The sequence below is a fragment of the Cucumis sativus genome, chromosome 4 (assembly GCF_000004075.3).
Source record: "Cucumis sativus cultivar 9930 chromosome 4, Cucumber_9930_V3, whole genome shotgun sequence".
NCBI classification, from domain to species: Eukaryota; Viridiplantae; Streptophyta; class Magnoliopsida; order Cucurbitales; family Cucurbitaceae; genus Cucumis; species Cucumis sativus.
In genome coordinates, this window is record NC_026658.2 from 12,485,612 (window position 1) to 12,557,700 (window position 72,089).

Genomic DNA, 72,089 nt, shown 5'->3' on the forward strand with positions numbered 1-72,089 from the left:
AAATTCTACCCTAATTGGGCTTAATTAACGAGACTAAACCAAAAAATAAGGTTTTTAGAATACTTACATTTGAAGTTGCATTTTATTCGAACAACCACTAAGTTTGACTTAGTACTTCTAGACTCATAATCGAGTTGTGGGACTCGTTGGATGAAAGAACCGGACGAAAGAAATAGATGAAAAAAATGGGCGTGGTAAATTTTCTTTTTTTTTTTTTAAGTAAATAAGAAAAAGAAATTCCATTTGGTGTGAAAGCCCAAATTTAATAGGAAAATGAAAGGGAATTCCTTGGAAAGTTGGTTTGTGTGTCATTAAAAGTCAAGGTGGAAAAAAAGTACAATATATGGCTAAATGTGAGAGTAGGCGTGCAAGTATAATAAATACCTACCAAGATGTTTATTAATAACATGTGTTTGATACATAATTACAACACTTTGACCAAACAACCAATGCTTAACTATTTTCAAAACGTCTGTCATCTCGCTGCAAATCCTTCAACCTTCTTCTCTACTTGGCCTAAACACCTCATCTTGGAAGATGAATTTTTGAAAGAATGTCTAAAAGACTAAGGTTTTATGAAATCCTTTTCGCAATACCTTTTCATAAACATCATTTCGCATAAACAACATCAAATAATTTTATCTCGCATAAACCTTTCTTTATCCTTAACATACTCATTGAACAATTTCACATAAACACACATTAGTTAACATTCATTCTTTCACCAAGGATTTTGAATCGTTCTCTACACTTTGATGTAGAACATCTCCCTTCTTGATGTTTCTTGAGTTTTATCCTAGAGGAGGGTTTGAATTACCATTTTTATAGTTTAGGATTAGTTATTTGAATTACCAATTTTGTATCTTGAGTTAGTTATAACTAACTCAACTCCAAGTTAAACTAACTCAACCCCAAGTTAGTTTAACAACTTATAATCTCCAGCCTATAAAAAAGCTTCTCATTTTCATTAATAAGACATAAAAAAAAAGAGGCATTATACATAAAGATTTCTAGCTTTGCAATTACTGCAATCAATTGGTATCAGAGCGTGATCCTAGCTCACTCTTCCCTAAAAAAACTTGGATCCTACCACTCTTATCCATGGACGCGGAAGCCTCCTTCAACCAACGCTTGCAGTTGGTAGAACAAGCTATTGAAGAACTTCGAAAAGGGCAGTCAGATATACAGCAATCGTTAGTAGAATTAACAAACCTTTTTACCCGATTTCATGTCCAACCTTTAGAAGAAGCAATTCAGCCCCCAAGAAACCCAATTGCAGCAAACCAAGAAAGACAAGAAAGACCAAGAAACCCAATTGCAGCAAACCAAGAAAGACAAGAAAGACCAATAAACCTGTTGTAAACTAAGAACTACTAAGAAATCAACCTATTCACATCACAATAATCGATTGTATGGAAACAACGTACTGAAATTTCTTAAACGATTCTGACTCTTCGATGAAGACAACTTGCTGAACATTCATCAAGAACCTCAACAAAGGTTGGACTTCGACCATACTTTCAAGAAGATCAAGAAATACGTATGAAAGTGGATCTCCCTACCTTCAATGGTCGAATGGACGTGGAGAAGTTTCTTGATTGGATCAAGAACGTAGAAATTTTTTTCGACTATGCCAATACACCCGAACACAAGAAGGTTCGATTAGTTGCTCTCAAACTTCAAGGTGGCGCAAGCGCTTGGTGGGATCAATTACAAAACAATAGACGATTATTTGGTAACAATCTAAAGATTAGCTGAATATCTTATAAAAAGATGTTGCCGTAGGCTTAGTGGTGACAGGTGAGAAAGTAAGTTGTGTCTTTTATGACTCTTAAACGTTGAAGTCAATCAATGAGTTCCAAATGCAATATTGGAAGTTTTCTTAAATATTTTGATGCTTTTGCATGTTGTGAAAGAACTTGGTTAGATGTGAGAAAGGGGTTTATGAGATTAGTTACTTACTATTCCTTTTTCACTGTCATTGCTACTCCGTAGACATGCTATGGGCTCGTGTTTCTGTAGAATATAATTTATATGTTCTCTCTACAAATTTGAAGTAATTTCTACTGTTTTTGCTAATATTCTCTAAAGCTTATTCAAAATGTAGTTGTTTAATGACTGTTCAGATTTAAAATATATTATAGAGTTAAATTTAACACAGTTAATCAGCTTAAGCATTTGACTCTAGTGTTCTTAAGATATAAATTCAAATCCCTATAATTTTATCATGTTGATCTTTTCAATCTTCTCACATACCGTCTTCATTTCATAATCTTGCCTACTAGTTGCGTATCATCAATGAAATTACCATAGGAGTCCACATGTGGTAATTATGATCTAGCACGATATACTGCGTATCATGTTGTTGGAGATCATTTAAATGATTAACCAGTCTATTGGTGGTTTGAGTCTTTCTTTTGAATCTATAGGTTGTTCAATGGTCTAATATTAACTGTGTTTAGATTTATGGTAATTTTCATTCTTTTACAGCCTTAATAACCAAGAAAAGTGTGCTTTTATAATCTTTTCTTTCTCTTCGCAGTTGGTAATGTAGAAAGATACATGTATACTATGCCCATGGACTAGATAGCCCAACCTTTGTTCGCCGGTGTTATTGGCTCCTAGATAAGTATGTTATGGTTGAAAGAAAGTTGTTAAATTGCTTGCTACCAGTTGTTTCAGTGGGGTCTATCCCCATCATGCCACAAGCAAAGAAAAATGAAATTAGATAGTGGCAGTATATCGTGTTCTACTTATATAATTTATGACTTGCTTCTGCTTTTTGTTCAGGACCTTTGAACACATTGTCCTTGTTCATTACCGTGAAACACAAGAGGTTAGGTTCAACACAATGCATTGCAGTTATTGAAATATTATCTTGAGACAAACTTTTATCATTTGGACTACTACATCTATTTAAGATTTGCTGATTTTTCCTCCATGGTTGCAATATTAGAACTTCACCAAAATAATGTTGTCATGTGTGTCTTTAAATTTTTACTGGCAGTATGGCACCATATAGATCTAATAGTTGTGCATGCATGTCTTCCTCTCTATCCTCCATTGAAAAACTCGATAATTATCTGTTTGTGTTTTATTTTGATGATTTAATCCAACATTTATTATGGATAAAGTCAGCCATAAAATACATATGTTTACTACTGCTCTTTATACATTTTAAATACTAGATTTCTTGATGATGTTGTCTTTAAGTTGCTCTTAATGTTGTTGCATATCGAGAAATGCACTGTAATTTATGTACCAATTTTATCACTGCTTTTAACTAAATCTTCAAAAATCAAGGCACCACCGAATGTAGACTGCTATATGGTGATTCAAGTGTTGAGAGTTCTCTTTCTTCTGCTATCCATAAATTTATGGAATGGAAAGGCAATGATCATGACACTATTTTTTGTCAGATAAACACTCGTTTCATATGCTTCAACTCTGTGGTGCTTCACAGCACACAGATACTACCAAACATTCTGCACCCAATATTACCATAATGCATTTGGACACTTCATTAACAACTTCTTACAATTACCCTTTCTATATTAAAAATAATTCGTTGTCTTAACTTCCTGTTGCTCCTAGTTTCAGAATTTTCCATCCACATCGTTGAACTCAAATTCTGGTTCTGTCTCTAACCCATTAATTCCGTGGCTTTTATCGAAGGAACTTGATTCCAAGGCTACTCATGTTTATTTTCTTGGTGAAAATGAATTGTCAGGTAATACTGGCCGAACCTGTCAAAAATAAATGAGTCATAGTTTGTTTGATCATTCATTTTCTAATCTTTCTTCTTTATATTTAATTAGTTGTTTAATTTCTTAAAAAAGAATTATGGTTTATTTATAGTATATTTGGTAGTATGCATGCTCATGTCACGTGGTTAAGATCTGAAGCTAACCATACGTGCGACACTTGGCTAACTACAATGCCCACGTAGCCAAGTAAGCCTTTCCCGGAAGGGGTAGTGCGCCAAGCACTATGACAACGGGTTGCAGCGGAAGTACTAAGGTTGGTTGCAAGACACGAGAGAGGTTGGAAGGATGAGGGAGTTTGGATGGATACGTCTTTGGAATGATACATTGCATTCCAACAATAGATGAATACATATTTGGGTACAAATATGCTGTCTTCTTGTCATGGGGATACCATGGGCAAGGAGACTTTGGGTGGCAAGGTGACCTTGCTTGGCTAAGACATGCCAAGATGCAAGGTTGCAAGGCTTGATACAAATGAGGCCATCCCCAAGTATTTATAGACCATCCCACCGACCTTGGGCCTTAGAAGGTCGGCCAAGGGAGATTCTAGAGATTACAAGTTCATTTGGTACATAACAAGGAAGCCTAGAACATTCTAGAGAGGACTAGACCTTTCATGACACTCGCTGACGGTCATAATAGCCTTCTAGAGTGTTTCAGCACGTTCCAGCATCATCCAGCACGTTTCGGGGCCTTCTCGGGAGCCTCCCGCGCATTCCAGCACATTCTGGCACTGTCTCGAACGTTCTAGAGGCTTCTGGGGTTGTCTAGAATGAGCATGGGCGGGGCAGCACGCACATGGGCGTGTCTGGAGCCTTCTGGAAGCATCTGGGGGCGTCGGGCGCGCGCATGGGCCTTCCAGAGCCTTCCGCGCGCGCGCGCGTTGGGGCGCACCTTCCCGATTCTTCTGGAAGCTTCTCGGAGGTTCTGGGGCGGTCTGGACGTTGGGCAGACACGGGCGCGCGCATTGGGTCGATGGTGGGCACTGGTGCTGGGCGCCTATGGCCGTGTCAACGGGCATCTGGGCGTGCTATGGGGTTGTGTCGTGGGCTGACACTCGGCTGTCATGGGCACTCGTCGTGGCACGCATGCGGGGCTTGTGAGCTGTCCTCGAGAGGTGCATGCCAATGTCGTAGGCACATGTCGTGGTCGCCCTTAGGCTGTCTTAGGACCACGTTGGGCTGCTCCTGGGCCTTGCTGAAGGAGTCGTGGCATGAATTGGCACAATTTTAGGGGTGATTTTTGGGGTCAAAATTTCACACGTGACACTCAGCTCCTTTAATGCATGTCTCTTACAGTATATTTGGTAGTCTTTTATAATGTTACACCCTTTTTTTTAATTCCTAAAACCTTTTAACTTTCAAATTTTCATTCATTCTTTTAGAAAATTATTTTCATTATTTTTTTATGGTTACAAAACCATCCATTAACTACATTAATTATACAATTCACTCCAATAATAAATAAATAACTTTTTTGGATCTAAGGTCTTTTCTCATTCTACAAATTTAATTTACTATATAAAGGTTATTATGCTAATTGAAAAAATATTTCTCTCAAGTATGCAATGACAGAAAATTAGGTTATAAATATAAAAAAATTATATTTTTAGGTATTATAATTTTTTTTAAAAAAATTATATTTTTAATTTTTAATAAAACCTTGCATTTGGGATTCACATGTTGTTACTTGTCGAACCAAAAAAAATTTATTCGCGGTGAAAACTCTTTAAAAACCCAATTCGTGGAAGGAAAAATTGAACTGTGGCGTTGAGTTATTTTGTTGTTGAAGAAGATCAGTAAAAAACCCACAGCATTAAAACTTCTTTTTGTTTCTTTAACTATATTTTAGATTGCAACATATTTTCTATTTGCGTTTAGTTAGGGTTTCTCTTGTTTATTCCAAGATATGCATGGATAGTTCATGTTAGACTATTTGGAAAGAGGGATTTATGTAGCACGGGTATTATATTCTGGTTTTGGAAGTGTCGAGATAAATTAAGGACTTTTTTAATCTTCTTCAAACAAACCTATACGAAGGCGAAGAATAATTTGTGCTTGTATTTTAGTCGGAATAAGAAGAAACATGAAGAGAATGCCCACGAGGAAAATGACACGAGAAAAAGTTGTGTATTCCTCCATCCATAACTGAGCTCTCTAATGTGTATTCCTCCCTCCATAACTGGCTTACTTTGGATTGTTTGGATAGAAAGAAACAATAGAATTTTTAAGGATAAATCAAGGTTTATTGTTAACTTGTGGGAAGACATATGTAACTTGATCGAAGTTTGGTCTAGGCGTCATTCATCTTGTAACTAATATGATGTTACTACCAACTCTTAACTTTAAGCTTTGTTAGATTAGGTTGTTTCAGGCTTCCTCTAGCCTTCAACCTTGTAACTTTAACTCTATGTGAATAGATAATGACTTTTATCCTAGGTTTATCCTAGTTTGAAGGATTCGGTTTCTTCTTCTTAAAAAACAGTTGTATTTCGACTACTATTTGGGAGGAAAATGTGCTTAACTAACTAAAAATCTAATGACACTTCCAAAACCAGTCATTTCGAAAGATGTTTCCTCAATAATATATTTATAATGCTCTTCCTTTATAGAGTAAAACAGTAAAGCAACAAAACCTCCATTCAACATTCTTCAAAATTTTCAAACGTCAAGAAATATGTACTTTTACTTGACATTTTAAAAACGTCAAGAATTTTTATAAAAATCCGGAGAAGAGTTATTTTTTAAATTTCTTGATGTTTTTTAGACGTCAAGTAAAATCGTTTTTCTTTACGTTTTAAAAACGTCAAGTGTTATTAAATATATATTTATATATATAAAGAAAATATTGGGTTGAATCCTTCGAAGCCCTAGACTTGTCTCTACGCATTCGAAAATGCAAATTCTCTATGAGGATCTCTCACTTCTGCCGTGTTCACCGTCCGTCCATCCGCGTTCACCACGCCCTCTCCAAAAATGCGTACTAGGTCCTTCGCTTTCAGTCGTTCACCATCCACTGAGTACGAGATCCTAAGACTTTCGCCATCTACCATCCCTAATACTCTGAAATCGTCGTCTGTTGTCCCTCAAAATTGTCGTCTTTCTCTACGAAAACGTCGCCCTTCTTTCGAGTCTTCATTCCCCTTTATGTCGTCCTTCTGTATTTAGAGGTTATACTTCATTCCCCTAAAACTTCCATTGGTTTCCATATTTCAAGAATTTGAAATTTTTATAGGATATTGCTAGTGGAAATTAAGTCAATTCTGTTTGCTCCCAAACTACCTCCTGATTATGCTGTCTGGTTGGGAGAAATAAAGTCTTCATCATATTTCAAGGTAGTGTATGTTAACCAACACTTAGTGCATTTTCGTGTTTATGAGCTTATTTTAGTTAATATGTTTTTGTAGGAAAAATATGCTGTCAATATGGCATATTCTACGATGAAATTGTAGTCGTTTAGCACAAAATTTTGAGGTTCTTTTTCAACTAATTATGCTTTATCTAATATATTTTTCCAAATCTCAAAGAAGAACTTTTGATTTCATTGGAGTTTATCATTAGAGGCATTACTATATTGGCTGACTCTTAGTGGGCTATAGGTTTTCCAATGGTCATTTGAGACTGGTTAATAATAGCAAAAGTTAGAGCTTGAGAAGAAGGAGCGAAGAGAGTAGTGAAGACAAATGAAGAAAGAAAGCTGAGTGAAAAACGAAAATTGACAAGGTAGAGATGTGACATGAAAATGATGATGAGAAGTGAAGGAGGCACGACACAATACAGGTACACAATAACAAAGCCTTGATAATTAAAAAAAGGATGGTGCCAAGAAAATTTAAATACAAAAAAAATGAAGGTTCTTGCAAGTGTATTGAGTGAATGGGAGAAAGAAAGGATAAAAAAGGTAGAAAGAGAGAAAGAGAAGTCAAGGGTAGAGATACATAGCTTTGTATATAGAAACTTTATGTCAACAACGACGCGCTTAGCACAGGTACGGAACCGGACACCATCTTCTTGGTGTTTGTATGTGCAAAAGCCTCGAGTGGCTATGGTCTTCTTCTTCTCTTTGAGGGAAATGGTTGAAATTGCTAGACTATTTCAATTACTATGTGAGAGGTGGCTGAATTTTATTGGACCTCTCTTCTTGGGCTTACTTTTTACAATTGTTTAACAATCTCTCTCCGAATATACCTTCGTCCCTTAGCTGCTTCCCACTTTGGTATGGATACATTTGTCACTACTAGTAAAATGGATTTTAATCAAGACATTGTGTCGTTGAAAATAAAAGAAAAAAGAGGTGGGATGAGGTACACTGTGTTGTTGAAAATAAAAATATGGATTATTTCTTAAAACAATTCTATTGACACAATTTAATTTATTTCCACCCAATTTTTGGGTCATTAATTAACGACAATTTTTTTGTCATTAAAAAAAATTTCAAATGAAAAAACCTCAAATTTCAAAATTTTTAATTTCCCTCTCTCACGCAATTACAACTAAGTAAAAACATCAAATTTTCTCTTAAGCAAAAACGATGTCGTCGAATGAAGTCTTAATGCAATTTTTTTCTCACTCTACCAAAAATGCAAAAAAAATCTCGTCGAACGAAGTGGGCTACCGAGTCATTATGAAGAACCCTTGCCTTCCAATTTTTGCCACTTGTCGTCGTCGATTCCACACTCCAACCACTGTTGTCGTTGCTGCCACAACAAGCCTTCGCCGTCGAACCCACCAATCTAGCCACTTTCGTCGAATAAATTTATTTAGAAATATAAGTTTTAATGACACTTGAAATCAAGAAAAAGGGACATGAGGGAATAAAATGTGTCGTTAAAAATAAAAATACAAAATTTTTCGTGACACAAATTGAGTTTTCTTGACAAAATTTTCGCATTGTTAATTAATGATATAAATTATGTGTCATTAAAAATTACCCTAATAAAAAATAAATGTTTTCCTTTAATCATTACACCTTTTGATTTAAAACAAATAATTCGAAGCTTTCATCCCACTTGTGAACAACGACCGAAAAAAACCTTACTTCATCCCACATCGTCGCTGTCTTTAGCTCTCTCGCAAATGCTCTCTGGCGACGTTCCCCCATCTCTCGCAAATACTCTTCACGACTTTTCCTCTCTCTCAAAATTAAGCTCTTCGCCCACCGTTTGAAGGAACTCACAAATTTGCAAGTAATTGAAGAATTCGTGGTCCATGAGATCGATTAAGTCCATTTATGAGTTAGTTTGATTAGATTATGTCACATATACATGTATTACAATTAAGGGACACTTGCGAAAATGGCAAAATAAGTTATAATAATTAAGTCCATAGAAAACATACTTTATTATTTGAGAAAGTGACAAAAACAAAGACCAGCTCACACATCAAGAGGTAAAATGTCACAAATGCCCTCGTTATTGATGTACATTTGATACACCTTATACACGTCTGATACACCTAATACCTCTTGATACATTAAGTCCATTTATGGGTTAGTTTGATTAGATTATGTCACATATACATGTATTACAATTAAGGGACACTTGCGAAAATGGCAAAATAACACTACTACAAAAACAGGCTCTCTTGACGTTTTTAAATTGTCAAGAGACGGCTCTCTTGATGGTTTTAAAAACGTCGTTGAAGCCAGTGTCAAGAAAGGCAAAGTTCTTGACGGTTGATTAAACGTCAAGAATAGTGAACGTTGACGTTTTATAAACGTCAAATATACTTATGTTCATGACGTTTTAGAACCGTCAAGACTGGTATTGTTTATGACATTTTAAAGCCGTCAAGGATGAACTGGTTTATGACATTTTAAACCCGTCAAGAATTTTACTATTCATGACATTTTAAAACTGTCAAGAATGTAATTGTTCTTGACATTTGTCAACCGTCAAAAATGCAATTGTTCATGACAGTTTAAAACCGTCGAGCATGTTTTAATTTTTTTTTTAAAAAAGAAATTGTAATTGAATTATGCTGTAATGGAAAGAAATATATTCTGATTGTCCTGTAATTGTCCTGTAATTGTCCTGTAATTGTCCAGCAACGGTTTCATAGATATTTGATATTCATCAAATATAGTTTCAAATCTCAAAATATATAATAAAACCATTCACCATATATATTCAATTCCAAGACTTTACATATACATAATGAAATAGGCTTTACATTAGATTTCATATGGCATTACATTGCCATGAATCCAAATCAACTTAAAAAGTCACAAAACATGCTAGCTATAACAATAATAAAAAATATATACGAATGAACCCCCCCCCCCCTCCCCCTTCCTCCATATGAACAATTCAAAAGAACTATCGGCTAAAGTTTCTATACATAAAGTTTAGGGTCATAAAGAAGCGACACAACAAAAAATTTCCTACTTCAGAATCACAAAATATTGGTCATAATCATATGTAAGAACCCAAAAAGTCAGCTAACTCAACTCACACCTCGTGTAGTTCTGCCTGTGAGTATGATCTTCGTGTATCAATCAATAAACATACAAAATAAATTAAATGAATTAACTAACTATACAAATAAACCAATTAACTCACAAAACCAATAGTTTGATATATAACATACCGCATCGGATATGACAATGCTTCCCCTAGTCACAATTTCTCTCATATACCTCATCACATAGTATCCACACTCAATACTTCCGACTTGCAGTGGACACTATATAAAAGCAACAAATTTGAATAACAAAGTAATCCTAATTGCTAGTAGTCTACAAAAATTTAATGACTTTAAAAGTTGATACTTACCTTTACTGTTAACCATAAAGTTTGTTTTCTACTTTTTTAATGTTCTTTTGTGACTGAAACATCGCTATTGCTCTGTTTTGACAAGATAAGATTGAACAAATAGTTTAAATATTGTGTACATGCATATAAGAATCAACACTAAATGAAATACTAGATTAAGTTACATGTCGGTGACGTATCTTATAGTTGACTTCGATGTTGTCCTTAGTGAGTCGAGGTAAAATACTATATCATCATATGCATTTATGGCCAGTAGTGTCCAATGACCCCTAATTATACAAAATATTAGTACTAGTTTTTTGCAATGCAAGTAATAAAATAACTTGACTTACCCAGGATTAAAAGGAGCAAGAACTATTTCGTTAATCTTTGAGACCATCAATCTACTGCATAAGTGTCGAACTCGAGATTCTTGTGAGTGTCCGACAGAGGTGAGGGATGGATCTACAAAGACATACTGTATAGTTTCCTTCGAACCAAGAACAGATGAATACAAGTACCTACAAAATATTATAAACTTGTAAACGAGATACATAAATTTAGATCTAAAGAAATGAAATTGATACTTACGTCATATAGGCCACCAATGTAAATGTTTTGACCTCATTCATGTTACAAAGATCAATGATGTCCTCTCGGAGAACAGAAGTCTTTCGACTAATACCAAAAATGCCAATAGGTAGTGGAATAGTGATACTAGAATCTTTCTCCATTATCTTCTCAACGTATATGAGAATCAACTTCATTCCCATTGGCAAAACTGACGTCGATTCACAGACAACCTCTTTTTCCTTAGTCATTTTTATTAAGGCTCTCTCCTAATTCAAGAAAAACATTCACTTTCAATATGATATGAATATTAAGAATTTGAGTTTATTCGAGGATCGATCACATACCTTAAAGATGTCCAACTCTACTTTGTCGTCATTTACATTGATCTCCTCCACCTCTTTCCCTTCGATTTTATCCATCAACTTACTCTTCCCTTTGATTATTTTCATCGAGTCACTCTCTTCTAAGATATTTGGCTTCGAACGCTACCATGTCCAGATAATGGTCTAGACAAGTTTGAGTGGTTATGTGCTTCTAATTCGCTTACACGCCTTCGAAGTTCTTTATTCTCAAGTATAATCTCATTCTCACGTTTAGATGTCTTTTTTACATAATGAAAGTAATTGGTAGGAGTAACATATTCTGATAGGGGCAAGCTCTGGTCGAAGTTTTAGATCAACTAAATCGCGTCTAGCATTCAATCCATCCTTACTTTTTCCAGGAATATCAAGAAATGTACCTAAGATATTCATGCAAACATTTTTTTCAATGTGCATCACATCTAAACAATGTCTAACATGAAGATCCTTCCAGTATGGCAACTCAAAAAAGAAGATAATCTATTCCAACAAATTTTGTCACTTCTGTTCATCAACCGTTTCTTATGGTTCTTCTTCCCTCTAGAAAATTCAAGATCTTTCAATTTTAAATACACATCCTCCCCAGAAAGTGGCTCTGGAATTGTATCAAGTTCTTTTTTACCATTGAATGACTTCTTTTGTCATCGATACAGATGATTTCGTGCCAAAAATCTACGATGTCCAAGGTATGCTATTTTCTTCCCATACTTTAACCTTATAGAATTTGTATTATCTCCACAAATTGGGCATGATTTATACCCTTTCACACAACATCCACTAAGGTTACCATATGCAGGAAAAACATTGATTGTCCACAACAAAACTGACCTTAAGTTGAATGGTTCTTCTCGATAAGCATCATAACATTCAACACCACTTTCCCATAAAAGTTTTAAATCTTAAATTAGTGGTGCTAAGTATATGCCTATGTCATCCCCTGGTTGTTTTGGTCCTGAAATTAGCATTGATAGCATCATGTACTTTCTTTTCATACACAACCATGGTGGAAGATTGTAAATAACCATCACTACCGGCCAACAACTGTATTTAGAACTCGTGTCACCATGAGGATTTACTCCATCGGCTGACAATGCTAAACGAAGATTTATGGGTTCAGAACCAAAGTCTTGCCATTTCATGTCTACTAACTTCCATGCTGGAGAGTCTGGCTGGATGTCGTAACTTACCATCATTAATTCTTTCAGTAGAATGCCAAGTCAAGTTTTCAGCACATTCAATGCTTCTGAATAGCCTTTTAAATCGTGGAATGATTGGAAAGTACCATATCACTTTAGAGGGAATTTGCTTTCTCCTTTCATTTGTATCCTTGACGTTTTTCCACCTTGATTGACAACATTCATGACATTCAATTGCATTAGCAAATTCTTTTCTATAGAGACAACAATTATTCGGGCATGCATGAATCTTTTCATATTCCATTCCTAATGCACCTAATGTTTTCTTTGCTTCATACAATGAATTCGGGAGCTCATTGGTATTAGGCATAATTTCCTTCAAAGTTTCAAGTAATTCTGAAAAACTAGTATCACTCTATCCATACCTAACTTTTAAATTATACAATTTGACTAAAGTAGACAACTTTGTGTACTTTTTGCATCCTTCGTACAATGGTTTTTCAGCATCAATAAGCAACTTCTCAAATCCAGTTGGGTCTTTTGAATACTCCTCATGAGCAACTTCAATCATTTCTTTTACACTTCCAACATCCTGATCTTCACATGTATGGGTGTCAAACTTTGAAGATTCATCATAGAAGGATGAGTTAGGAAGTTCTTCCCCATGCCAAAACCAAAATTTATAACTTTCATCAATACCATTAACATACAAGTGATCTCTAACACCCTTTCTACTATGTTTTTCACAATTCCCACATTTCAAACAAGGACAACGAATATAGGAGCTAGTTGTATTAGAAAATCCAAATTTGATGAAGTTTTCCACACCCAACTCATAATCTTTAGACAATCTACTCTTGTGCATTCAAGATTTATCCATCATTGTAAATCTAATGAGAAATAAAGTTATTGTCACTATTGATAATTAAAGTGGAAGGACAATGATAAGTAATGTCCTGTATAACCAATGTTGAGAATGTGAATCCAATCTATACAAATCTTCTACAATTATGCTCTTCAGTTTCTACTGCTAAGAGATTTTCATGCATTACAAATGAAACTTAAGAAAATTAAAAGAACTAACTAAACTCATTTCTTTTTTAAAGTGATCATAAAAAAGAAAGCAATTGCACGACTGAGTAAATCAAACAAAATGAGCTTCACTAAACAAAGGTTCCAATCATGAAGATCGTAATCAACCATACAATAGAATACCTGAGGAAGACAAGGCAATTACAACACCAAGTCTTTCAATGGATAATACAACATAATCATTCAAATAAGAGTGGTTTTACTTTTACCTTAAAATGAAATCTATAACCAAGATCAAGGTTATGGTTCCATAGGAAACAATTAATTATATTTAGCTTAAAAAAAGTCAAAACAGAATTCACCCAATAGAAAAAAGTAAAAACACACAATTGAATTAAAAATCTCAAGCTGCACACAAAAGCAACAATGGCAAAAAGAGGGTGAATGAAAAAATTAGTTAAAACACCTCCAAATTATTAAGGAAGAAGGCAAAACCTTGGACAACATAAGGTAACAAACGAAGAGAATACATGATCTTTTTTTCTTTTTCTTTTCACGAAGGGAGAAGAATTGACTCATCCTCCAAAGCTCTCAATTAGTAGTATTGTTATATGAGATCTTCAAAATTACTGAAAGAGGGAAGTTGATTATATGACATGCACTCTCAAAAATTTGTTCATACATTCATTTGTTTTCTTTAAATCCTAATAAAATTTGATGGTGAAGAAAAACTACAGTACTTTAAAGATTGAATAAAAGTATACGAATTTCAATCAATTCGAAGTTTACACCTCCATCCTTCCTATCTATTATTGCCAATCATGCCATCTGAGTTTATATAATGAAGAATAATGAAATTGTTATATGTTTTAGGGAAATAAAAGCCTAACCTCAACTTAGTGGATGATGGATTTTGAAGCAACGAACGTGAGGCACTCGTTGGTGAAGTCGAAATGACGGGCACGCAGTAGCGTGAGGCACTGAGGGATTTTGGAAAGATGGAATGCAGCGGACGAAGGACTTTGAAACGACGAACGTGAGGGATTCGAAGAGGTGGAACTCGACGGTGAAATCGAACGGACAGACATTGAAGGCAAACGGATAGGCGTTGAAAGCGAACGACGACTGCTGAACACACTTTTTTCGAATGGGAAGGATTTCGGCTGGAGAGGGAAAGGGGAACACGCGTGTTTTGAGTAGAAAGGGGCTAGGGCTTTTTAAAAAATAATATTTGCACAATAATTTTTTCTATATATATTTAAAGTGATTCTGAACAAATAATATTAGTACAATATTTTTTTTTCTATATATATTTAATGAAATTTTTATTATTGTATCTATATATTTAAAGAGATTTTTATTATTGTATCTATATATTTAAAGAGATTTTAAAGAAATAAAATTAGCCGAATATATTTTTTCTATATTTATTTAATAACACTTGACATTTTTAAAATGTAAAAAAAAAATGATCTTACTTAACGTTTAAAAAATGTCAACAAATTCAAAAAATGACTCCTTCGAATACTCAGTCGTGAAGAAGAAAAAAGTAGATTAGGAAAAATGTTAGAGCTGAAAATTAAAATTCGATACCTTCTCAGTGTAATTTAAAAAATATTCTTGAATATTTTATGAATTTCTTGACGTTTTTAAAACGTCGAGTAAAATTTTAAATTCTTGACGTTTAAGAAACGTCAAGCATGTCAAATTCATACGCTTCTTGACGTCTTAAGAACGTCAAAAAATTAATAGATATTTCTTGATGTTTTAAAAACGTCAAAGAAAAATTTATTTTACTTGACATTTAATAAACGTCAAGAATGATGTTTCAAAAAATTTCTTGACGTTTTTTTATTAAAAATGAAATCTTTCTTGACGTTTTTTTAAACTGCAAACGTCAAGAGAGCCTGTTTTTGTAGTAGTGTAAGTTATAATAATTAAGTCCATAGAACACATACTTTATTATTTGAGAAAATGACAAAAACAAAGACCAACTCACACATCAAGAGGTAAAATGTCACAAATGCCTCGTTATTGATGTACATTTGATACACCTTATACACGTCCGATACACCTAATACCGCTTGATACACTTGATATTTCTTACTGATACACTTGATACATTTGATAGATATAATTCATGCACTCGATACTCATTGATACACTCGATACTTTTTGATACACACCTGAAACATCTTCATACACATAATACTTCTCGTTCCACATAATACTTCTCGTTACACTTGATTCTTCTTGATACACTTGATACCCTGAGGCCTTAATACACTTGATTAGTTTGATACACTTAAAGACTTCACTTATAAGTTTGATACACTTGATACACCACTAATAAACTTGTTATACTTCATTGGTACACTTAACAAATTTGATATGTGTGCGTGTGTGTGCGCTCGCGTGTGCGCATGTCCACGTGTGCTTGGGTGTGTGTATGCGCACATACATGTGTACGTGTTTGCGTGTGCATTTGTGTGCGTGCGGTTTGGTGTGCGTGTGCATGTGTGTGTTTGTGTGTGTGTGCCTACATTCGTGTGTGTGTGTGCGTGTGTGCACGCGTGTGTGTGTGCGTGTATGGGTGCACGTGCGTGCAAGTGTATGTATGTGTGTGCGCGTGTGATTGTGTGTGAATAAGTTGATATTTTTTAATGTTGAGTTTCTCCCAATTTTAAAACAATAATTTAATTATCCTTATATTCAAGCCATTAATATTATTGTGAGATAAAGATAGTGAATAAGTTGATATTTTTTAATTTTGAAATTCAATTAAAGTTATTTTGATACAAAATCTATTGCTGAGATTATCAAATTCTGAAAAATAATAATTTTGCTATGTTGAAATTCAATTTGGTTATTTTGAAATTCAAATTCAATTAGGTTATTTTGAAATGAGTAAGATTAAATAAAGTTAAAGTCTTGAATCCATTAGTTGAGTCCCGAGATATTAAGAAAAAAGTATAATATGAGTTTATTTATCTTTTTCAGGTAAAAAATAATTAAAAGTTGATAAATGCATAATATAAATTAATTACAACATAGAAACAAAATAATTTTAGTTGGAGAATGTGGATATTTTGGTATTTTATAAATATTATGCACATGCAAAAAATGTTATTTGCTCAAATTTAAAAAAAAATAGTTTTGCCATTTTTCAAAATGACCCATAAAAATGTTCCTATATCTCTTATGACATAGTGTATATCTACTGGTTCATATTCGACCTGTTTGTTGCAAATAGAATTGGATAAAATCGCATTATATTGAAATAATTACACGAATGACACTTTTAAGCCAATATTAATAGAAATTATAGTTTAATTAATGTTATTAAGTCAAATGAACATGATTTAAAAGTCCTTCTAAACACAATTAATGTAGTTTTTTTTTTATTTTAACTCATTTATACATCTTTATGCATATGTGCGTGTGTACGTGTGCGCGTGTAGGTAGGTGTGCGTATGTGTGTGTGCGTGCGTTTGTGCGAGTGTCCGTGTGCATATATGTGTGGGTGTGTGCATGTTTGTATGTGTTTGTGCGTGCGTGTGTGCGCAGGCTATTGCATGTGTGCTTGGGTGTGTGGGTGTGCTCGCGCGTGCGTGTTTGTGCGCGTGTGCGTATGTGTTTACGTCTGTGCGTTTGTGCGTACGCGTGTGTGCGTTTGTGCATGTGTGTGTGCTTGTGCGTGTGTGGATAGGTGTGTGTGTGCATGCGTGCGCGTGTGCATGTGTATGTGCGTGCGTTCGTGTGTCTGTGTGTAGATGTGCGTGTGTGCGCGTGTGTGTAAGTGTGCATGTGTACGTGTGTGCGCAGTGCTTCTATGCTTGTGTGCGAACAAGTTAATATTTTTTAATGTTGAGTTTCTTCCAATTTTAAAATAATAATTTAATTATCTTGATATTCAAGGCATTAATGTTATTTTGAGATAAAGATAGTGAACATGTTGATATTTTTTAATTTTGAAATTCAATTAAGGTTATTTTAATACAAAATCTATCGTTGAGACTCTCAAATTCCGAAAAATAATAATTTTGTTATTTTGAAATTCAATTTTGTTATTTTGAAATTCAATTTTGTTATTTTGAAATTCAAATTCAATTAGGTTATTTTGAAATTAGTATGATTGAATAAAGTTATTAATATGTGAATTAATTAGTTGAGTCTCGAGATATTAAGAAAAATATTATGATATGAGTTGATGTATCTATTTCAAGTAAAAGATAATTAAAAGCTGATAAATGCATAACATAAATTAATTACAATGTAAAAACGAAATAACTACAGTTGAAGAATGTTGATATTTTGGTATTTTATAAAATACCATGCACGTGCAAAAAATGCTAGTTGCTAAAATTCAAAGGAAAAAGTAGTTTTGTCATTTTTCAAAATGACCCCTAAAAACGTTGTTATGTCTCTTATGACAAAGAGTGTAGATCTACTGATCCATATTCGATTTGTTTTTTGTTGGTAAAATTGGATAAGACCGCATTATATTGAAATAATTACACGAATGACACTTTTAAGCCAATATTGATAGAAATTATAATTTAATCAATGTTATTAAGTCAAATGAACATGGTTTAAAACTCTTTCTAAACATAATTAATGTATTTGTTTTTTAACTTTAATTAATTTACACATCTTTGGCGTGTGTGCATATGTGCACGTGCGTGTGCGTGTGTGGATGGGTGTGTATGCGTGCGTGTGCGTGCGTTGTGCACGTGTGCGCGTGTGCGCGTGTGCAAACAAGTTGATATTTGTTAATGTAAAATTTCTCCCAATTTTAAAATAATAATTCAATTATCTTGATATTCAAGGCATTAATGTTATTTTGACATAAAGATAGTGTACAAGTTGATATTTTTAATTTTCAAATTCAATTAAAGTTATTTTGATACAAAATCTATCGTTGAGATTCTCAAATTTCGAAAAATAATAATTTTGTTATTTTGAAATTGAAATTTAAGTAGGTTATTTTGAAATTAGTAAGATTGAATAAAATTAAAATCTTGAATCAATTAGTTGAGTCCCGAGATATTAAGAAAAAAGTTATGATATGAGTTGATGTATCTTTTTCAGGTAAAAAATAATTAAAAGCTAATAAATGCATAACATAAATTAATTACAACGTAGAAACGAAAAAAATTACTGTTGAGAAGGTGAATAGTATTTTATAAAATATCATGCACACGTGCAAAAAATTCTATTTGCTAAAATTTAAAAGAAAAAGTAGTTTTGCCATTTTTCAAAATGACCCATAAAAATGTTGCTATATCTCTTATGACAAAGAGTGTGCATCTACTGGTACATATTCGACTTGTTTTTTGTTCGTAAAATTGGATAAGACTGCATTATATTGAAATAATTACACTAACGACACTTTTAAACCAATATTGATAGAAAATTATAATTTAATTAACGTTATTAAGTCAAATGAACATGTTTAAAAGTCTTTCTAAACACAATTATTGTAGTTATTTTTTAATTTTAATTCATTTATACATCTTTGTGCATATGTGCGTGTGTGCATGCGTGTGCGCGAGTGCGTACGTGTGTGCGTATGCACGTGTCCACGTGTGCGTAGGTGTGTGTGTCTACGTGTGCGTGGGTGTGAGTGTCCACGTGTGCGGGTTTGTGCGTGTGCGTGTGGGTGTGTGTGCGTATACGCACGCGTGCGTGTGTACGTGAGTGGGCGTGTGAGCTTTTTGTGCTTTTCTTCCAATTTTAAAATAATAATTTAATTATCTTGATATTCAATTCATTAAAATTATTTTGAGATAAGGTTATTTTAATATAAAATCTATGGTTGAGATTCTCAAATTCTAAAAATAATAATTTTGAAATTTTGAAATTCAATTTGGTTATTTTGAAATTCAAATTCAATTAGCTTATTTTGAAATTAGTAAGATTGAATAATGTTATAAAATGTTGAATCAATTAGTTGAGTCCCGAGATTTTAAGAGAAAAGTTATGATATGAGTTGATGTATCTATTTCAAGTAAAAATTAATTAAAAGTTGATACATACATAACATACTTTTACACTTTCAAAATTTTATTTGAAATAGAGCCCGAATAAAAACTCTTTAATGTTGTTAAAAAGTATATATTTTTTTTAAATTATAAAGTCTTATGGTTAAAGGATGAATCTAGTCTTAAAGTAATAACTTCAGCTTAATTAAAAAAATTAGGTCGTTACAATCTATTTTCAGAAAAGAAAATCATCGATTTTATTTTGGTTAAGAAAAGCTGTTTTCTTCTACAGCTTATAACTCTCTTTCTTTCATTGAGTAGGAGACGGGGTAGGAGAAAATCATAGGATTCTATTAACTTAAAAAATATTAAATTAATAGAAGTTTTCAATCAACTAACTAATTAACCATTAATCAATTAGTTAATAATTAATTAAATCATATTTAATTAATATTTCGTTTAAATCTTATTGAATGAATATCTCTCCAATACCTTATACTTTCATATTAATTTAATTAAATAATATTAAATTAAACTATTAATTAATTCTTCAATTAATTAATAACTAAATTAAATATTTATATTTAACTTAAGTTAAATTTGAATCATATTCAAATATAACTTTATCTCATAATTAATAATTTAATATGAAACAATCCACATTAAATTAATATTTGAACCCATTCAAACATTTTATCTCATAAATTAATTTTGAACTTTATCTAAAATTAAATTTATATAATAAAGTTTCATTAACATATACACTTTATATTATAATGTATCACTATATATTATACTAATTAAACTAATTTCCAAAGTAAATTTGAATGTTTCAAATTAGAACCAATATAAATAAATCACATTACCATTTTGTATCATCCATTATTTTGTATTCAATCATACTAATTGATCAACCTAATACATAAAACAATATAGAAAAATTAAAAAAAAAAGCATGCACAAATAGAGAACAAATAGACATTGATAGCTATCTATCTCTATCTATCTGAAACAAGCACACATAAATTTTTATATTTCTCTATCGGATGGACAAAAATAGCAGTCTATTTATATCTACCTAAGATATAAACATTAAAAAAAAAAAAAAAAACCTTACCAATAAAATTCTTGACTTTTCATGTTATTCTAAATGCAACACGTTCTCAGCCCAAGAAGTCAAACAACTCTTCATTGTAAAGTAGCTTTACTTCTTTCATCAAACCACTTTTGCAATACATCTCTAATTGAACTAAGCATGGTAGCTACAGGTAGTTCTCTAAGATCTTTAAAAACTAAATTTACACTGTCTACACAATTTGATGTCATCATTCTATATATGAAACTCATTATACCTGAGATAGATTCAACCAATTTATCAAAGAACCTTGGAATCAACATGTATGATTTAACTGTGTCACCTTTTAATATCTTTACTATGTGTTCTTTTGGCCTCCAAGCTTTCTGCTAACTTGTATTAACTCCAAGATTTGTACATGCTTATGCACAATTGCTTTTGGAATGAAACGATCAGTAGACATGAACCTTAACTCATCTATCAAGCAACTGTCAATTACTGTTGAAGAAGCTTTGCATGTGACAACTAGTATTCAATGAACAGTCATGTTCATAAATGTATTTTCATAGCATCCACAACTCGCTCTTCTTATCGTGTAATTGATAATGGTAACTGATCGTGTAATTCCATGTAATTGATAATGATTAATGGATCGTTGGAAGGTTTTTCCATGGGAGGAAAGGACTTAGACAAGGTGACCTTTATCCCCGTTCTTATTTGTGATGGTCATGGAGGTGCTTTCTCGCATGTTGAATAGCCCACCTCAGAATTTTCAATTCCACCAGTTTTGTGAGAAGGTCAGATTAACTCATCTTACTTTTGTAGATGACCTGATGATCTTTTGTACTGCTGATAATCATTCTATTAGTTTCATAAAAGAGACTATTAAGAGGTTTGGTGAGCTTTCAGGACTGTTTGCTAATCTTGCTAAAAGCTCAAATTTTCTTGTGGGGGTTAATAGTTCGAAAGCTTCTTGGCTTGCTCCTAACATGGATTTTTCCATTGGTCATCTCCCTGTTCGTTATCTTGGGCTTCCTCTCCTCTCTGGAAGATTGCGGAGCTCTGATTGTGATCCCCTTATTCAGCGTATTACCAGTCATATTCGGTCTTGGTCTGCTAGAGTGTTATCTTTTGCAGGTAGACTTTAGCTTGTTCGCTCAGTCCTTAGGAGCCTTCAGGTTATTGGGCTAGTGTGTTCATGCTTCCTATGAAAGTCCACATATACGTTGATAAGATCTTGAGGGCTTTATCTGTGGAGAGGTAAGGAGGAGGGAAGAGGTGGTGCTAAAGTTGCCTGGGATGAGGTTTGTCTTCCTTTTGATGAAGGAGGTCTTGATATTCGCGATGGATCTTCTTGGAATATAGCAAGCACGTTGAAGATATTATGGTTGCTACTTGTTAAATCTGGTAGTTTGTGGGTTGCTTGGGTGGAATCTTATATCTTAAAGGGAGATCGCTGTGGAGATCAATGCTGGGGTGGGTCGATCTTGGTGCTTTAGGGAAATCTTGCGTAAGCGGATATCCTTAAAGCTCATGTTAAGATGAAGGTGGCAATGGAAGGAAGTGTAGAGTGTGGTTGGTTCCATGGATCAGGGTGGGCCGATTATCCAGCAGTTTGGGTAGAGGGTGATCTATGATGCGGGTCGTCGGTGGATGCGAGGCTGGTGGATTTCATGGGTCGGAATGGTGATTGGAGGTGGCTGCTTGTTTTCTTTGGATTTGATGGACATTTGGGATAGGGTTTAGGGAGTGAGGCCGAGTCCGAGTGTTGAGGATAGGTGGGTCTGGGTGCTGGGGAGTCATGATAGTTTTTCGATCACCAGTGAGTGGGAGACTATTCGTCCTCATAGTAGTAGGGTTGACTGGTCGGATTTACTATGGGGTGGGGGAAATATTCCTAAGCACTCCTTCTGTGCTTGGTTGGCCATCAGGGATAGGTTGGGTACTAGAGATAGGTTAAGTCGGTGGGATAGGTCGATTCCTTTATCGTGTTTGCTTTGTGGAGGGAACTATGAGTCTCGTGATCATTTGTTTTTTTTTGTCATTTTGGGTGGGAGATTTGGTCGAGGATCCTTTTGCTTATGTCATCTTCTCATAGAATCGGTTATTGGGGGTTGAGCTATCTTGGATTTATAATCAGGGTATTGGGAAGAGTGTGAGGAGAAAACTGTGGCGCCTTCTCTGGTGTGCTACAATTTATTTCATTTGGCAGGAGCGAAATCATCGTCTTCATGGAGGTGCTGTTCGAGAGCTTATGGTTGTATTCCAGCTCATTCGGTCGTGTATTAAAGCGCGTGCTGCTTCTTGGTCGGATGGTGTTCATGGTCTTATTTAATGTTCTTTTCGTTTGCTTGTCCCCGGGCTGTGGGGTTTCTCTTCTCTTTATTAACTTTGTTGTCTTTCTCTCTTCTTCTTGTCCTTTTAATGTTTGGAACACTAGTTGGTTTCTTTTGGTTTTAGTTCTTGTTCCCGAGATGTGGGGTTGTTTTGGGTACTTATGGGTTGTTTTGTCTAACTACTTGTTCTGTGAGTGTTGTTCGCTCTTTTGTCTTGACCTCAGGTTGAGGTCCACCTTGTTGTTGTATAATATTATCATTACCTTTTCAAAAAAAAAAATCAAACTCAATGCTAAGTTTGTGAAGTGACCAAGCCTCGTTTTCGCCCTACTGTGGATCGAGGAGGATTCCTCCTCTTTTCAAAGCCCTCAATCAAACTTGATGTTATGTTTAAAACAGTAAAAATAGATGGTCTAGTTTTGGTTAGGCCAAAAGCGATGTTTTCCCCCAAAAGCTCTAATAGCTAGGGAACTCAACATGTTCTACTTGACCTAACCGACTTGACTCTGTATTTTTTATGAGCTTTTTTTAATGCATATTGCATATGTTTTTTTTTATAATTGTTGATTGTCTCACTTTTTTATGGTCTGCATTTACGAGCCTCTTTTCTTTCTTTGTTATGAACTGCGGTAACTAGGCATTGCTAGAACCGATGGGGTAACATTTCTATGGTTCTACACTTAGTTTCTAAGTGTGATTGCTCACCTCTAATTTTCAAAACACTTAATTTCTAAGCACATACAATCACCTAGAAAAAAATGAAAATTGTTGTAGTTAAGATCAAAACTAAATAGTTATGAAATAAGACATAAGAGATTTGATTTTAACAACCTTCCCGTTGTACTTGGGATCCACTCTGGCTTTGTGCTGGAAAATTGGTTTGGAGCTCATCGTAAGCTTTCGGTTGCTCTTCTGTAACCTTTAGATACTCTTCAAAGCTATAAGCTTTTCTTCCTGACGAAGAATCTTCTACTATTACAATACATAAGAAAATTCTATTTCATAAACCCTGTATCATAATTGAGGCTGATAGAATGATTATTCTATAACCCTACCGATAGTTTCATTCTTAACATTCATAAACACGATGCATGGCAGCTATCAATTCTATTTCATGTTCTCGAGAATGGCTCGGTTTAACAATAATGTTAATTTTTGTTTTCTATTTTAAAATAATAACGCTGCTTACTAATCTTTTTTTTTTCCATTTGGCATTCTACTTTTTCTACTCAGCTTTCTTTCCCTAGTGATAACAAATAATACGGGTGATAAAAAACTTAATCACTCACTTGTTTCAGCCACCGAAAGCCCTTCTGCTTTAGAAATAGAAGATGGGTTTGAGTAGGTAGATTTACTTGCATTGTATGTGCTGTTCATTGAACTCTCAATTTCATCGAGACCAATTTCTCACTCAAACATGGTCTTGCATTCTCTAGAAACGTCCTACAAACAAAAATGAAGAACAAAAAACTACAATAAGGTCTATGAAAAAGTTACAAAGGAAAATCTCAAAAACTGATATGTAAGTCATAACAACCTTAAGTCCTTTATCGTGGGTTAAAATGCACGTAAGGTTTTTCCAAGAGTCCGAGCAACCAGCATGTAAATAAGTTAAGTCAACTAAATTTGCTATAAATTTACTCGTATTAACATTATCATTGTTATAGACTTGACAACTTCAAATTTATCAATATAAAATATGCTTTAACAAAACGTACCTTGAGGTTCCTCCAACCTTATTAAAAAAGCAAATAATCCAACAATTTAACAAATTTATAGTGCATATTATGTATATCAATTGATCACAACAAAATAAGATCGAACAAATACCCATGAGTAATATTTAGCCACCAAATGAATAATGATGAAAACCTGAAAACAAAACCGAGAAAAAAAAGGAAACAATTCATCAACAAAACAAATTTAGGGGACTAAAAAATTGCTTACCTTATTACACACTTCAAAATATTAAGAAAAGTGGAGGGAAAAAACCAACCAATAATCAACAAATAAACTTCAACACAAATAGCCATAAATTTTCTTCTTTAAAGGTATCACAAATAAGTCCATCAGTAATAACAAAATAAAAAAGGGCAATGTGCAATTGAATTCTGCAGTCGTAAAGCTATGCTAAAGGCAGTATGAAATCAAACTTGAGCACTAACAAGAAAATTTGCAAAACAAAAATTACTAGACATCATTAACTAAAGTACCAGCACAACAATGAATGTGTAACCTCCGCAAGAGCAAACCCGAATGGAGAAGAACATGAAGAAATATATAAATAGAAGAAACATAAAAGACAAACATGAAACACATGGAAATATACAAAGGGGATAAATAAAAGTACAATTATAAAGTGATGAAGCACAAATATAGGTATCAACAGAACCAGAATACAAGTCTTACCCTATCTCGACTGTCGAGGAGTGTTAACCAACCGTCGGAAGGTTGGTTTTATTTTTTAGAAAAAATTAATGTTGTCTGAATTCTTTTCCAAGCCACTAACCAGCCCCTCCTTATCTATGATCGACGATCAACTCCTCAACCTCTAATTACATTTAAAAGAGTGATGCGAACATTGTGTGAAATCCCAAACCTTTGATGGATCCCACCATCACTCTCTTTCTATCCCCTTCAAAACCTCATTATTTTCAAGAGAGGCCTCAAAGCTTCTTCCAATTAACATAAAAGAGAATGAAAGAGAGAGAATGAAAAAGAGAAAGTGGTTCAAAAGCTATGGAAAAAAAAGTAAAAGAAAATGGTCTACTCATTGGCACATCTTACACAGATGATAATGTTAGGGCAAGGAGAGAGAATGCTTTGGAGCCTTCTCCTCTACTTTCGAAGATTTTAACAAACTAAAATATGCAAATGTTACAAGAAAGATCTTTGGAGATTTGAAATAATCCAAAATAAAGAAAAAGGAAAACCCCAATATGTACAAATTTCAGAATCTAAAACTTGAAAAGTGATTGAATGATGATATATGTTTGTACAATCAATTATAGAGACAGTGAAACATTAAAACAAAAATGAAACGTACCAAGATAAAAAGAATAGCAACTAGTATTATGACCTTTGTATGTCTTCAAAATACAAACATCAAAATGAATCAAGAGATCTACCACACAAATAATGGTATCAACACAAATAAAGCAATTGTTTTAGTAATAATATTTGAGTACAATTACACTAAGCATGCTATTGTCCTTGACAAATTTACATTCTTCTAATAAAAAAAAATATCCCTATATTTTGATGCATACACATTGAATAGCCTCTGTTTCAATCCAATTTACAAAACTACCTCCATAAAATTACATAATGGGGAAGTTCGACCGGATGCACTGTGCTTTACCAGAACCACATGAAATTATTGGAACATAGTTCATTCAATTAACTTTCTATTCAATAATTGAAACAAATGGAAAGAGGACAATTGAATATTAAATAAAGATGGAATTAATTGGGAACTCACGGAGTAATGCGATTTGTTCGGGGCTCACCACTAGAGTTAGAAGAGAGACAAGTATTAGAAAGGAAAGGAAGAGGAGCGTCTGATATATAATCCAGCGGATTCTTTGATGAGTGGAGTACTAGTAGTAGTAGTGGAGGTTCCAAGGACATTGAAGTCAATCCGGTGAGAGTGAGAGAATCCAGAAGGTTGAGGTTGAAGAGTGTAGAAATTGCAACCAAAATCGGTGACGATGGTGGAATCGAAATTGCGAGGGAAGAAGAAAAGAGCATCACAGGTCGAAGTAGAGGAGGAATCAACACTAGAGAAAGGAGGAAGATGAGGAGAACCTGCCATTAATGGAAGAGGAAGGAAGTGAGAGAGAAAGGAGAGAGAATTAATTAATTAAAGAGAATTAGGGTTTGAGAAGAGAAAGGGAAAATGGAGTGTACGAACAAAGAAGAAGAAGAATAAATGGAAAGGACGCGATAAGAGAAGAAGATGGAGATGGATCGGTGAAATGGGTATGATAGGGTTTCTTCCTTAAAGAAACGAAAATTGAGAGATAGGCCTTAGGGTTTTGAAAAGAGAAACGAAAAATGGAGTGTACGAAGAAATGGAAAGGACGCACGAAGAGAAGAAGATGGAGATTGGATCCGCGACTTAAAGAAGAAGATGGAGATGGATCCGCGAAATGGGTATGATAGGGAGGAGAGGGAGGAGAGGGAGGAGAGGGAGACTTGGCCGTTAGAGAAGAGGAGAAAGAAATTTTAAATGAGAGAGACTGTACATATAGGGTTTTTATTAGAATTTTTTTTTTTTAAATCTTGCTTAATTGGATTTAGAGAATTTTGTGTATTCGGTTCACCGACTCGTATTAGCTGTCCATTGGTCCATTGTTTTGTCATTTTTTTTTCAACAAACTAAATGTTTTAAGCCATTTACAAATTAGATTTCGATAAATCGATAATCATATTTTTTTACAATATAGGACTAAAAAAGATAACTAATTTATATATATATATATATATATATATATATACATACAACCTATTTAGTTAAATTACAAAAAAAAATTCTTTTGAATTTTGTACTTTGTGTAAAAAAATAACCTTAAACTTTGAAATGTTAAAAAAAATTGTTTTGAACTTCTAAAAATTATTCATAAATACATCTACATACGTAGGATGAAGGTATTGGCATGCTTCTCTAAAAAAACTTTCCAAAAAGATGTTGTGTGACTTTTGAAAAGAAAAATTACAAATGGGGTCGTTTTTAAACAAATTAGATATATCGAGTTATATTTCTTTAATTTTTTTTCCTTTTTTCACATATTATCAATCACATCTTACTTTTTTCTTTTTTCTCTGGAACCCTGCAAAAATAACAAAAACATTTATAATCACATGACTCATGTCACTACATCTTCTAAATTTTAAAAGTAGTAAATTTAAAAGTTGATAACCCTATGATTATCGTTTGATAGTCATCTAATATCACTAATTTTGTCATATTCGTAATATCCAAATAAGGTTTCTTGGTGAGTCTAGAGTCAAACGTGAGGACTTATACTAAAAATATATTTATATTTTGAAATTATCATAAGGTGATTAATAACATACGCCTAAGAACAATAGCGGTATCATCCACTTGTAAGGGGGGAGGGGAGTCATCCACTATAGATAAGGTCCACTTGTCTCCCTCACCCAACTTCATAAGGCTGCCAAAAGAGTTAGGCATAATCACATCCACACGTTTACCCTTCTCTCGAACATAAACCAACTCTCTTTTCTTCCTAATAACGAGTAATTTCATCTCGATTACCTACCTCCTTTTCCTTAATATGCCTAATGGGGGAGCTATTAGTCTTACTTTCCTCCAACTATTTAAAGTCTAACACCACATCCACAAGACACAAGTTGTTCCTCCTCTTTGTTTGAAACCACCTTACTCACATCCTCCTCTCGATGAACTTTGTTTTCCACAATCTTAGGACACTTACCACTAGAGTGCCCAAAAGACCGGCACAAATTACACCTTCGAGGCTTCCACTCATAATTCACAGCCATAACGAAATCCTCTCCCCTAAGGTGAATTGTAAATTCAGCAGGCATAGGAGAGTCCACATTTGATTCAACACATACTCAAGCATGTGACAACCTTCGTCTTTCCTTAGTAGCTAGATCTAAAGATAAGAGGTTTGCCTATAGCACTAGCCACAACAGTCAAACTGACATCTGTCCATAACTCCATTGGAATCCTACCTAGTTTAATCCATATAGGAACATAATAAAAAACAAAGGATTTAGGGACAATATGGAGTCCATTTACAGAGGAGCATACTTTTGCCAGCAAGATGTCGCGATCACGTGATAGGATCCATTCAACAAGTTTTGGGCATCTGAATTGGAAACAGATGAGTCCGTTCTCAAGAATTGTAATCGTTGGCATTTTAATTTTATCAACAATAACAACGAGCTAAACAAAATCCTCTATCCAGGACGCACTAATGAAAACTAAAATGTAAAATAAGTACGAAGTAATTAAAACAGAAGACAAAAGAAACCCAAAGTAAGTTGACAAAATGCCCACAATAAGCTTCAAGATGAGTAAGAGGGAACACCAAGAGAAACATGAATAGCCTTGCTAACTTTTCACTACTAGCCAACTACATATTTTTTTACAATACGTGTTAGGGAAATCTTTTGTAACGACCGGTACTTTTCTAGGTAAGTCGAGGTCATTAATTTTTAACAAAGGTAATAAAGGTGGCAAACCGGCGAGGGGCAGGAAGGAAGCGTGATTGCCATAGGAAACGTGTCATTTTGCTTCCGCTTATGGTTTCTTTTGAGGTTTAAGATGTATTAAAACTTATTTTACAAACTTTTATTTGTAAATAGTATTATTTTTAAGTTTTCTTGAATATTTGAAAAATCAGGCCTGACATAAATTTGTTTTTCAATTGACTTACGTTTCATTTTGTATCAACCAAAGTCTTTTGTTAAAAATTAATGACCTCGACTTACCTAGAAAAGTTGGGTCGTTACAGTTGGTATCAGAGCCTAAGTTTTAGGTTCTGTAGACTGACTTACGATGTAAGTCTATGTTTTTGTGTTCCTATGGCTAACGCGACCCTTCGTCTCTCGTCAGGTATGCTTGATGCTTATATGTATGGTTTATTTGCATGACTTTGCCTAAATTAAACTAGATTGCATGACGATAAAGACTTGCTTATGCTTATGATTAAGACTTTTTTTAAAGAGTGTTGTTGGTGGATAATAGGAATTATGCCGCCAAGGGGAGGTGTACGTAGAGGAGGTCGTAGAGGCCGAGGTAGAGGAGCAGGTCGTAATCAGCCTACTGAGGGTCAAGCTGAACACGAATTCCTGCACCCGTGACTCACGTCGAGTTTGATGCACTGTCTGCTCACATGGAGCAGAGGTTTACGGAACTTATGACGGCTATAGCTCGAAACCAGCAGGCACCTGCAGCACCTGCACCTGTGGTTCCCCCTGTACCAGCAGCTCCACCTGCACCAGCAGCCCCTCCTGCACAAGGATTGGCTGCACAACAGCCGCAGATATTACCGAACCAACTTTCTGCTGAGGCGAAACATTTGAGGGACTTTAGGAAATATGACCCTAGACGTTTGATGGGTCACTGGAGGATCCTACTAAAGCTGAGTTGTGGTTGTCCTCTGTGGAAACCATATTCAATTACATGAGATCTCCGAGGAGCACAGAGTTCAGTGTGCTGCTTTTCTACTGAGGGACAGAGGCATTATCTGGTGGAGGACTACAATGCGCATGCTAGGTGGAGATGTGAGGCAGATTACCTGGGATCAGTTTAAAAACTGCTTCTATACCAAGTTTTTCTCGGCTAACCTTAGAGACGCCAAAAGCCAGGAATTCTTGGAGTTGAAGCAAGGACATATGACAGTCGAGGAGTACGACCAGGAGTTTGATATGCTGTCACGTTTTGCCCCTGAACTTGTTGGTAACGAGCAGGCTAGAGCTGATAGGTTCGTCAAGGGATTGAGAGATGAGATTAGGGACTTTGTGCGAGCACTAAAGCCCACTACCCAGGCTGAAGCGCTGCGTCTGGCATGGATATGAGCATTGGGAAGGATGAAATACGGCCAAGGAGCTTTGATAAGGGATCGTCGTCTGGTCAAAAGAGAAAAGCAGAGCAGAGAACTGTGGAGTTCCTCAGAGGAACTTGAGACCAGGCGATCCTTTTCGCAGTTTCCAGCAAAGTTCTGGCAGGAGACACTACTCGAGAGAGAAGCCATTATGCAATACGTGTGGGAAACGTCACCTGGGTCGTTGTTTGATGGAACGAGAGTCTGTTATAAGTGCAAGCAAGAGGGACACATGGCTGATAGGTGTCCCTTGAGATCTACTGGGGCTGGACAGAGCAGTCAGGGAGAGAGACCTCCACAGCGGGGTACAATCTTTGCCACTAATAGATCAGAGGCAGAGAAGGCCGGCACAGTGGTGACAGGTACATTACCAGTGTTAGGGCATTTTGCCTTGACCTTGTTTGACTCGGGATCTTCTCATTTATTTCATCGCTTTTTGTGACGCATGCATGCTTAGAGGTGGAACCCTTAGATTATGTTTTGTCAGTGTCTACACCGTCTGGAGAAATTATGTTGTCTAAGGAAAAGATTAAAGCGTGTGAAATTGAGATAGCTGGTCGTGTGCTGGACGTAACCTTGTTGGTATTAGATATGCGTGACTTTGATGTAATTTTAGGTATGGATTGGCTAGCTACTAATCATGCTAGTATTGATTGTTCTCGTAAGGAAGTTGTGTTCAGTCCCCCTACTGCATCTAGCTTTAAATTCAAGGGGGTAGGAACAGTAGTACTGCCTAAAGTAATCTCAGCTATGAAAGCTAGTAAACTACTCAACCAGGGTACTTGGAGTATTTTGGCAAGTGTGGTGGATACTAAGGAAGATGAGACTTCTTTAACTTCAGAACCTGTGGTAAGAGAATACCCAGATGTATTTCCAAAAGATCTTCCAGGACTACCGCCACATAGAGAGGTTGATTTTGCCATTGCGTTGGAGCCAGACACTACTCCTATTTCTAGAGCCCCTTATAGGATGACTCCTGCTGAGTTGAAAGAACTGAAGGTACAGTTACAGGAATTGCTTGACAAAGGCTTTATTCGACCTAGTGTGTCACCTTGGGGTGCACCAGTATTGTTTGTGAAGAAGAAGGATGGGTCGATGCGTCTTTGCATTGACTATAGAGAGTTGAATAAAGTAACAGTCAAGAACAGATATCCTTTACCCAGAATCGATGATTTGTTCGATCAGTTACAGGGAGCCACGGTGTTCTCTAAGATTGACTTACGGTCAAGTTATCACCAGTTGAGGATTAGAGACCGTGATGTTCCTAAGACTGCTTTTCGTTCGAGGTATGGACATTATGAATTCATAGTAATGTCTTTTGGTTTGACTAATGCACCTGCTGTATTTATGGATTTGATGAACAGGGTGTTTAAGGATTTCTTAGACACTTTTGTGATAGTCTTCATTGATGATATTTTGGTTTATTCCAAGACTGAGGCCGAACATGAGGAACACTTACATAAGGTGTTAGAGACTCTTTGAGTCAATAAACTGTATGCTAAATTCTCTAAGTGCGAATTTTGGTTGAAGCAGGTGGCTTTTCTTGGTCATGTGGTTTCCAGTGAGGGAGTTTCAGTAGACCCTGCAAAGATAGAAGCGGTTACCAGTTGGTCTCGACCCTCTACAGTTAGTGAGGTTCGTAGTTTTCTGGGTTTAGCAGGGTACTACCGGAGGTTTGTGGAGGATTTTTCACGTTTGGCTACTCCCTTGACTTAGTTGACAAGGAAGGGAACTCCGTTTGTTTGGAGTCCAGCTTGCGAGGATAGTTTTCAGAACCTTAAGCAAAGGTTAGTTACTGCACCGGTCCTTACAGTACCAGATGGATCCGGAAGTTTTGTGATTTACAGTGATGCTTCCAAGAAAGGACTGGGTTGTGTTTTGATGCAGAAAGGTAAGGTGGTTGCTTATGCCTCTCGTCAGTTGAAGAGTCACGAGCAGAACTACCCACACATGATTTGGAGTTGGCAGCAGTGGTTTTTGCATTGAAGATATGGAGACATTATTTGTACGGTGAAAAGATACAAATCTTTACTGACCATAAGAGCCTGAAGTACTTCTTTACTCAGAAAGAGTTGAATATGAGACAGCGAAGGTGGCTCGAGTTGATAAAGGATTATGACTGCGAGATATTGTACCATCCTGGTAAGGCAAACGTGGTGGCTGATGCTCTTAGTAGAAAAGTATCACATTCGGCAGCACTCATTACTAGACAGGTACCATTGCATCGAGACTTGGAGAGAGCTGAGATTGCAGTATCTGTGGGGAGAGTCACCTCACAGTTAGCTCAATTAACGGTGCAACCGACTCTGAGGCAGAAGATTGTTGATGCTCAGAGTAGTGACCCTTATTTGATAGAGAGACGTCGCCTTGTTGGAATGGGACAGACTGATGAGTTCTCCATATCCTCTGATGGTGGGTTGATGTTTGAGAGACGTTTGTGTGTGCCAGCGAACAGTACAGTTAAGATTGACTTACTAGATGAAGCCCATAATTCTCCATTTTCCATGCATCCTGGTAGCACGAAAATGTACCAGGATCTAAAACGTTTTTATTGGTGGCGAATATGAAAAGGGAAGTGGCGGAATTTGTTAGTAAGTGTCTAGTATGTCAGCAGTTAAGGCACCTAGACAGAAACCAGCAGGTTTGTTACAACCTTTAAGTGTGCCAGAGTGGAAGTGGGAGAATGTGTCGATGGATTTTATTTCAGGGCTGCCTAAGACCCTGAAGGGTTTCACAGTGATTTTGGTTGTCGTAGACAGGCTTACGAAATCGGCACATTTTGTACTAGGGAAATCCACTTATACTACTGGTAAGTGGGCACAGTTGTATTTAACTGAGATTGTGAGACTGCATGGAGTGCCTGTATCGATTGTTTCTGATAGGGATGCACGGTTTACTTCCAAGTTTTGGAAGGGACTTCAGACTGCTATGGGTACGAGATTGGATTTCAGTACAGCCTTTGATCCACAGACTGATGGTCAAACTGAACGTTTGAACCAAGTTTTAGAGGATATGCTACGAGCTTGTGTTCTAGAGTTTCCAGGTAGTTGGGACTCTCATCTACATTTGATGGAGTTTGCTTATAACAACAGTTTCCAGGCTACCATCGGTATGGCACCATTTGAGGCTTTGTATGGCAAATGTTGTAGAACCCCTGTTTGTTGGAGTGAGGTTGGTGAACATAGGTTGATGGGACCTGAATTAGTTCGGTCTACTAATGAGGCTATTCAAAAGATTAGAGCACGTATGCAAACAGCGCAGAGTAGACAGAAGAGCTATGCAGATGTACGATGAAAAGACCTTAAGTTCGATGTGGGAGAAAAAGTATTCTTGAAGGTAGCACCTATGAAGGGTGTTATGCGTTTTGAAAAGAAAGGGAAGTTAAGTCCTCGTTTTGTTGGACCATTTGAGATCTTAGAGAGGGTTGGTGTTGTGGCGTATCGCTTGGCATTACCACCATCACTCTCTGCAGTTCATAATGTTTTCCATGTTTCGATGTTGAGAAAGTATGTGGCCGATACGTCTCATGTAGTGGACTACGAACCTTTGGAGATTGATGAGCATTTGAGCTATGTAGAACAACCTGTGGAGATTCTGGCTAGAGAGGTAAAGATGCTTCGTAATAGAAGCATTCCATTAGTAAAGGTTTTGTGGCGGAATCATCGAATTGAAGAGGCGACATGGGAGCGAGAGGAAGAGATGAGGACTCGTTATCCAGAGTTATTTCAGGATTAAAACTTTCGAGGACGAAAGTTTCTTAAGGAGGGAAGAATGTAATGCCCCAAAGGTATATATATATATTTTGTTTTTATTTTATATATATATTTTTTAATATTTAATTTAAATAAAAAGAAAAGAAAAAGAAAATTTCTTTATTTTTTTTTCCTTTTTCTTTTCTTTTCTTTCTCTCTTTTTCTTCCTCCCGTGCGCCGCGACCCCCATCCGTTCTCTTCTCCTTCCGTTCGCAGCAACCGCCGCCTTATCCGTTCTCTTCTCCTTCCCGTTCGCAGCAACCGCCGCCCCATCCGTTCTCTTCTCCTTCCCGTTCGCAGCAACAACCGCCGACCATCCCTCTCTTTTCTTTCCGCCGCAGCCAGCAACCGCCGCCCTATTCTTCTTTCCGCTGTCTTCTCGGCCCGCCGCTGACCTCTGCCAGCGCCGTGTGACCCTCTGCCCAGTCCCGCCGCGCAACATCTGTCTCCGTCGAAGCCAAGCCAGTCGCCGTCCATTCCTCTCCTTTCTCCTCTGTTTTCAGCCAGCCGCCGCCGATTCCTTCTCCTCTGTTGTCTGCAATGCCGCGCGACTCTCCGTCGTCTGTATACGGTCTTTCCGTCACACGTCGTCTCTTCGCAAAGCTACTGCTCGACTTCTTCCGCGAATAACATCTGCCGTGAACCGAACTAAAGACCCCAGATCCAACTTTCTACGCGTCGAGTTCCTTCTTCGTCCTGCCAGGATTGGGTCGTTAGCTGTCGTTCCTGCTTTGCCACGAGTCATTAAATTCTGATTGGTAAGATTGAAGTTATGAAATTCGTAACTGTTTCTAAAATAAACTGAAGTAATATTACAGGACTAATTGGTTGGAGAAATCGTTTACTGTTCGATTATAGGTTGAAGGTAACGTTCGAATTCCTTGGGTTCGCAGCAAACAATTGATTCTAGTTAGAACTAGTTTCGCGAAGATTTGGGTAAGTTGTAAAAAAAAAATTCACATTGGGTTGAATTTAAATGATTGATGCGTTGAAGAGAATTATTGAGAAATTGTCTTAATGTTTAGGTTCGTTCTTCGTAGACTTCAACGTGGTTAAGGAGCTTAACTAACTTGAAAGTAAGGGATTTTCTACTGGACTCACTTATGATTGTGAATTGTATGTGTTGAATGTATACTGTGGATTGACTGAAAATATATATATGCATATGAATTGAAGTAGACTTAATGTTGAATGCATATTGTGATTGTCATGGAATATATATATATGTGTGTGGACGTGGACAGGACGAAAAATTGTAGATTGTGTTTGTATGAGATGCAGATGTGAACTTGTGATTGTCGTTTAGATTGGGTGTACGTTACGCTAAAGTATGACTGTGTGCTGGTGAACTGAGGGGTGTATTGACTGTATAGTTTGATTGACTGACGTATTAGTATATTATTGACAGACATATGACTAAAGTGAGATAAGTTGACTGTTAGGACGTTGAGAGAGAGAACTTTATGTTTTGAAGTAACTGAAAGATGGATTGAATGGAATGAGGGGAAAATTGTTAGCTTTTATTGGGATGTGTGCCTTGTAGGTGTCCACGGGATCACCAATTTATTTTGCACCTTCGGGAGCATTAGACTAATATGTGTTTCTGCAGAACACTAGACTGATATGTACGTCCCTCGGGGCGTTAGACTGAGATGTGCATCCTACGGGATCACAAGACTGCGACTGTACAGGGTGTCCCAATAGAACGTTAACAATCTATTTTCCCCTGACGGGACCAGTAGAGGGTCTCTTACTGAGTATTGTTATACTCACCCTTCTTATGTTTAATTTTCAGGTAAAGGTAATAAAGGTGGCAAACCGGCGAGGGGCAGGAAGGAAGCGTGATTGCCATAGGAAACGTGTCATTTTGCTTCCGCTTATGGTTTCTTTTGAGGTTTAAGATGTATTAAAACTTAGTTTACAAACTTTTATTTGTAAATAGTATTATTTTTAAGTTTTCTTGAATATTTGAAAAATCAGGCCTGACATAAATTTGTTTTTCAATTGACTTACGTTTCATTTTGTATCAACCAAAGTCTTTTGTTAAAAATTAATGACCTCGACTTACCTAGAAAAGTTGGGTCGTTACATCTTTCCCTTTGCAAAACAGACCAATATATAATCAATCATTGGCTCCTTATGGGAAAATACAGAAGCCCTATACATGTCTGTTTCAAGCCTGTGTTGAACAACTTTTAATTCCCTAAGATAAGGAGATTTATCTGAAGGTTCAAGAATAATGACATGTCCTAAACTAACCCACCAGTTCGCAACAGTGAACCAGTTTGATCGTTAGGGGCAACTTTTGATAATAAGCGCACAACCATGCCCCAATTCCAATGTTGCCCAAAAGTAAAGGCCTTTCTTCACAATGCTCCATAAAGAAAAGTTCGACTTTCACATAAAGATCTTATTTCTTTTTTATTGCTCCAAGAGATCTAATAGATCTATTTTCACCACAAATCCCTTTTGTTATCATGGAAAATGTGTTGGTTGTGCTCAAACCAAATCTCTGCTAGCAACACTTTTATCAAATTAACCATATTTTTTTTAAAAAAAAAGAGGATATGAGTTTCACTATTATTAATATTGAAAAATGAAGAGACAAAGCTCAATGTCATGAGGATTATACAAAGAGCAATAGGATAGAGGATCAACAGACGCACCTGGACATCTCAACTAGGTTGACACCCCTTAGCGCCTCATCACATCCAAAAGCGACAACACAAGATCAAAACCAAAAGCCACAAATAGAAGGCTTTTTTTGTGTTTGTTTTGCCTTTGGACATTACTCCTTTGTTATGGGTTTTAGCTTGGTTGGATATGATGAGGGTGCTATGGGGTGTCAACCTAGTTGAGATGCCAAGGTGCCCCCTGATCCATGGTTACATATTCATTGTATAACTCTCTTGTACTATGAGCTTTTGTCTAATTATTATTATTATTTTAATATTAATAAAGAGGTTGTCTCCTTTTCAAAAAAAAAAAAACAAAACAAAAAAAAAAAAAGCCACAAATATAAAACCAAACAAAATCATAAAATAATATGTCAAAAAAAAATCATAAATCATAGGTAGCAGGTCGAGAACAAAGAAGAATAAGCCTTGATTGAGCAAAAAATCCCAACAAATATTGAATGTTTGGAGAAGATGGAACCAACATTTCGATATAAAGACATAGTCAATTAAAAGGTGCTAAATATTTTTCATGTTATCAACACAAATGGGGCAGACATGAGGTGAGAGGACATGGGAGGGAAGTTTTCTTTGAAGTACTAAAGCACAGTTTAATTTTCCAAACAACGTAATCCATATGGGGATATTTATCCAAAGAGTGAGCTAAATAGCCCAATGAGTGATTGTTTTATAAAACATCGTTTTGAAATAATAAGTATTTAACAATTAACTCTTACATAAATGAAATCAAACTCAAACAACTTATCTCAAACTTTCCCTTTCAGTTGCTATACCTAGAATCGTCGAGACGAAAAACAATAAACTAGGCATAGAAGCCCTATCCGTGATACGATACTTACGAGATGAAACTCTAGGGATCAATTGTGCCTTATCTCGTTATAACTACAATGAGATGGAAAACTAGGCATTCGTACAGGCTCTTGTCCCTTGAGATGGGAAACTAAGCATCTTTAGAAGTCTTAATCTCTTATCTAATACCAATGATGGAAAGCTAGGTATTTACTGAATATTCAAATCAAATGACCTCTATGCACAAGAAAATCTCTCTCGAAGGGTTGCTATATATCTTAGAATATTTTAGGTATAGACTAAAACATGCTAATATTATTTTCAAGCTTAAACATTTTGAAAACTTAGCACAATCATAATTGCTTATAATTTTCATTAGTAAATTCATCAATAAAAACATGTTTACCAAAATGTTTCTAAATTCATGTTTGGAAATACTTTATATGTCAGTATCCTCAAATATTCAAACATCAAAGCATGCTTGAAACATTTGATAGTAAATTCATGTTTAGAAATCAACTTTAAACTCATTTTTGTCACTTATAGAGAGTAGCTTGGACCCTTGTCTTATAAACTTGTTCGATCTCCTTCATATCTAAAATAATGTAAAATAATGGGAAATAATTCCATTTAATTCCGTTGATCATAAAAATATCAAAACTTTGCTTAAAATTTCCAAAAACCACAAAAACAGCCAAAGACATTAGCTTGCGTACAAAATTTGTGGCAAAAGTTGGCAGGCGCGCGTAGGGCTTACCTTGCCATGTCTCATTCTAACCTCATGTGCAGCGTGTCACACTCACAACTTTTCAAACACGGAACAGACTATTGTGCGGCACTTGTTGTAACTCGATGAACACTTAGTTGTATGAAATTCGATACGATGTAGCCTCCCTACAGGTTTTAAGAGAAATTGGTTTTATTAAACATGAGAGAGAAAGGAAAACATTGGAAACATCGTTAAAAAAAACTTTGAAGACTGTCCATTGCAAAGAGAGCTTAAATTGCAAAGAGTACCTCTGTGATGAGATTGGTTTGTGGAACTAATTGGGATGGGAAAAGTTTAGAGATATTTGAGAGAAACTCTTTTCTTTTGCAAAGCAATAGCGTTAGCCTTATTTTTTCTTTTTTATTAATTCATTTTTTTAAGAAAATTGTTTTCTTCTAGATATTTAACTCTCTTTCCTTTTAGAAATATAAAATGAAGTAGAAGAGAACCATGAGATTCTATTAATTTACAAATAATTAAATTAATATATATTTCAAATCTACTGATTAATTAAACATTAATCAATTAGTTAATAATTAATGAAATCGAATTTAATTAAATAATATTAAACCAAACTATTAATTAATTCTCCAATTAACTAATAACACTAAATTATTTATCTTATATTTAACTTAAATTAATTTTATCAATCATATTATAATATTTTCTCTCAATAATTTTAATATGAATCCAATTCACATTAAATTAATATTTGAACTCATTCAAATATTTTATCTCTCATAAATTAATTTTGAATCCTCCCCAAAGTTAAATTTATATAGTAAAGTTTGATAAACTTTATATTAAATGTATCACTATACATTATACTAATTCCCAAGTTAAATTTAAACATTTTAAATTACAACCAATATAAATAAATCTCATCACCCTATACGAGCTAGGAAAGGACCTAAAGGACCTACAGATTAGAAGCTACAACGATCTAAGATTAATCGGCTAAACTCATTAACCACATTAATCAATATTCGTTAGTTTGTGTACACTCCACTAAAGACTCACAACTGAACTCTTCTCACTAAAATATATTTCTGTGTCCACGAATATAGACCAATAATAGTAAGTTAGTCATTCACGAGTGTTTGTAACACCAGTTGGATCAATTTACCGCTTTACCCTATGTTACCTCTAATCCTTAAAAACCAGTGCTCCTCTAATGAACAACTTCACTACTACAAAAACTGGCTCTCTTGACGTTTTAAAACTGTCAAGAATCACTATTCTTGACGGTTTTAAAACAGTCGTTGAAGCTAGTGTCAAGAAAGTGAAAGTTCTTGAAGGTTAATAAAAACGTCAAGAATAGTGAAAGTTGACGTTTTATAATGTCAAGTATACAAATTTTCATGACAGTTAAAAACCGTCAAGGGTGTGAGTGTTCATGACAGTTTCAAAACCGTCAGAATATGAATGTTCATGACATTTAATAACCATCAAGAAATTGATTGTTTATGACATTTTACAACCGTCAAGCATGTTTCATAGTTTTTTTTTTTAAATAATAATTTAATTGTATTTTTGTTTGTGCTCCCATAATTCTGTACAGTGGTCTAACAATAGTTTCATATATATAAATGGACGATATTCATCAAATATAGTTTCAAAACTTCAACATATATAAATAAAACGCTTCACCATATTTATATATAATCATTTCCAAAACAATACATATATGAATATTTCTTATCCTTTGCAAAAATAATATAAACAATTCATTAGATTGTCATAAGTTCAACTCAACTTCTTAACTAACTTATCTAAAACTATCCAAAAACTTTCCAATAGCAGTTTGAAAAAAGCTCCAAGTCGCGACGAAAAAGCTCTAAGTCATCGATTCTCGCAGCCTAAAATTTTTTTTTGATGATAATTAATATAACATAGCATAATAGAAATCCATCCATCACTATTCAACTCATCATAGTAGATTTTGTGTTTGCACATTTATTCATTCACTTCAGCTTGTGTAATTGTTTAGCGATAGACCATAAATAAATTAACTAGAATTTCAATGAAGTTATTAGTAAGCCAGAAAATACTAATAATGCACACATGAGGGGAAAGTAAGTACATTGTATAATTAAACAAACACCACATGTTTTTCTACACACTTATAATTATAATGCACGGAAGAGTAAGACATAATGAAATTGCAAATCTAAGGTGGCCAAGCCTCTAACACTTTGAACTATAACTTTCTTTCAACACAATCAAACAAAAAGCCAATACAAATAAAAATATGCATAAATCACAACTGGATATCCAACCATTGTTGTTTTAAGTTCTAAAAAAATAAATTTCTTGTTACCTATTTTCGAAACTATAGTTAATATGAAAGTGTAACACAAAAAAAATTAAACAATATTGAAAGTGCAAACATGGTTAAAAAATTAAACAATATTACTCACACATTCATATCAATAATAGCTGAAGCAATATATACAAAAATTCAATTATAAATCACAACGAGCATCATACACCCAATTAATAATTATTAAACCAACTGATACCAATATGTGCAAGGAAGTAACAAATCAAAACCATCATGATCATTATCAAAGACCACATGAACACCATAAAATTCAATCCTAGACAAAGCAAGCAATTCATCATCAATTAAACAACAATATTTGAGCAAAAATTCTACACAAAATCCTAGGAGGAACCACGATATTGATTTGTAGATTCCAAATTCGTCATCATTTGCCAGAATTCATACATAACAAAATCATCCAAATCCATGAACGTGATATAAAAAAACATCAATGAAGGTAGCTATTTACCAAGAATCGCTTGGTAACCCAAATGTCCTTGGCAACATGGTTGGTGACCAGAGACAATGGGTGGTGCAACTATATTTGATAGAGAAATTCCAGCTAAAAGAATTATGCATATAAAGACATGTTATAACAGAGCAAGCACTGAACATTAGTTACAACATTTACTCAAAAAATTAAATCTAGAACACACCAAAAAAACAGAAAAAACTATATTATGCACGCAACTTAAAGCATCAAATATTTTGCTAATGATCTGCCCCAAAAAGAGAAGTTAGACAAGAGTAGAAGACAGAACAACGCACCTTCAGTACTGTGGTCAAAGAAGAAAATGGTTCGATGTCCTGAGCTTGTAATTAGACTACCTAATAAAGTCAAGATCAAAACATAATACGAGATCTAAATAAAGAAATGAGTCGTTTATTCCAGAGAAATGAGTCTTAGGGAAAATAGTTACATTACTCACCTACTGTGTGACAGTAGGGAAAATACGGTCCCGTATAAGCCATATCTCCCTTTATCAATCTGTATCTTCTCATATCAATCATCAACTCCATTGGATTTGTAAGGAGAACCCAAAGCACCATGTGATATATCGATTTTATATTAATCAACAACATTTTATGTGAATCTTTTTACAACTTACCCAAATCTTCGCGAAAGAAATCGAGCAGTAGCTTTGCGAAGAGACAACGTGCGACGGAGAGACCGTATACAGACGGCCGGAGAGTCGCGCGGCAGTGCAGACAACGGAGGAGAAGGGATCGGGCGGCTGGCTTGGACGGCGGTTGTGAGCGGCGGACGTGGCGGTTACTGCTTCACACGGTGGCTCGGCTTCGACGGAGACAGAACAAGACGCGGAAACGGTTGCAGCGGCGTGAGGCTGTGCACGGCGACGCAAATCTGGACCGGGCAGCGGCGGAAGGGCAACGGCGCGGTCTTGCGGTGCAGATCTGGAAGGCGGCAGATCTGGACGCGTACGGCTGCTTTGCGAACTGAAGAGAAGAGGAAAGGGTCGCGGCGCTCGGCTTCAGTAGGGGAGACGCGGCGGTTTGCGGCAGGGCTGCGACGGAAGAAGAAAATGGAAGGGAAGGGAGGCGACGGTTTGCGGCGAGGCTGCGAACGGGAGGAAGAGGAATGGAGGTCGGTCGGTGGCGGTTTTGCTTCGCGAACGGAGAGAAGGGGAAGGATGGGGCGGCTGGGTGCGGCGGAAAGAAAGACGGAAGGGAAGGGCGGAAGGAAAAGAGAAAAGAGAAGGAAAGGAGAAGGGAAAGGAGAAGGAAAGGGGGGGTCGCGGCGCGCGAGGAGAGAGTGAGAGAGATTTCTTTTCTTTTTATTTAATTAAATATAAATAATAAATATATATATATTTATATAAAATAAAAAAAAACAAAATATATATATAATAAATATCATTATCATTATTATTATTACAACGGCGCGCGCGAGGGAGAGGTTCTTGACGTTTTAAAAACGTCAAGAATTTTTATAAATTTCTTGACGTTTTAAAAACGTCAAGCAATTTTTACAATAGTCTTGACGTTTTAAAACCGTTAAGAATATTTTATAAATTTCTTGACGTTTTAAAATGTCAAGGATTTTTTTATAAATTTCTTGACGTTTTTCAAACGTCAAGAATTTTTTTATAAATTTCTTGACGTTTTTAAAACGTCAAGTAAAATTTTAAATTCTTGACGTTTAAGAAACGTCAAGCATGTCGAATTCATACGCTTCTTGACGTTTTAAGAACGTCAAAAAATTAATAGATATTTCTTGATGTTTTAAAAACGTCAAGAAAAAATTTATTTTTTCTTGACGTTTAATAAACGTCAAGAATGATGTTTCAGAAAAATTCTTGACGTTTTTTTTATTAAAAATGAAATCTTTCTTGACGTTTTCGAAAAAAACGTCAAGAAAGGAAGACAGCAACCGTCAAGAAAGCCTATTTTTCTAGTAGTGCTTGTTTATGGTTCTACTAATAAACAAAAACCCTCTCATGTCATAGAGAGGGTACGTGCCCTTTGTTCAAGTTTTGGAGACACCATTTAAGCTAACATTCATCTACTTACCCTAAAGTAGGAAATGAGTGAATTCCATTTTGTGCAATTATAATCCCAACTCCCCACTCAGTCTTGTCCCCAAAATCACTACTACAAAAATAGGCTCTCTTGACGGTTGTAGTTTTCCTTTCTTGATGTTTTTGAGAAAAAACGTCAAGAAAGATGTGATTTCAAATAAAAAAACGTCAAAAATTTTTATGAAAGGCCAATTTTCAACTTTCTTGACGTTTTTCTTGACGTTTTTTATGCAATTAAACGTCAAGTAAGATGTATTTTTTCTTGACGTTTTTTAAACATCAAGAAATATCTAATAATTTTTTGACGTTTAAAAAACGTCTAAGAATGTTCATGAATTCAACATAAACGTCAATAATATATAGTTTTCCTCGACGTTTAACAAATTCTTAACATTTTTAAAATGTCGAGATAATTCTAAAAAGTTCTTGACATTTTTAAAAACGTCAAGAAATTTATATTCTTGACGTTTTTAAAACGTCAAGATAATTCTAAAAAATCATTGAGAGAAATTTTATTTTGTTTTTGACGTTTTAAAAACGTCAAGAAATTTCTAAAAAATTATTGTGTTAATATTCTTTTACAAACACAACGTTTCATTGATCACTTCCCTTTTCTTAATTAAACCTAATTCGCCGCGACTTTGTCCTTCTCCACCCGAAATCAAAAGCCGTCGTTCACCTAACCTTCCCTTCACGTTCATCATCTTGCATTCATCTGCGTTATCGCCGAAAAAGACTTCCCTTCGCGTTCATCAGCGTTCACTTCATTCATTTGCGATTTCATCGTCCGTCAACCGTCCGTCTGCTTTTCGTCTCCCTTCACCTTCGTCGATTTGCGTCCGTCTGTTCACCGTTCGAAATGCAGAAACACATTCTCTGTTCAAAAATGAGTAAACACGTTCACCGTCCTTCTGTCGCATTCCACTTTCGCTAAACCTCTATTCGTTTCCAAATCCTTCATGGTTACTCATTCATTTTTCTTCCCTTTCTAAAGGTAATAATTTTTCCTTTTTCCTTTGTGATTAAAATTTGTAATTTGTAATTTAAAATTGGAATGCAAAATTAAAGAAGAGGAAATATGCCTTTAGAGAATGGAAGAAAGGTTTTGCATTTTAGGCTTGAAAAGGGGGGATACAAGTTATTATAATTGTAATATATAATTATTTGAACAAGGCTACCAGCATGAATATGATTCAATTGGTTAGTTTAGGGATTGGAAAGAGAAGGATTGTGGAGTTTGTGATAATATTTTGGTACACTGGAGCTGGAAACAGAGAATATTAAAAAAACACATACTGTTATACACAGTATTATAATAATACGAATCACTAGCTTTTCTTCTCCTTGAATTTTTTTGGGTATTATATTGAGTTTTGTGTTTTAGATTGTGAAGTATGGGGTAGCTAAACTCTTAACCTAGGGATAGATGTAGACAAAGTTTATGAATTATTCTTTGTAATGCATCTGATTATTTGCTCTTAATCTTTTCATGTTTTTATGTGAATAACGTTCATAATATCTTAATCACAGATTAATTGTTGATTGGCCATTGAACCTTAATCTTTGCATGACTAGAGTGGTTATGAACTTGGATAGAGATAATTAAGGATCCTTGAGGAGGTTGTTGAAAGAAGTGGACCTAAAAACTTTTGTTTGTTAATAAAAAGAAAAATGAACAGAGATTCATCTTCGTCAGGGTCTTGATGTTTAATTTAATTTAAATTGTGTATGAATTTTTAATTACGAGAATTTAATATGTTGCAAGAGCACTATAGCCAAGGTATAGAGTGAGGGAGATAAGGTTTATATGTCTTAGAGAATGGAAAGATGGAATTTGTGCTAAAATCATTAGTGTTCCAAATACAATTATGAATTGGGTATAGTTGCATTCCCCCTTCTGGATTGCATAGCACATAAATATATTCTCATGGATTGCATAGCACATAAATATAATGTCAAAAACAATAACATAAAACACAAACTTGATTTAGTTTCATTCACACTTGTACACCAACATGTTTCAAGGAATGATCATATATTAAAAATCATTTTCAAATTTGGTAATATAAAATGGAAGAAGTGAGACCTTGAGGTTTTGACCACCAATACTATCTAACTGATGAGTTTATGATTTTTGTTTCTACTGTGTTCTTTCCTTAAGCTTTAACTTGCTTTAGGGGCAAGATGGTGAAGGTCTAGTCCACAACCTTTCCCAAGAATTTAATGATGTTTGGGTTGACCCAATTATTGTTATTGGACAGCGTTTTATGGTAATTGGTTGTTATGGTTTTTAAGTGTGTTTTGATATCTTGTGTTAAAAAATAATTGCAAAAAGTCGGAAAAGTTTGTTAAAGATTAGGTGTTTTTAAGTTTGTCATTCCACTTTAATTCTCACCAGTACTTGCTGAATGGAAGCCTCTTGTCTAAGACAATTCGAGTGGAATAACTCTCGTGACTACCACAACATTTGGGAACTCACCAAATGTAAGACTATTCCTTTATCCTAGCATTTGATCTCTCTCTATAATTTGGTTTGCTATCGTAAGTTTGATTAAAATAAATGTTGATAATTCAACTCCAATGTTCTTATTTTCTTAACTCTCATTCAGTCAGTTAGAATCAGAACTCATTTATTTATCTTGTCTCCATAATTTGGATTCAAAGATTCATCACAATAATCTTCTCAACAACATTCTTGAAAAGGTATTGAATTTTCAACTGTGTGACCTTTATACACAAATTTCTTCAAAGAAATTTACATTCTTTAGAGTTTAGAGCTTTGAATTCTAGTACAACTTATAAAGCTTTTGATACTTGTTAGACTTTTTTGCTTGGTGCGGATAAAACCTTATTTACATTCTTTCTTTCCTGCATGTTCTCTTTTGATATTTGTTAGACTTTTTTGCTTGGTTGTCCTTAGTGTTTTCCTCTTTAGCTGAAATTTCTCAATCTTGAAAAAAATAGAGCTTTAAAATTCAACTTTAACTTTATTTGATACTATCTTAGTCCATACTTATTTTGGTATTTCTTTCCTTTCTCACAAACACATCTAAGAGGTTGCCTTCACAATATGGCCAAATTAACAATATGGCAACCCTTTTCATTGCAAAACATATTAGACGTTGGTTACTTAGTTAGCCTTATTGGGTAAATAATTGACATTTAGGTACTTTTTAGTTTGTATATTTATAGATGCCAAATCGATATGTGAATTTTAATTGTTGCTTATTTGAAACATTGCAACCATTTGATAAAATGTTGCTATGTGAATCCATCTTAACTTGATATATTATTTTATTTTGGTTTAGGTTGTGGAATCCAAGTTTGTATTTGAAGTCAAATTCATCCAAGATCATTGAGTTCATAATACACTCAAGATTAAGACTAAGTTATCTAGGTCATCCTAGTGAAATAGAAACCTAACTAGTTAATGTAGTAACACCAAGTGGTTACTATTTCACAGTCTAGTCTATTGCAATCTCATTGCATAGGATACCTTCACTCGCATGTCAACTACATGAACACATTGGATCATTGTATTTGTATCAAATACAAAGTGAGTCGTATTCATAATGTTACCAGGATAAAGGTACCCAGTCTTATCCGTATACTATAGACCCTTTAAGCTGATCTCGAACATTGATCCTTGTATGTCTCTACATACTATTCAATACTTATTAAACAGTTTAGGATGTTAGTTTATTGATTTGAGTTATTAAGACAAAACTAATAATATAATCAATAACAATTATTACAATAATAACACTTTATTAACAATGGTCAATGGATTAAAACTTGATTCCAAGGCTACTCATGTTTATTCTCTTGGTGAAAATGAATTGTCAGGTGATACTGGCTGAACCTATCAAAAATAAATGAGTCATAGTTTGTTTGATCATTCATTTTCTAATCTTTCTTCTTTATATTTAATTAGTTGTTTAATTTCTTAAAAAAGAATTCTAGTTTATTTATAGTATATTTGGTAGTATGCATGCCTCAGCTCCTTTAATGCATGTCTCTTACAGTATATTTGGTAGTCTTTTATAATGTTACACCTTTTTTTTAATTCCTAAAACCTTTTAACTTTCCAAATTTTCATTCATTCTTTTAGAAAATTATTTTCATTATTTTTTTATGGTTACAAAACCATCCATTAACTACATTAATTAGACAATTCACTCCAATAATAAATAAATAACTTTTTTGGATCTAAGGTCTTTTCTCATTCTACAAATTTAATTTACTATATAAAGGTTATTATGCTAATTGAAAAATATATTTCTCTCAAGTATGTAATGACAGAAAATTAGGTTATAAATATAAAAAAATATATTTTTAGGTATTATAATTTTTTTTAAAAAATTATATTTTAAATTTTTAATAAAACCTTGCATTTGGGGATTCACATGTTGTTACTTGTCGAACCAAAAAAGATAAATTCGCGGTGAAAACTCTTTAAAACCCAATTTGTGGAAGGAAAAATTGAACTGTGGCGTTGAGTTATTTTGTTGTTGAAGAAGATCAGTAAAAAACCCACAACATTAAAACTTCTTTTTGTTTCTTTAAGTATATTTTAGATTGCAGCGTATTTTCTATTTGGGTTTAGTTAGGGTTTCTCTTGTTTATTCCAAGATATGCATGGATAGTTCATGTTCGACTATTTGGAAAGAGGGATTTATGTAGCACGGGTATTATATTCTGGTTTTGGAAGTGTCGAGATAAATTAAGGACTTTTTTAATCTTCTTCAAACAAACCTATACGAAGGCGAAGAATAATTTATGCTTGTATTTTAGTCGGAATAAGAAGAAACATGAAGAGAATGCCCACGAGGAAAATGACCACGAGAAAAAGTTGTGTATTCCTCCATCCTTAACTGAGCTCTCTAATGTGTATTCCTCCCTCCATAACTGGCTTACTTTGGATTGTTTGGATAGAAAGAAACAATAGAATTTTTAAGGATAAATCAAGGTTTATTGTTAACTTGTGGGAAGACATATGTAACTTGATCGGAGTTTGGTCTAGGCGTCATTCATCTTGTAACCAATATGATGTTACTACCAACTCTTAACTTTAAGCTTTGTTAGATTAGGTTGCTTCGGCTTCCCTCTAGCCTTCAACCTTGTAACTTTAACTCTATGTTAATAGGTAATGACTCTTATCCTAGGTTTATCCTAGTTTGAAGGATTCGGTTTCTTCTTAAAACAAGTTGTATTTCGACTACTATTTTGGAGGAAAATGTGCTTAACTAACTAAAAATCTAATGACACTTCCAAAACCAGTCATTTCGAAAGATGTTTCCTCAATAATATATTTATAATGCTCTTCCTTTATAGAGTAAAACAGTAAAGCAACAAAACCATTTTAATTCATTATATATATATATATATATATATATATATATATATATTTATATATTATATATATATATATATTATACGTATGTCATTACTACAAAAAAGGCCTTTCTTGACGTTTGTTGTTTTTCTTTCTTGACATTTTTTTCAAAAAACGTCAAGAAAGGGTAGTTCCAAAGATAAAACGTCAAGAATTTTTACGAAAAGGCGTGGGTAGGTCAATTTTCAGATTTCTTGACGTTTATTAAACATCAACTAATATGTATTTTTTCTTGACGTTTTAAAAATGTCAAGAAATATCTATAAAAATTTTGACGTTTTTAAAACGTCAAGAATGTTTATATATTCAACATTCTTCAAAATTTTCAAACGTCAAGTAATATGTACTTTTACTTGACATTTTAAAACCGTCAAGAAATATCTTAAAAATTCTTTATGTTTTAAAACGTCAAGAATTTTTATAAAAAGCCGGAGAAGAGTTATTTTTAAAATTTCTTGACGTTTTAAAAACGTCAAGTGTTATTAAATATATATATTTATATATATATATATATAAAAAAATATTGGGTTGAATCCTTCGAAGCCCTAGACTTGTCTCTGCCGCATTCGAAAATGCCAAGTTCTCTGTGAGGATCTCTCACTTCTGCCGTGTTCACCGTCCGTCCGTCCGCATTCACCACGCCCTCTCCGAAAATGCGTACTAGATCCTTCGCTTTCAGTCGTTCACCATCCACTGAGTACGAGATCCCTAAGACTTCCGCCATCTGCCATCCCTAATACTCTGAAATCGTCATTCGTTGTCCCTCAAAATTGTCGTCCTTCTGTACGAAAAAGTCGTCCTTCTTTTGAGTCTTCATTCCCCTTTATGTCGTCCTTCTGTATTTAGAGGTTATACTTCATTCCCCTAAAACTTCCACTGGTTTCCATATTTCAAGAATTTGAAATTTTTATAGGATATTGCTAGTGGAAATTAAGTCAATTCTGTTTGCTCCCAAACTACCTCCTAATTATGCTGTCTGGTTGGGAGAAATAAAGTCTTTGTCATATTTCAAGGTAGTGTATGTTAACCAACACTTAGTGCATTTTCGTGTTTATGAGCTTATTTTAGTTAATATGTTTTTGTAGGAAAAATATGATGTCAATATGGCATATTATACGATGAAATTGTAGTCGTTTAACACAAAATTTTGAGGTTCTTTTTCAACTAATTATGCTTTATCTAATATATTTTTCCAAATCTTAAAGAAGAACTTTTGATTTCATTGGAGTTTATCATTAGAGGCATTACTATATTGGCTGCCTCTCAGTGGGCTATAGGTTTTCCAATGGTCATTTGAGACTGGTTGATAATAGCAAAAGTTAGAGCTTGAGAAGAAGGAGCGAAGAAAGTAGTGAAGACAAAAGAAGAAAGAAAGCTGAGTGAAAAACGAAAATTGACAAGGTAGAGATGTGACATGAAAATGATGATGAGAAGTGAAGGAGGCACGACACAATACTGGTACACAATAACAAAGCCTTGATAATTAAAAAAAGGATGGTGCCAAGAAAATTTAAATACAAAAAAATGAAGGTTCTTGCAAGTGTATTGAGTGAATGGGAGAAAGAAAGGATAAAAAAGGTAGAAAGAGAGAAAGAGAAGTCAAGGGTAGAGATACATAGCTTTGTATATAGAAACTTTATGTTTATACTCCATTATACGTTGTGGAGAATATAACATCCTGATATGTCTGATTCAATTTGAATGATGCAATTATTTATTTTTCTGCAATAATTCTACTTCTAGAACCTAAATTTTGAAAGCCTACTAATTTTTCAGAATTAATTCGAGACCCCACTTTTGCTCCTTCCTACCTACGGTTACTTTTTGCTTAAACTTTAAAAGTTGTTTGAAAATTTTTGCTGAAACTTGTAAAATTTGTTTGAAGTTCGTATATCTCTCACATATTGCAAGGTTTCTTAATTATTTTATTGAATTTCCTACATAAATGCATTCAAACATGAGTTGACATTATTGGAAAAGATCCGTCATCCTAAAGTAGTTCAGTTTTTTGGTGTCGTTACTCAGAATTTGCCTATGATGATTGTTTCTGAATACCATCCGAAGGTATGGATACATTTTCTTACCCTTTATTTTATTCTAATGAAAATTATTTCATCATGTTTCATTCCAAGCATTTCATTACATATTTTGTTCATATATGATGAATGGTGATTAGTTTTTGTATCAACTTATTCCCTCTTTCATGTATATTTCATCTTCCAGGGTGATATATATCAATTTATTCCCTCTTCAATTGATTCTTGTTTTTACTCTTGGCTTATAGGTTGCTACATGATCGTATATTAGGAGCAAAATTGTGCAATTAGTTTATAGTTAGGGAGATTTCAATAGTAAAAAGCAAAGAGAGTAAATGGTAACAAAATCATATTGTTCACATGAAATGATAAAATAATCATTACACATTTACAAGAACAATAAATAAATTATGTGATTTTCGTGAGAAAAATGAAGAAGAAATAGCTTCTAACAAAAGTGAATATAAATTAAAGGAGAATATAAAATTGTTTAAAATATTTATTTTCAATAATTCGGAAGTTCTTTGGCTATATATAATGGAAGAGAGCCTTTCCAAGGTGTGATGTCTGGCGTCAACAACGACGCGCTTAGCACAGATACGGAACCAGACACCATCTTCTTGGTGTTTGTCTATGCAAAAGCCTCGAGTGGCTATGGTCTCTTCTTCTCTGTGAGGGAAATGGTTGAAGTTGCTAGACTATTTCAATTACTATGTGAGAGGTGGCTGAATTTTATTGGACCTCTCTTCTTGGGCTTACTTTTTACAATTGTTTAACAATCTCTCTCCGAATATACCTTCGTCCCCTTAGCTGCTTCCCACTTTGGTAAAATCGCCAAAGCTTTATGTGTAAATTGCAAGAGACAGAGGAGCAAGGCAAAATAAGGTTATTGGAACAAGGCGAAAGTTATCATTGCTAGCTGCAACTTTCCTCATTCTTCTCACTCCTTCAAACCATATTTTCTGCTATGTATGCATTTCCTAGCTAGCCTTCCCCCGTATATTCTATTTTAGCTTTTTTCCTCTCCAGTTTCTGTTATGTATTTTTACTGAATATTGATCTCCTTTTTGCTATCAAGATAGTATACCATACATGCATGTGTAGGACTTTTATCCCTTATATTTTATAATTTGTCTTACTACTGTTATTGACTGATATACCAATATACATGTGTAAAGTATTGATCATATAATTAATATTAAATTTATTACATTCACTCATCAATTTAAGTTTTTTAGTCAATGTATGTTCATGATTTAAAACAAATAATTCGAAGCTTTCATCCCACTTGTGAACAACGACCGAAAAAAACCTTACTTCATCCCACATCGTCGTGTCTTTCTCTCTCGCAAATGCTCTCTGGCGACGTTCCCCCCTCTCTAGCAAATACTCTTCATGACTTTTTCCTCTTAAAATTAAGCTCTTCGCCCACCGTTTGAAGGAACTCACCAAATTTGCAAGTAATTGAAGAATTTGTGGTCCATGAGATCGATTAAGTCCATTTATGAGTTAGTTTGATTAGATTATGTCACATATACATGTATTACAATTAAGGACACTTGCGAAAATGGCAAAATAAGTTATAATAATTAAGTCCATAGAACACATACTTTATTATTTGAGAAAGTGACAAAAACAAAGACCAGCTCACACATCAAGAGGTAAAATGTCACAAATGCCCTCGTTATTGATGTACATTTGATACACCTTATACACGTCTGATACACCTAATACCCCTTGATACACTTGATACTTTTTACTGATACACTTGATACATTTGATAGATACAATTCATGCACTCGGTACTCATTGATACACTCGATACTTTTTGATACACACCTGAAACATCTTCATACACATAATACTTCTCGTTCTACATAATACTTCTCGTTCCACATAATACTTCTCGTTACACTTGATTCTTCTTGATACACTTGATACCCCTGAGGCCTTGATACACTTGATTAGTTTGATACACTTAAAGACTTCACTTATAAGTTTGATACACTTGATACACCACTAATAAACTTGTTATACTTCATTGGTACACTTAACAAATTTGATATGTTTGATGTACATGCACTACAAGAAATTTACCCTTTGTCGATGACAAATATCGTCAGTAAATCTTCAAAAACTAATCGACTTTTCTTTTGCCAACGAAATTAAGCTGTCAACACACACCGTCACATAGGTCTGTCGGAAGATCCTCTATCGATGGCAAAAAATAAACTGTCAGCAAAAATAGGAACTATTGATGAAATTGAACCATCAGTGTGCGTGTGTGTGTGCGCTCGCGTGTGCGCATCCACGTGTGCTTGGGTGTGTGTATGCGCACATACATGTGTACGTCAGTAGGTGTGTGCGTGTTTGCGTGTGCATTTGTGTGCGTGTTGTTTGGTGTGTGTGTGTGCATGTGTGCGTTTGTGTGTGTTGCGTACGTTCGTGTGTGTGTGCTTGTGTGCACGCGTGTGTGTGTGCGTGTATGGTGCACGCGCGTGCAAGTGTATGTATGTGTGCGCGTGTGATTGTGTGTGAATAAGTTGATATTTTTTAATGTTGAGTTTCTCCCAATTTTAAAACAATAATTTAATTATCTTGATATTCAAGCCATTAATATTATTGTGAGATAAAGATAGTGAATAAGTTGATATTTTTTAATTTTGAAATTCAATTAAAGTTATTTTGATACAAAATCTATTGCTGAGATTATCAAATTCTGAAAAATAATAATTTTGTTATTTTGAAATTCAATTTGGTTATTTTGAAATTCAAATTCAATTAGGTTATTTTGAAATTAGTAAGATTAAATAAAGTTAAAGTCTTGAATCCATTAGTTGAGTCCCGAGATATTAAGAAAAAAGTGCGATAGAGTTTATGTATCTTTTCAGGTAAAAAATAATTAAAAGCTGATAAATGCATAATATAAATTAAATACAACATAGAAACAAAATAATTTTAGTTGGAGAATGTGGATATTTTGGTATTTTATAAAATATTATGCACGTGCAAAAAATGTTATTTGCTACAATTAAAAAAAAAATAGTTTTGCCATTTTTCAAAATGACCCATAAAAAGGTTGCTATATCTCTTATGACAGAGTGTATATCTACTGGTTCATATTCGATCTGTTTGTTGCTAATAGAATTGGATAAAATCGCATTGCATTATATTGAAATAATTACACGAATGACACTTTTAAGCCAATATTGATAGAAATTATAGTTTAATTAATGTTATTAAGTCAAATGAACATAGTTTAAAAGTCCTTCTAAACACAATTAATGTAGTTGTTTTTAAATTTTAACTCATTTATACATCTTTATGCATATGTGCGTGTGTACGTGTGCGCGTGTAGGTAGGTGTGCGTATGTGTATGTGCATGCGTTCGTGCGAGTGTCCGTGTCGCGTGTAGGTAGGTGTGCGTATGTTTATGTGCATGCGTTCGTGCGAGTGTCCGTGTGCATGTGTGTGTGGGTGTGTGCATGTTTGTATGTGTTTGTGCGTGCGTGTGTGTGCGGGCTATTGCGTGTGTGCTTGGGTGTGTGGGTGTGCTCGGCGTGCATGTTTGTGTGCGTGTGCGTATGTGTTTACGTGTGTGCGTTTGTGCATGTGTGTGTGCTTGGGCGCGTGTGGATAGGTGTGTTTGTGTGCATTTGTGCGCGTTTGTGCGTGTGCGTTTGAAATTAGTATGATTGAATAAAGTTATTAATATGTTGAATTAATTAGTTAAGTCTCGAGATATTAAGAAAAATATTATGATATGAGTTGATGTATCTATTTCAAGTAAAAGATAATTAAAAGCTGATAAATGCATAACATAAATTAATTACAATGTAGAAACGAAATAACTACAGTTGAAGAATGTTGATATTTTGGTATTTTATAAAATACCATGCACGTGCAAAAAATGCTAGTTGCTAAAATTCAAAGGAAAAAGTAGTTTTGTCATTTTTCAAAATGACCCCTAAAAACGTTGTTATGTCTCTTATGACAAAGAGTGTAGATCTACTGATCCATATTCGATTTATTTTTTGTTGGTAAAATTGGATAATTACACGAATGACACTTTTAAGCCAATATTGATAGAAATTATAATTTAATCAATGTTATTAAGTCAAATGAACATGGTTTAAAACTCTTTCTAAACACAATTATTGTAGTTATTTTTTAATTTTAATTCATTTATACATCTTTGTGCATATGTGCGTGTGTGCGTGCGTGTGCGCGAGTGCGTACGTGTGTGCGTATGCGCGTGTCCACGTGTGCATGGTGTGTGTGTCTACGTGTGCGTGGGAGTGAGTGTTCACGTGTTCGCGTTTGTGCGTGTGTGTGTGGGTGTGTGTGCGTATACACGCGTGTGCGTGTGTACCTGAGTGGGTGTGTGCGCTTTTTATGCTTTTCTTCCAATTTTAAAATAATAATTTAATTATCTTGATATTCAGGTCATTAAAATTATTTTGAGAGAAGATTATTTTGATATAAAATCTATCGTTGAGATTCTCAAATTCTAAAAAATAATAATTTTGTAATTTTGAAATTCAATTTGGTTATTTTGAAATTCAAATTCAATTAGGTTATTTTGAAATTAGTAAGATTGAATAATGTTATTAAAATGTTGAATCAATTAGTTGAGTCCCGAGATTTTAAGAGAAAAGTTATGATATGAGTTGATGTATCTATTTCAAGTAAAAATTAATTAAAAGTTGATAAATACATAACATAAATTAATTATAACGTAAAAACAAAATAATTATAGTTGGAGAAGGTGAATATTTTGGTATTTTACAAAATACCATGCACGTGCAAAAAATGTTGTTTGCTAAAATTGAAAAGAAAAAGTAGTTTTGCCATTTTTCAAATTGACCCCTAAAAACGTTGGATTTTTGTGTATTCCCTTGGGCTTTCTTGTTCAATATTTAGTCAAATTGCAGTATACATAAAATTTATGTTTGTTACGTCACAAGATTTCATTCACTATTTGTGTCTGTATTATTTTATATTTTATACAAGAGACTCCGTTTGAGTGTTGAGCTAGTAATGGGAGGGACTACTGTTGACCCCAAAATTACAAGGTTTCATGTTGCTTACTGGATCATTAATGATTCGTCTCTATCTTTGGCTCAGCGAGTGGTGGAGTTGGAAGCCCCTGAAAGTGTAGATTTAGACTCTCTACCGTTGTCAAGAGCTGTTAAGTATGCAAAAATGGCCTTGAGAAATCCTATAAACTCTCTGAACAAGAGACATTCTAGTGTAAGAAGAAATGCTCAAGTCCTTGAAGAAATTGAGGACACAACTCCAATTCCTAGCATGCTTTCTCCCTAAGACTATGCTGGTCCTAGTCGGGGAGTGGCATTTACATCCCAGAAAGACACACATGTATCACCTCGTGTTGGCACTTCCATTGCAATGCACAACTCTGACATATATAGTGCCGACATTTCCTTCCTTAAGCTTGAAAAAAGGTGATTTGATGTCCATAAAAAATTAACTGAGCAGTTAGATATTTTCTAATACGCATCTCACGTAATTTGGTGCTCATTGATACTGCATTACTGTGTCAGGAACGTGTTGATGTAAAATCTTTCAGTTTTGATGGATCTTATTACAAGATTTCAACTCTTCTTAGCACGACTTCTGACAGAACAAAGGTTTTATATATCTTTACACGATCGCATATCACATATGAACGATCGCATATCCCATCTGAAATATCGATCACCCCTGGTAAAACAACCGTTTAGATATTCTACACGATTGTTTGCTTAAGGATACACGATCATTTTGTAACTATTTTTTTTATTATCCTTTTTTCTTTCTAAACTAGAATCAGAATCAATTGTTTGATGATATTAACAACATGTATGATGATCTTCGTGATGATTCTAGTCATCACAATCTGGACAAGAATGATGACCATCAAAATAACAAACATGTGATCATCCATGAGAATTCATCTGTTCAAGAGCCACATCTTCAAGAATCTACTGTAGAAACTCAACTGTTAGTGTTTAATTCATTAGTTACTGCTTTATATTGTTTAAAATTGCTTAGATTATAAATAAACAACAATAATTTTTTTTCTTTTCTGTGTAGGGAACAAAAATGAACAACGCCTCAACATCAAGAGCAGTCAGGCAGTGATATTAGCATATATGGCAGAGATGCACATTTGATATTAGCTATAAGTAATATAGCAGAAAATATGGAAGGTCATACTCAAACAGAAAAGAGACTGCTAGAAATGATTGAAAATCTTCCGTTGGTAAGCCAACCACTTCCACTTTGTGAGATGCTACCATTAACTACTGTCAAAGGTCTTGCATTAGTTTAATTGGTATGTGTGCCCTAAAGGGATAAAAGCTCTTGGCAGTAAAAGACTTTACAAAACCATTCATCAATTTTAATTTGAAAATTCCAAAATACAAGTACATTGACAATATTTAGAATCAAAGTTCTAAATAAAGAACTAAATATGCTTTTAAATTAAAAGATACATAGAACTTACTCTTGTTGACGTCTCTGAATCTATAATCCACCGAATTGGGACACCACCCGTTAGAGACCTTCCTATCTTCGAAGATGAGATTGGTTTGTGGAAAACAATTGGAATGAAAAAAAAAATTTAGAGAGAAACTATGTAACACCCCCAATATCAAGGTATTTCTCTCAAGCTAAATTTTTTAAATTTTATTAAGATTTTAAGGAATTTGGTTGTGGTGTGGATTTAGCAGGAAGTGAAGGGGCTTTTATGAAAAAATATACTAATACTAAAGGTTAAATAATAATAATAGAATTAATGTTATTATTAATTTAAAATATCAATTCTTTATTGATTCACGTGCAACCCCATCTCTTTCTCCTTCACTCTTCCTCTTCCCCGTGCCCACTGCCGCTTGCCTCCCTTAGCCATTTTATATTACTCTTGGACGTCAACCGGCCACGCCGTCATGATCGCTTCGTCTCCGTTGAAGCTGAAGCACCGTTTGTCGTGAGTTCGAACTCTCGGCATCGCGTCTCACCTATGTTTTCCAGCTAAGCTGTGATTCATTCGCGCGTAGCTCCTTCGACGTTCGCGCCACCACATTCTGCTCCAGGTGATGAGTAACGTCACCGATTGACCTATCATCTCACCGGCGTTGTTACTTAGTTGAAGCAGCCGTCGACCAGACCTGAGCCCGTCGCGTCTGTTGAAGTGCCATCGCGCGACTCTTCATCTTCCAGCCATGGGTTGTAAGCTGAAGTTTGTTTTTCGTTTGTTGATTAGATGTGATCTATTACACGCGTCGATTCTAGTTATTCGAAGTTGTTGCCCCCATTTTACTCTAATTTTTGGGATTTTTGTGGTAAGTTGTATTGGTGAGTGTGGTGGTTTTACATTGTAATTATCCTTGGGTTGTAGTTTTGGATAATTAGTTCAATTGTTAATTGATTCTTGAAGGTAGCATTTGAGTTCTTTGGATTCACAACTAAATTGTAGATTTGTTGGAGTTCAATTCGCCAATACTTTGGTAAAGTCTTATGGTTAAAGGACGAATCTAGTCTTAAAGTAATAACTTCATCTTAATTCGAAAAATTAGGTCGTTACAATCTATTTTGCAGAAAAGAAAATCATCGATTTTATTTTGGTTAAGAAAAACTGTTTTTCTTCTACATATTTATAACTCTCTTTCTTTCATTGAGTAGGAGACGGGGTAGGAGAAAATCATAGGATTCTATTAACTTAAAAATTATTACATTAATAGAAGTTTCAAATCAACTAACTAATTAACCATTAATCAATTAGTTAATAATTAATTAAATCATATTTAATTAATATTTCACTTAAATCTTATTGAATGAATATCTCTCCAATACCTTATAGTTTTATATTAATTTAATTAAATCAAATTTAATTAAATAATATTAAACTAAACTATTAATTAATTCTTCAATTAATTAATAACTAAATTAAATATTTTATATTTAACTTAAGTTAAATTTGAATCATATTCAAATATAACTTTATCTCATAATTAATAATTTTAATATGAAATAAATCCACATTAAATTAATATTTGAACTCATTCAAATATTTATCTCTCATAAATTAATTTTGAACTTTATCTAAAATTAAATTTATATAATAAAGTTTCATTAACATATAAACTTTATATTATAATGTATCACTATATATTATACTAATTATACTAATTTCGAAGTAAATTTGAATATTTCAAATTAGAACCAATATAAATAAATCACATTATCATTTTGTATCATCCATTACTTTGTATTCAGTCATACTAATTGGATCAACCTAATACATAAAACAAATATAGAAAAATTAAAAAAAAAAGCATGCACAAATAGAGACAAATAGACATTGATGATAGTTATCTATCTCTATCTATCTGAAACAAGCACACATAAATTGTTATATTTCTCTATCGGATGGACAAAAATAGCAGTCTATTTATATCTACCTGAGATACAAACATTAAAAAAAAAAAAAACCTTACCAATAAAATTCTTGACTTTTCATGTTATTCTAAATGCAACGCGTTCTCAGCCCAAGAAGTCAAACAACTCTTCATTGTAAAAGTAGCTTTACTTCTTTCATCAAACCACTTTTGCAATACATCTCTAATTGAACTAAGCATGGTAGCTACAGGTGGTTCTCTAAGATCTTTAAAAACTAAATTTACACTGTCTACACAATTTGATGTCATCATTCTATATATGAAACTCATTATACCTGAGATAGATTCAACCAATTTATCAAAAAACCTTGGAATCAACATGTATGATTTAACCATGTCACCTTTTAATATCTTTACTATGTGTTCTTTCGCCCTCCAAGCTTTCTGCTAACTTATATTAACTCCAAGATTTGTACATGCCTTATGCACAATTGCTTTTGGAATGAAACGATCAGTAGACATGAACCTGAACTCATCTATCAAGCAACTGTCAATTACTGTTGAAGAAGCTTGCATGTGACAACTAGTATTCAATGAACAGTCATGTTCATAAATGTATTTTCATAGCATCCACAACTCGCTCTTCTTATAACGAGATGTCCTAATAAACCATTTGCACTCTTCTAGTAGACATCTAAATTCAAGAGACCTCAAATTTGATATTGTAGTTCTAAATTGAAAGTTGTTATTCACTTCTATTATGCCAAAACACTTTGAAAGCATCTCTTTACTTTCAAATAAACTATTTTCCTTCAAATCACCATGATACGAGATGTCTCTTATAATTTCATCATTTGAAACATAAGAAGAAGAACCTACATTCAATGACATATCAACATTCTATCGTACACTACTAGAAGAAAGACCTTCTAAAAAAATCAACAGTTACATGGGCAACTAATGGATGTATATTAGTTGCATCATTAGCAAAAGATAAATACCAAGCCACATCATTGTCTTTTTTTACTGGCACCACAGTTGGACCTTGCTTTTACCAAATCAAGTAAAACAGATAATTCTATTTATCCATCCAATTGAATATGTTCACATATTAAATCAACTAGAGAATTAAAGCTCACTCGGACATCTACCAAAATTTCAGCAACTAAGTAATTCTCATAAATATTACATCCATTCCATTGACCTCCATAAAAAACAACAATAGGAAAAGACATTATAATCTGTAAAAAAATAATAATAAAATTAAGTATTTAATTGTGATAGAAAGAAATAGATAGACATAGATATACATTTATTACTGAATAAAATAATAAAATGTACAAAATGATAATACTAAACACAATGCAAGAATAAGTAAACGATCGTGCGATGAAATAATATACATTAAACGATCCTATTAACCGTGATAAACGACCATTTAACAACGGTAAATGATAATATTGATTAAAAATAAATTATCGGTTGACATGGTACACGATCATATTATTGGTGATCGTATTGAATAGTGTAAACAATCGTCTTGTTATCGGTACACGATCGTGTTAATATTTGAAGTGATATTCTATTGATAGTGGTAACTGATTGTGTAATTCCATGTAAATTATCGTCAAAAACTTTAATATTTGAAAATATGTTATTTTAGAAAAACTACAAGTGTTTGACAACTCTTTGAAAGCTATTGAAATACTCTCAAATTGTATTTTAAGGAATTTTAGTAAAAGAAAAGTCTACATAAAAAAATTACCCTTTTTAAAGAACATTTTTCTCTAATCACTCCAATTGAACTCAAACACGTACAAGTTAATTCTGGTATCCAAGAATCAGTCTCATCTAACATAAACAAGAACATTCAACTTGATAGAACTTCATTACCTCATTTTAGAATTCCCAAAGTTACTAAATGAAGGACCATTCCTAAAACATACTTACATCCAACTTTCTCCATGAATAAACTTATCGTCTTTATGTACTGATGAATATAGAGATGGAGCGATCAGAGTTTGTTTATGTACCAAATTAGAGTGAGTTGAGAAAAGAGTGGATTTACACAAGGACGAAATGGCTGGCTGCTGCTTGTTCAAAACTGAAAGTTAGGGTGACCTTGTTTCTCATAGGGACTCAGCAAATTGAAGGGCCTCCAAGTCTACTTCTTGTCTCATTATACATGCCATTAGCCATTCAACGTTGAAAGTCCATATCCCTTTTTCTACGGCCACCAAGGCTTCCTCCACGTCTTCCTCACAAGCCACAAAGATCGTCTTTCATACATTGTTTACTTTATCTAGCTCATGAATCACCTAAATTTTCAAGCATAATGAATTTGCCAAATGAGAGAAAAAATTATGTATATACTACAAGGAAATTGCAAGAATTCACCCTATAAAAAAATATTAAACAAATTCTTGTTCTAGTCCCTAAAATTTTCCATCTTTTTTCAACTTTCAAAATGCTTCCTATGAGATATATTCCAATCACATATAGCAGAAATGACCGATGAGTATTGAATAAATGAATATTAATTGATAAAATAATTTAAAAATACTAAAACCGTTAGTTAGTTCGCTACGTTTTGGAAGCTCGATGACTAAAATGGTGATGGAACTAAGTCATGCACAGCGGAAAAAGAATCGAATTTCTACCCTAATTGCCACAATTAACATATAACCATAAACTAATCAAATTAGGGTTTTAAGAAATATTACCTTTGAAGCTTTCAAAAGGTTCAAAATCTTCTTACCAATTTTAACCGAGACCACCACTAGTACTCAACTGCTATCCTCTAGACAAAGAACCGAGTTGTGGGACCCAATTTTGGTGTAGAAAGTAATGGAGATAAAATGGTATTGGAAGGTTTCTTTTTTCTTTTGTTGAGATGATGAAAATGATAAAAGAGGCAAAAGTTCTTCAACATTTGAAAACACCTCTATTTATAACCTAATTACATGCAAAAATGCATGCAATTCATTTGCCAAATCTCAACACCTAATGTTCCACTAACAATTAGTGAAACTTAGTGGGCTAGGTGTCTATATCTCATATAGCCACATATCCCACTAAGAGTTAGTGGATTATCCAACAAAATGTTGGATTTTCCCACTAACTTAGTCCAAGGGTAAAACGGTCATTAGATATTTCTAGTCAAAAGTCAAACTTTGACTTTTCTTAGACAAAAGTCAATATTTTGACTTTTTACCATTTTGTCCGTCTTGACTAATTCTAACCTCCCGAGCATGAATCCGCATTCATTTTTCCAAAATTCAAATCACATTTGAATATAAGGCCGGTCAAAGTTTGACTTTTCAAAGTCAAAAGTCAACATTTTGACTTTTTACTATTTTTTACCAATTCCGAGCTTCTTAGTATGAATCCGCATTCATACTTATAGTATGTAAAACATAAAACTCTATTTCTAATTAGAAGACCGACGACTATATCACTATATTTGTCGGTTTCCCTTTCTTCTCCCAATTCGAACAATTCGACTTATTTCATCACACTGTTCTAAGTTTAATCCATATGAGCTAGCAGAGGAACCTAATGTACCTATAGATCATGGGCTCCAACGATTCAAGATTAACTAGCTAAACTCTTTTAAACCGAGTTAATCAACATTCGTTAACTAACGGGTCATTCCACTAAAGTCCCGTAGTTGCACTCCCCTCACTATAGATATATTTGTGTCCATTTGATAAAACCATAATCAGTAAGTTAATCCTTCACAGGTTGCTCGTAACCTTGGCTGGGTCAAAATACCGTTTTACCCCCAAGATTACATCTTGCTCCTTAAGTCCCACTAATCCACTATTGAACAATTGGTTTAAGGTTCAACCTATAAACTTAATCCCTCTCGGGCCAATGAGAGGTGGGGCCCCTTGTTCAAGACTTGGATTCAGTGCTTAAGAGAGCAACCTATCTACTAACCTAAAGCGGGTAGGAGTGAATTCCATCTTGTACCCTATGTTTCCAACTATCCACCCGATCTTACCCCTGAAATGGGGCTTATTGGGCCAACGTTGATGAGCTGCCCTCACCTATGCAGATCTAAGGATAATCTCGTGTGAACAGGAGTTCATAGTTAACTCAAGATTAAGACTAAGTTACCTAGGTCATCAATAATTGAGATAATCAGTTTTAAACAGTAAACGGTGTTATAACGTAAAAATGACTAATTCATGGTTCAGTCTTATGTAAACATTTTACATAGGATGCCCCCACTTTCATGTCTCTACATGAACGATTAGGATCACCTCGTTTGTACTACAAAGTGGGCCGCATCCATAGTTTCTCTAAATAAGGCGCCCAACCTTTATTTCATATACTATAGACTATTTAGGCTATATACTCGAACTTGATCCACGTTTATGTTTACACATAAAGTTCAAGTTTATTCAAAAAATAGCCTTGGAACTTGATTTATTGATTTAAGATTATAATATTTAATTTCTCAATAACAACTTTATTGAACAGAATATGATTTACAAACTACGAGTTTTAGGACAAAAAATTCCAACAAATGGATGTTTTGAAAGTTCTAAGGCTAAAATGGAATTTAAATCAACATAATAGTAAGTTCAAGATCAAAGACAAGCTAAACAATAAAATGTTGCGACCAGAAAACAATCTAATCCTAATTAGAAACATGGATGTATGTATTTGTACACCAAATCACAAAAAAATAACTCCAGATTTCGATCTAGAGACAATTAAAAACTTGAACAAATTTGATAATTAAAGAAACACGGAGATGGCCATATGACCCCTTGTGCATAGACTTTTTACATTACATGCTCAATTCCTAGGATCAAAACAAACATAAATATTAAAGACTTAAGAAGCACATACACTCAAGTTTGGCTAGTGTATCAATAAACAATATGTATGGAACACTCGGAGAACACGTGTTGAACACTAGTTAGTACAATAGATGTGTTCAACAAGTATTCCAATGCAATAAAGGTCAAGATTGGTTACACACACATATTAAACTCTTGGCTTTGAATAAGTTTTGAGTGAAGGATGAGCTTATTTTAAGCATATAAATACATAAACTTATTGACTTTGAATTTCTATATAAATATGATACATACTTTTTAAATTATATATATTAAAACTGTGTTCTAGCACTATCCTATATTTTTTAGAAAAAAATGACACGTCACCATGTCTATAATTTATTGACCCATGTCTAGAATTCGTATACGTGCTTGTTTGTTGAGAACTTCACGTCTTCATTAGATGGAGGATAGCAATATTATAGTGGTTGTATGTGTAAATAGAGAACCAAACCTAGTACTCGAGATTTGTACAATAACAGAGAACTTACATTTCACGGCTGACTTGACTATCAGGATAGAGTTTTAGTGTGTGGTTGAGCGTGAGCTGATATGCAAACATCATACCCTTCGAATAAAGCTCAAAAACATGCTTTTGCCTTGAGAACTACAGCTTTTAGGCTGGCTCGATACTTCGATATGTAGTCATCATCATTTAGTATGTAAGGCAACTCGTCTGCAGATCAATAAGGAATTAATCAATCACAAAAATTAGGTAGGATGAAAAACATAAGTGGAAGAAAATACATTACGCTTTGATACTAGCAAGCCATTCGAACTTACCAACAAATCTGCCTTCCCGGTAGCTTTCCTTTAACCAACTGGAGGAGAAATCCAAGCTCTGAGTAATTTGCAACTTGCTAACAAGATATAGTTTATGAGCAAGAGCACACTGACACGCTTGAAGCCACATGGTAATGCATATGCTCGATAATCATTGAGAACAATAACAGGAGAAAATAAAGTTAAGAACAGTAGCTTGAAGAACAAAAAACATTCTACAACATAAAATCTTCAAAAACACATTGCTTAAAATCAAGTTTACTTAATATAAAAGGTAAGATATTACGTTCCACTCTCCACACTACTGAAGTTCAACATTTCACATGAAAGAAATGAAATACTACTCCAAATATAACTGAAAAAAGCATAATGGGTAAAGAAAAAGCATAGAGAAATGCAAAAGAATCCTTGGCTTTGATATATTGAAAGGTAAAAATATCAACCATAGATGTCCGGGAGAAGAACTCCTACAAATACACACTTAACGCAGATTATCATTCGCTAACATGAGACCTTCTAGAGGAATTCTGTTAGGATACTTCCTAACAAGAACAAGATCTTAATTTATTATAATGAACTATAAGAAAATACAAGATAAAACCAAGTATAAGGCACTTGGAACCTCCCTCTTGAGTACTCTCACCCAAGCCCTAGATCACTCCCAGAATTCTCCCCTCACTTACCCTCCCTCCATTTATAATAAGATGTAACCACACTTACATAATAACTACTAGTAACTTTCTAAATATCTAATTACCCTTATACCCCTAACCTTATACTAATCTAGGTATCTAACATTACCCGATCCTTCAAAACACCTTGTCCTCAAGGTGTGCTTACAAACATGATCAAGGCCCCTTTCTCTTTTTTTCTCTTTTTAATTGCAAACAATCCCCAGCATTCTGCTCTTCAATGTTGAAAAAGAAATCCTCCCCTTCGGCTTTGAAAAACTCTCGATTCCAATAAGGTCCATTGACTTCAGCCCACAAAGCAGCCCAATGTACTTGAATTTTCCTTTTCCAAAACACATTGTCTTAGTTAACCCTTTGCATATCACCAACAAGTGTTTAATTTTCAAACTCTTCATCTCTAGTGGGCTAGGCCATAATCAAAGTGTTGCGTCAAGACCAAAATCATACTGCCGCCGGTTTCATTCCTAGGACCCACCTACATACAAGTTTTTCTTCCCTCCTATTTTTGGAACTCTCCACCCACTTCATCTACAAAATGATGTGCCCCCAATGTTTTATTTAGAATAAGTTGAAGCTCATTTAGAGTAAGTTGAAGCCCACTTGAAATAGTAAAACCCAAGATTGTTCCTTTTGTCCTAATCCTCTTTCCTACCAATTTCTACCACGTCATTGCACCATCATGTGTGCAACAACTTCTTCCTCGTCACGTGATTCACCCCTATTCCAGACCACCTTCTCGAGCCTCTGTAGACCGATAACTATCGGCTTCTTCTTTCTCCATTGCAACCAGCCATTTTGTGTTTCTTTTAGCAACAAATTTTTCTTCACTCGAGTCTTCATTTCGAGCCTCACGGGTAATCCTCGTCGACCTTCCTCTATAGTTTCTTCTTGGTCACTCTTTGCCATCCTCTTCACCTTCGTTGTATAACCGTTGCAATCACGTTTTCCTCGATTCTTCTATGGATTAGATCCTTCTTGAAATCCATCAATTTATGGACCTGAAGATTCCAATCCGTTCTAAATAAACACAATCCAGATCAGTGCCACTGAACACAGGCATTTCAACCTTCTTGAATTTGCTATGATCGTTCGAGTTTTCATCCCTTTCAAACTTGTTTGTTTTACCTTCTACCTTGATTTCCTTCAATGTCTTACCTCCACCTTCGATATACTCTCAATCGTTGGTCCTTTGCTCGACGATCCTTCCATTCTTCGGAGATCGTCAAATTATCCTTCTGCTATTCTTCGATGCATTTAGCAACCGTTCTTGTTTTTCCAACTAGATGACCAGTCTTTCGATGCTTTTTGGCAAGCATAACAAGTTTTCTTCAATTGCCAGCAACTTGTGTAACTCCACTTGTATCCCGAGATTTCCTTATCAGAGGTCTCCAACTTCTCTTTGATCCGTTTTTGTGCTGCTCTATCGTTCTCCCAAGTAAAACGCTCTGATACCAATTTGTTAAGATACTGTAAATATACGGCAAATGTATCTTACTTTATTGAATTACCTCAATGAATTACAGTATAGAGAATAAAAAATCACTCACATCTACTTCCTAAAGGCACACTCCAGTGAGGATCACAACAAAGAACAAGAAAAACTAAGAACAAACCGCAACCATGAAAATGACCAAAACAAACAATAAAAAGAACTTGACTTGGACCCTCTACTTCTCCCGAGCACGAAAGACGGCAGCCTCTACTTCTTTGGAATATTTTGTCCCCTTTCTCCCTCCTCTTTCCTCCATTTTATTTTGCTTTACTAACAAACTAATGGGAAAGATCTCCTCCGATATTCTCTCCTCCTATAATCTCTCTATATTTGTGTGGGTCAATATTACCCTTTTTAATTCTCCTATACTTAAATAATATTGGAGACATATACTTCCTAACAAGAACAAGATCTGAATTTATTATAATGTAACTATAAGAAAATACAAGATAAAACCAAGTATAAAGCACTTGGAACCCTCCCTCTTGAGTACTCTCACCCAAACCTTATATCACTCCCCAGAATTCTCCCCACTTACCCTCCCTCCATTTATAATAACATGTAACCACCCTAGTTACCACACTTACATAATAACTACTAGTAACCACACTTACACAATAACTACTAGTAACTTCCTAAATATCTAATTACCCTTATACCCCAACCCTATACTAATCTAGGTATCTAACAAATTCCATAACATAATGTATTAGGGGAAGAAGGAAATCGAGGATAAAAACACTAGCTAGCCAACAAATATCTTTCATTAGTGAGCTTGAGCCATTTTACACGTAAAATGGGAAAAGTAAGCCTGAAACCCAAATTAGCCTAATGGTTGTCTTAACAACCACTACCCACCATCACGATAGAAACAACTGAAAAGGAAGAGCATGATACAATCCAACTCAAACATAAGAATTGATTTTGATGTTTAACTAAAAGTAAATAGGCAGTAGAATAAGAAACTATGCCCTTTTAGATCTAGAAGGTTCACACAATTTCCAGCCTAAGCACAACTACGAGGCAATGGAAGAATAACGGCAAAGGCCTTGTGTGCATGGAATCGCTAACTTTGGTGCAAATGAGATGATTATCGGTATTCAAAGGCCAAAAGGACACATAGAAGAGTGTTCGTCTAAGGTTGCAAGAGAGCAATACAAAAGTTTAGAGTTTTCCGCACTTTTCCTGTAATGGCATGAGCGCTTGTACTCCCATCAGCAGTGAGAGAACCACCAAGTTCCTCAATCATCTAAATCAAAAAAAACTGCACATTAGAGCAGTCACAATTTGGAATAAAAAGAACTTTTTATTGTTAGAATCTTAGAATATTTATGAAAAGTTTATGGGAATATTTTTCTTAATTCCTAAATATTTTCCTTTTTTATTCCTCTGTATATTCTATTTATTCTCCCTTGTACCTATTGTATTTTTCATCAGAAAATAATAAGAAGAAAAATATAGTGGTTTTTCTCCTGGTACACAGGTTTCCACGTAAAGTTGTGTGTTTGTTTGTCTCCCTTTCAATATGGTATCCGAGCAGGTGGTCCAAGAAGGTCTCGTGTTCAAGCCTCGTTTTCGTTTCCTCCCCAATTAAAATCCATTTCCAGTTGTTGGGCCTTTCAAATATTTCAAGCCCACAAGTGAGGAGAGTGTTGGTGATATATAATTGAATTTTCTTTCTTTTTTTAAAAAAGGATACGAGTCTCACTATTATTAATATAAAGAAAGAGACAAAGCTCAATGTACATGAGGATTATACAAAGAGCAAAAGGGGAGAGGGAAGATCAACAGGCGCATCCGGGCATCAAACTAGGTTGACACCCCCTTAGTGCCCTCAAAACATCCAAAAAGCGACAACACAAGATCAAAACAAAAAGCCACAAAAACAAAGACAAACAAAATGATAAAAAGAATCTTTCCAAAGCAAAATCATAATCAAAGGCAGCATGCTGAGAACAAAGAAGAATAAGCCTTGATTGGTTGAGCAAAAACTGTTTGAAGCAGAGGGCTGATCCGAAAGTCCTGATCATCAAAGACTTCAAAGTGGGGATGCTGTAAAGGCTGGCCAATATAACACAATATCCTACGTCGAAGATCTTCTTTTGCATTACATTTTCTAAAATTTCCAATCCACTCTGTTAAAGGCCTTTTCAAGGTCTAATTTAATGATCCATCTTTTCTTTTTTCGGATAATATATACCTCCAAAGTTTCTTTTGCTATTAAAATAGGATCCAAGATTTGGCACTCTTCCAGAAAGCCACATTGTAATGGAGAAATATCTTAGGATTCTAACAATAAAACACAAAATATCCTAACCAAATGGCTAAACAGAGGCAGCACTCTGTAATTCTTTATTTATGTAAAAGCCAAAACACATTCAACAATAGTAGATATGAAAAATAAAGGAAGAACAACATAGAAAACTTACCACCTGCACGATCCTCTCCCATTATTCTCTCATCATTGGTTGCTAAGGAATTTCCCTTTCTACCCTTCCTTTTATAGGTATAGATAATAGGAGGTCTTACAAAGTAATACCTGGCCTGGCTTTCTTTAATCTTTCTGCGAGAACCTTTCCAAACAACTTATAAATTAATGTTGAAACAACTTATAAGCCACACTGTAATGACCTTCCTTCTCTTGACCGAACTTCAATAATCGACAACTTATATTTATCCACATAATCAGCAAAACTCTTAATCTGCCACTAGCTTCAAACAAAGACCCAGCCAATTCCTTTTGAACTCCATAGTGCCTTTATAATACAACTAATCTCTTCTCTTTTGGTCCCCGGAATCAATGCTCTATCTGGATTAGCTTTCTTCAAAAGATTTTTAATAGCCAATTGTTTCGAATGGCCCATGAATCCTCTAGTGTTCCATGATATAATCTTCATCTTTGCAACCTCTGCCTTATATCAATTCAATTTCACATGCTGCCAAGAAAGGAACCAACTCTTGAGGGGGAAGGATACTTGCTGACCTGCACAAAATTTCTTTTTATGGGGAGGAAAACAATTTAATAAAATCTGGACCGAGAGAGTCACTGTCCTCTTGTTTCTCTGTCTCTGATTGAATTATTTCTTCCTCAACTGGTTCAAATTCTGCACTACTTACACTGGTGACTGATTAAACTTCCATGAATTCATCTTCTAGGCTCTCAACTTTTTTGAGACAAGAAGTATCTTGCACAAAATTAAAGAATGAACCAGAAAGTTTGGAGGAGGATTGAGAAAATTTATTACTTAAGGAGGAAGGCAGTACTGACCTTTTGCCAACTGAATTTGGAATTTGTATCTTCACACAACTTTCCTCTAATAAATCAGAATTAGCCAAGCTCATCCAAATGTTGCGAAAAGAAGTTCTCCCTTTGGTATAGGTCTTGAGGTGCTTAGAAAAATTTCTGGCATGAAATGGAATAGCTTTCATTGCAGATGATATTTTAGTCTTGGGAGAGGCTGGTAATTTTGGTTGAGAACTGAAAACAGGAGATGGCCCGCAAGTGAAGTTCCTTGATGGAGGAGAGGACTCTGATTCTTCCTCCAATTCGTCAGAATACCAAAAGCCATTGGAATTCTGATTAATAAAATTCTTGGGCCTACCATCTGTGTGTCAGCTTTTAAAATGTCTGCAGATACATTAAGTTTGAAAAAATCTGGTTGGGGAGGGCTAGGTGAGCTGTTTTTTGAGATAATAAAATGTCGGTTGGCTGCCTTTTCTTCTTTTGAGGTCTGTTTTTCTCTCTTTTCTATTGAAGTCTTTTCCCCTTCTAAGTACGTGGAAATCCCAGCTATACCCAAATTTGAATTTTTCCTTCTGAAAATTATTTTTTCGGCGAGGATTCAAGGGCTGAAACTCTTTCCGGTCGAACAAGGTTTTCTTCTTCATCACCCAACTTCCTAAGTGCTTCGAAAGGATTTCTTGAGATGGATGGGGCATTCTGTTTGAGAAAATTCAGGTATCTGGGAGACCATCACTTTGGAGCCCTTCATCTAAAATCACTGAATTTATTCTACATAAATCAATAGGATTGGAAAAATCACTTTGAAATAGATCAGATTGGATTATTACAGGAGCTTATAAGGGTTCAAAATCCCCAAAATTAAGGGAAAAATTTCCTCAGTTCTCACTCTTTAATTCTATAGTTGCTGGTAAGAATCCGCAAAGATTTTTCCGAACTTTAATTCTTGCTTCAGAGAACTTGATCAGATTGAGTGTTTCTAAGATTATACTCTCTAGTCCACCAAAGTAGCTTAAGCTTAAGGCTATAATTGAATTTTCTTTCAACCACCAGCTTAAACTTTTTGGTGAATCGGTGGTTTAATATTTATATTAATATTTTATAAAAAAATGTACACAGCTAATGCCATATAAAATAAATAAAGAAATACTATAAAATCTACATCCATAAAATATGCATGTGAACACATATCAGAAGATGGATATTTGTAAGTTAGAAAGACCGATAACAAAATGTCATAATTAAACAACAACATTAATATTATGGGTAGTTTCAAGCTTCATTTGTCTATTCTAGGTAGGGATATTGAATAACTCTTAAAAATAATATAAAGATTGAATCCCTAAACTTCATGTGCTTGCTAGTATACAACCTAAAAGTTCAACAGTTAAAGAAACTGATTAATCATTTTTGGCAGGATGTCAGATTCGCCTTTCGAAATCCTACATGAGTAGAGCCAGCCAAATAAGCCAAGCAAGATATGCCTCTTAAGGAATATGGAGAAGTTCAATGACTGGGTATGTATATGATAAGCCTTAACCTCAATTTTATTTATCAATAATGGAGGGAAGGAATCAGAAGCTTCTCTAGCTCTCCCAATTATTCTAAGAAACCTGATACAAGCTATGCCAAAACATACCCTCCCCAAACAATCATAATAGCATTTATATGAAAGCATAAAAGACTCATGGCTCCCTTAACTAGCAACATTC

General features: G+C 34.5%; 2 protein-coding genes and 4 long non-coding RNA genes across 7 annotated transcripts; 3 read left to right on the forward strand and 3 right to left on the reverse strand.

Moving 5' to 3' along the window:
* Positions 1-2,557: 2,557 nt before the first annotated feature.
* On the forward strand, positions 2,558-3,652 carry LOC116403222. The gene is made up of 3 exons (XR_004215875.1): positions 2,558-2,629; positions 2,791-2,836; positions 3,595-3,652. It is a non-coding gene; the product is annotated as an uncharacterized LOC116403222 (long non-coding RNA).
* A 6,218-nt stretch (positions 3,653-9,870) lies between these two features.
* On the reverse strand, positions 9,871-14,823 carry LOC116403244. Of its 2 annotated transcripts, XM_031883859.1 has the most exons (6): positions 11,436-11,570; positions 11,110-11,357; positions 10,872-11,039; positions 10,540-10,808; positions 10,355-10,450; positions 9,871-10,249 (listed from the first exon to the last, which is right to left on the reverse strand). In XM_031883859.1, exons 1-4 carry the CDS (start codon positions 11,538-11,540, stop codon positions 10,700-10,702), a joined length of 630 nt encoding a protein of 209 aa, XP_031739719.1. In that variant the 5' UTR covers positions 11,541-11,570; the 3' UTR covers positions 9,871-10,249; positions 10,355-10,450; positions 10,540-10,699. The 2 variants fall into 2 exon arrangements, 1 of the variants encoding a protein (XP_031739719.1); XR_004215902.1 differs by lacking the exons at positions 11,110-11,357; positions 11,436-11,570 and adding an exon at positions 14,509-14,823 and having other exon boundaries at positions 10,540-11,039.
* A 6,582-nt stretch (positions 14,824-21,405) lies between these two features.
* LOC116403420 lies at positions 21,406-23,012 on the forward strand. The gene is made up of 3 exons (XM_031884556.1): positions 21,406-21,814; positions 21,938-22,167; positions 22,818-23,012. Exons 1-3 carry the CDS (start codon positions 21,406-21,408, stop codon positions 23,010-23,012), a joined length of 834 nt encoding a protein of 277 aa, XP_031740416.1.
* A 1,206-nt stretch (positions 23,013-24,218) lies between these two features.
* LOC116403406 lies at positions 24,219-24,910 on the reverse strand. The gene is made up of 2 exons (XR_004216195.1): positions 24,844-24,910; positions 24,219-24,456 (listed from the first exon to the last, which is right to left on the reverse strand). It is a non-coding gene; the product is annotated as an uncharacterized LOC116403406 (long non-coding RNA).
* A 10,153-nt stretch (positions 24,911-35,063) lies between these two features.
* Positions 35,064-36,214, forward strand: LOC116403568. The gene is made up of 4 exons (XR_004216374.1): positions 35,064-35,121; positions 35,222-35,299; positions 35,389-35,439; positions 36,159-36,214. It is a non-coding gene; the product is annotated as an uncharacterized LOC116403568 (long non-coding RNA).
* A 4,034-nt stretch (positions 36,215-40,248) lies between these two features.
* On the reverse strand, positions 40,249-42,435 carry LOC116403567. The gene is made up of 3 exons (XR_004216373.1): positions 41,873-42,435; positions 41,712-41,771; positions 40,249-40,476 (listed from the first exon to the last, which is right to left on the reverse strand). It is a non-coding gene; the product is annotated as an uncharacterized LOC116403567 (long non-coding RNA).
* Positions 42,436-72,089: the final 29,654 nt, after the last annotated feature.

Coding starts and splice junctions, on each gene's coding strand:
- LOC116403244 (XM_031883859.1), bottom strand. CDS start 11,540: ATGAAAATAATCAAAGGGAAGAGTAAGTTGATGGATAAAATCGAAGGG. Junction 11,358..11,435: donor TAGAGTTGGACATCTTTAAG/GTATGTGATCGA, acceptor TTCTTGAATTAG/GAGAGAGCCTTAATAAAAAT. Junction 10,809..10,871: donor CTTGCTCCTTTTAATCCTGG/GTAAGTCAAGTT, acceptor TTGTATAATTAG/GGGTCATTGGACACTACTGG.
- LOC116403420 (XM_031884556.1), top strand. CDS start 21,406: ATGGAGGTGCTTTCTCGCATGTTGAATAGCCCACCTCAGAATTTTCAA. Junction 21,815..21,937: donor TAGAGTGTTATCTTTTGCAG/GTAGACTTTAGC, acceptor ATCTGTGGAGAG/GTAAGGAGGAGGGAAGAGGT. Junction 22,168..22,817: donor GCTGGGGTGGGTCGATCTTG/GTGCTTTAGGGA, acceptor ATTTATAATCAG/GGTATTGGGAAGAGTGTGAG.